The following is a 65875-nucleotide window of genomic DNA, read 5'->3' on the forward strand; positions in this document are numbered from 1 at the left end:
GGCTCTTTTGCCCCAGGTTACCCATAACTCATTGCCGCTGAGTTGATTCTGACTCGTAGCGACCCTTTAGGACAGAGTAGAACTGCCCTATAGGGTTTCCAAAGTTCTAAACTTTACGGAAGTAGACTGCCACATCTTTCTCCTGTGAGGGGCTGGTGGGATCAAACCACTGACCCTTTGGTTAGCTGCCGAGCGTTTTAACCACTGCACCACCAGGGCTCCTTAAACTGTAAATAGTGGAGCTGATATTCAAACATAGGCAATCTGACTCACATCTGTGTGCTTATGAAAAGTGCTAATAATTAAGGAAATAATTTTAAAGCACAGATTAATCTCTATTCTACTCTGGTTTTCTCTGACTCAGAAAATACTATCTCCTCTTTCCTCACTCTCCATGACCACATGAGTAGTTCTACCCGTTTCTCTGAAGGGATGCTTGAAATACCCGAACTGCTCTCACAGAATATCTATTGCTGGAAGCGCCCTTAACAGTGTCTAAAAAAACCTCTTCATTAATTTCAAGTGTGTCGTTGTCTCTTGGGGTTTGAGGAGAGTCAGGGTTTTCTGGGAAGGACTTGGAGGTGGAAACTCAAGAAGGCATTTTAAAAGCTGGAGGGAGCTGGGAGCCCTGAGCCTGGAGCGCGATGTCTTGATTCAGCACCATGGACAGAACACACGGCGCCCTCAGCACCCTGGACAGAGAAGCTGATAGAGCCTGCCGGGGGAAAACAGCCCTAGAGAATGAATCAAGCTATGCCAGAGTGCTGAACTCTCCCTTCTTCAGCCAGATCTCTGTCGTCTGTTTCTGAATTTTTGGAAGTGAATATATTTAAGGGCGCTTCTAAGTAAGGGGACAAGATTCTTAGATAGGGAGGATTATGTAAATAAAAATGACTGGCTGAAGTACTCAGAGAACTCTCGGTAGATCTAAATTAGGGTCCTCAGAAGTGGAACATTGATAATAAAAAATAATAATATTTGCTAATTATATGTATTTCTTTAAGGCAGAACCGCAATGGGCCAGTCTTTTTTTTTTTTTTTTTAAATCTCCCAAAGTTCCATCCCCCATCTCTTACATTCAAGGTTTAGTCTTTGGAGAGCACTCCTTGTGCAAAAGAGAGGGAAATAATCTCTACATCCCCTGCTTTTCCTCCCCATTTTCTTCTTTCCCACCCCTACTCATCCTCTCTCTCAAATCCATGCGTGCGTACTCGCAGGCGCGCGCACACACACTGACGGGAGCAAATTGAGAAGCATGAGAGATTCCTCACAGTTGGAGAAGAAGGGTGATTTCAGAGCAAGCGGATGCCCCGAAAGCAGGCTCTGTCCCTTTAAACTGGTTGTAGCAGTGGGGGAGGGGAACTGGCCGGAGCTGGCATTGTCCAGTTTGAACTGAGCACCGGAAGTGAAGGGGCAGGGCCAGGGCCGTGCACTGAGCCCCGGGCCATTGTCCATCTCCGACCAGGGCAGTAACCACCCCCCTGACTGACCCTCTTTTTTTCCTGGAAGGGCAGGTTGCCCCTTCAAATTAGGAGACTCCCGACTTCAGTTCCCCATCAACCCCTCTATGGGGAAGGGAGCGCACTTTAGGACGGTGACTCAGGGACCTAAGAGTCTGGGAACCTAAGAGTGTCGGGAGTACAGGAGGAAGACCTTCCACCCACCTCCCCACCCAGTCCCTCTCTAAGCAATGAGTGGGGTGGGGGTGGGGACAGAATGAGAAGGCAGATGGAGGAGAGGGGAGCACATTTTAAGCCTCTTCGGGGTCCTGCTACTCTCCCAGGGAGCTCTACCTGGGGCTAACTTTAGACAGATTCGAATGAAGGATTCTTTACATAGAATCAATGGGAGCACTTTCTCTCTTCTAATCGAGAGAGATCCAGAAAAAATCTCAGTTGGAAACTCAGAGGCAGAGACCTTCAATATAGTCAGAGGCTACAGACAAGAGTTTTCAGAGGTAGCGCCTCAGTCAGGACTGAAGATAGGCTCTGCCCAGTCTCTAGCCTCTCACTGCTCTCCTACCCAGGTTTCCTAGTGTCCCGAACTCCAGGTCTATCTAAGCACACGGGGGTGGGGGGTGAGAGCAGGTCAGCGCCAAGCAGCCGGGTCAGCTCAAAGGCCTGAGGGGGAACGGAGCGGGAGGAGCGCTCAGGGGCTGGGGGAGGGGGAGGGCTCATCCATTTCTCCCTTGACAGGTGGTTTGTGTCTCTGATTGGCCAGCACCGCCAGGCTCACACCTCCCTCCCCCAACTCTCTGGAATGTATAATTATCTGCGCGGGGGGTGGGGGTGGTGTGTGAGTGTGTGTGGGAGCAGTCACGTGGTCTTAAAACTACCCCCCCAACCCCCCACCTGTATGCTGCTTTGGGGACCCCCATTGTGCCCTTAAAGTGCAGGACCCCAAATTCCGGGGTACCAAGACTTCTACGGCAGAAGGTCCCCATCTCCAGTCGAGCGTGTGGGGAGGGGGGTGTCAAACCTCAAGGTTCTGAGAAGGGACACCCCAGAGGTGTCAGAGATCGGAGCTGTGGGGGGAGGGCCGGAGCTGGAGCCGGAGGGAAAGGGAGGGGAAAAGAGAGAGAGAGAGGGGAGGGGAGGGGGCTGCCCGCGGGGGGTTGGGTCATTGTCTTTTAGAATTTGGGAGCCTTTGAAAAACCGTGGGCCCTCCCACCGCTATTGTGCCGGGGAAGATGTAGCTGCCTCTTCTCCGAGCCACCCCTTTGCCTCCGGACTTCTCTGGGGCCAGCAGCCGCCCGACCAGGGGCCCGGCCCGCGGGCTCAGCCGACGAACATGGGCTCCGTGTCCAACCAACAGTTTGCAGGTTCGAGCTCGGAACTTAGGGGCGACACCTTAGGTTGCGGGGCGCCCAGGAGCCACGTAAAAGGAAAGTGGGGAAGTATCTTCCCAGGCCGCCCGTAGGACCCCAAGTCGGTGCGGCCTCCTGCTTCAGGGGACCGTTTCTGGAGCAAGGAACCCTGGTGTCCCACCGGCGTGTGCTCCGAGGCTACGGGGCAGGGGGGGAATAGGAAGGGCCTGTCCGGCTCTCTGTCCGCGGGCAACGTGTAGTGGGAAGAGGAGCAAAACTTTCGGGGCACCACTGGTCTCGGTGTAGGCTTTGGGAGCGCGGGAGGCGGCCGGGACAGGTCTCTTCTCGCGGGCTGCCTGGTGGGTGCAGGCTCCTAGTGTCCACCCGCGAGACGCTCGGATCTCCCTGTCCCGTCTCTGCGAGGGCCCTCTGAATGCTTGGCCCCCCAACTAAGCCCCCGGTTCCCTCTCCATTTCCAGGTGGCTGCGCCAAGGCGGCGGAAGAGGCGCCGGAGGATGCGGCCCGGGCGGTAGAGGAACCGCAGCTGCTGCATGGTGCCGGCATCTGTAAGTGGTTCAACGTGCGCATGGGGTTCGGCTTCCTGTCCATGACCGCCCGCGCCGGGGTCGCGCTCGACCCCCCGGTGGACGTCTTTGTGCACCAGGTGAGACTCATTCCGTAACTTTGTCGGGAGCAGGAGGGGGTATAGGTGCTCATATTCCGGGGTGGGCGAAGGACTTGGCTGTTGGATTAAGATTGAAGCCCCTCATTGTGTGTACCCATCTTTGCCGTGGCACCCCGATTCTGGGTCCCCGTTTACTCCGATGGGGAAGGATTGGGGGGCAGCGCCGGTTATCAGCACCTCCCCACCCCCTTCCGGGAACCCCTCAGGCTCACCACGTGTCTGTTACCTCTTTCCCCTGGGAAGAGGGCAGAGGGCAGGGAGGTGACCCCATGTGGCAGAAACTAAGGTTGTATTGTGCTTGCCGGTGGGGGGAGGGCGAGGGGCCGACCAGGAAAGCACATGCCGGGGCCGGGCAGGCGCTGAGCGCCCAGCGCCTTTCACTAACCTCTGAAAAGAGCTGGGAGGGCGGGAGAGAGGGAGGGAAACTGGCTCCCAGGCCCAGCCGGCGTGTTTAATACAGACCTCAGCCAGGTGGTGGCTCAAACTCAGGCCCTGAGGCCTGGTGGGTTTGGCGGATCCTTGACGGATCCATCTGGGGCCTTGAAAGCTTCTCTGCAGGAACGTCTAAGGCGCACAGTTCAGAGAAGGGGGCCTTTGCTGTCCAGTGAATATCCGGAAGAAAAACCTAAGGCATCTAGGCCTTAGATTCCTGGGCCAGGCTGGGAGGAAGTTAGGTGGCAATCCCAAGTTCTCAGTTAAAGCAAGGAAGCATAGTGGGGGTGAAATTCAGTGTCACAGGGCAGGGGGTGGAGTAAGGCTGGCCTCTGAACCTATTCTCCTCGGCCTGGCATTTATGGCCCCAGACAGACATTGATTGCTGTCCTAACATTCCCGGCCTCAAACAAGGAGTCTGAGACTTCAGGTCGCCCTCCTCCCGGGCCTGTTCTTCCTCTCACCCCTTCCCTGAATATGCTAGAAGTGTTTCCGTGGTCCTGGGATACCAGCCACTCATACCAACCATGTAAAGCAAGTTGGCTGCATGGGTCTCTTCCACCTTAGGAGGTTTGGGGCTGGACCTGGGAAGAAGAGATCTCTAGTCCCAGGCTCTGGAGGTTGACACCCAGGCCGGGCAGGGAGGGGTTACTGCAGGGAGGTTGGCCCCAGGAGCTGTGGGGGAGGGGAAAGGAGGATGTAGGGATTAAGAGTTGGAGCCTGAGGGTTGGTAGTCTGGAGGGGGAGGGGCAGGGAAGGGAGATGCTGGGTGGACTGGTTGGAGGTGGTGGAGAAGTCTTCTAGCAGGGCCCTCACCTTGAAGGAGGTTGAGGGTGAGATGAAGGGGGGGAGTCCTAGGAGATGGCGACCTGCCCGTTAAAGTTGAATCCCTGGGTCATTGGGCAACTCGAACACCTGCCTGAAGCCTTAACTACATCTTTGCAGCAACACCCCCCACCCCATCAGACAACCATTTTCAAGCTGGTGGATTTGTCCGCCTCCTGTCTCATTTACATATGTGAATGATAACCCACAGGAAGTAATTGTGGGAGAAAGAAGGGACTTGGCCTCTTTAGATCTATTAAATCACTTTATTGCAGGAACCAGCTTTGAATGGCCCTCCTCAGCAGGGTGCCAAGCCTCCCCCACTCTCCCCTTTATCTGATCACAAAGAGATTAAAATCTCTTCTGGTCTGGAGACGACTGGACAGCTTCCCCAGTTTGGGGAGGCTGGAATAAGAGTCAGACCCAATGTTTTCTTATCTCCCCTCAAAAGACTACTAACTATTTAGGGAGGGGCTGAGGGCAACATATCCCTTCATCTTCTGGGGTTCTGTAGTGATATCCAAATTCCAAGGAAGGTTGGGATCCACACTTTAGCCCACTTAACCTTTGGGATCAAATGCAATTGGAAAAGTATTGGATGGCATCACTCGTGAAGGTAAGGAGGGATGGCTGTGAGACTTGCGGAGTGGAGCCCCTTCCGTGCTGTTTCAGATGGGTTAGCAGGAAGATACTCTGGTCTTTAGGTCCTCAGATGTCCAGGTGCCCACTCCTGTCTCTGGAAAAGGAGTTGAATAATTTATCAGGAGGGAGCAGAACTGGGAAGAAAAAAATCAAGAACTTCTCTTCTTAACCCACCGCCCCTTCAGTCAAAGAGGACAATAACTGATAGAAATTCACTGAGCCTTACCTGATAGCTCTGTCTTTATCAATGCATGCTGCTGGCTGGGTCTTGGGTAATTCCTAAAACCCCACCTAGTAGTATGCTACACTAGTGGTTCCAATCCCTGCACTTGAGAAGTTTGAATATCTCTGGGAATTTAATGTAGAAGACAAAGATGGAAGAATTTTTGTTTGTGTTTGTGGGAAAGAGTTCCCAAAGCCGAGAGAAGAGGGAAAGAAAATTCTCTTTAACAAATCTCTCCATTCTTTGGCTGCTGCTGGTGAAGGAGTGGTGAGAATTGCCCTAAGATAACATCTGCTAAGGGTAGGGGAGCAGAGACCCTTTTCAAGGAAAGGAGGAGAAAAAGACAATTTAACATTTTCTTTATCATTCCAGGGTTGGGCCTATTAGCTTCCCAACACTCTGTTAACTACTGTTCTTAAGCTCCTTTCCAAACATTTTGTGCCTCCCAAGGGTTGGGTGGATGGGAGTGAAAACTCACCTTTAGCCTTAAAAAAAACCAAAAAGCCTTCACCCTAATTCTCATCCAGAAGCCCATAAAAGCAAAGAGATTTCTGGAACAACTCTTTTGCTTAGTCACACATCTTCAGATCTAGAACTCTCTGCCTGTCCTTGGGGCCAGGAAAATGTAAGGATCATAATAATGGCAAATCTCAAGCCCTTAAATCAGGGTTTCTCAATCTCTGCACTATTGACAAATTTTGGCTGGATAATTCATTGCGGGGGTCTGTCCTGTGCATTGTAGGATGTTTAACAGCATCCCTGGCCTTTACCCCCTATGCTGTTTGTACCCCCCATTTGTGACAACCAAAAATGTTTCCAGACATTGCCAAATGTCCCCTGGGAGACAAAATCACCTCTGCCACTACTGAGAACCACTTGTTATATGGGGAGAGCTGGAGCAAAAGAGCTAGGCGATCTCCTGTTTTTCCTGAGATTCACCAAGAATGCCAAAATCCCTGTGACTGTTTTAAGAGTTCTGGTTCAACTCCCTGACCCCCAAGATTTGCAGAATTTTAAAGAAATAAGAAAAAAGCAATTACTGGCTCTGCTTTCTCCAACACCCCCTCAGAACCCAAATATGTTTAAATTGGCTTTCAGGCTAAAATTCTATCGGAGGGCTTAGAAGCAAAAGCAAGCCCAAATTTAAACAAGGACTGAGTTCGTTTAGGAGAAAAAAATTCCAATACCAAGGAAGAAGCTGTGAGACTGCTGAAGCCACGTGGCCAGCTTTTTCTGAAAAGGAGAAGTGTGGAGGGGTGGCTAGAGGGGCCTCAGGCCAGGGTCTAGATTAGGATTGTAGATTTGGGGGAGGGGGGGCAGCTGGAATGTAAATGGATCTCTCTATTGTAGTTTATAACACTGCCAGCGCCTCTGATTACCCATTTCATGTCTAGTTATTGATGTACTTGTCTAATCCCCTCCCCTAGCTAACCTGTGAGCTCTTTGAAGAGAGAGAGGAACTGTCTGGTTAATTTTCTAGTAGGCATTCAGTGGCCCGAGGGAATTAGGGGCTTACAGGGTCGCTAAGCCGGCAATAGGTTTGGTTTTGGTTTAGGGGCTCCTGAGAGCCCTGGTGAACCAGGAGTGCACTATCAGTTTGGGATCCATGTCTGCAGATACCCTTTTCCCAAGAATGGAGACTGGAGATAAGGAGGGGCGTTATCTGGACTAGTGCCTAGAATAGGGGTGCACCACACTGTAAATGTTTGGAGTGAATGTCAAAGGACCACGAACCTGAGCCCCAAATAGCAGGAGCCTCTTGTTTTGGCGGAGAGACTGGAAGCCATAGTTTGGTGGCCATTCACTAGTTATTTTCTGCTTTAGCAGGAAGAGGCAGATTAAAAAAAAAAAAAGACCAATGAATCACTTTGCAATTTTCAGAGAAGGTTGACAGAGCTACATGAGTTAGTTGGGGTACCGTTAAATCTTGTGTCATTTCTGAAGAGATACGCTTTCTAGAAATCCTGGGTGCTTACTGTCAGCTGGAATATAAGCAAAATTTCAAGTATGGGAAATTTCTACCCTGTAGTTGGTAACATTGCTGTCCTATACTTGGTTTTCAGTGAAATGTTAGTTTCTTAAACTCATCTCACATTTCCACCTTACTGGAATTTGTGTTTTGGAGAAACTGCCCTGAGCAAAACTTCCACTGTTCCCTTCTTCTGCCAGCACGATTAACAATTATTCTCTGTTAAATCTGTCTGGGAGCTTAAAAGGAGTGGCAGGGAAGGAGAAAACTTTCACAAACAAAGTATAGCTCATAGACTTATTTAAAACGATTTCAGCTTGGAAGTTTCTTAATTCAGGCAGAAATGAAAGTCCAAGGAGAGTAAATGGCATTTCTTAACAGCAGAGTAGGAGAACAACTGGGTTTCTGGCCTAAAACTCCAGGATCTTCACATCCTCTTCTTGCGTGAGTGGGTGCGGATGGGCAGGAAGAAAGCACCTCGTACCACCTTGATCAAAGTTTAGGCCTCTTGAAATTTCGGTCTGAGGACAGGGGAGCAGATTAGCGCCCTAAAGATGTTGAGATAAATTATGAGAGCAAACTTCTCTAGGGTCCCTTCAGCTTGCCTTTGTGCGGCCAGGTCGATGCGCAGCGCCATCTGGTGGACAACTTCACGCAGGAGCTGGTGGGTTTGGCGGTATCTGCGCAGAGGTGATGGGGGTGGGCTGCCCACAATCTTCTACGCTGCGGGGGTTTGTTCTGGCAATATCTCTTTCCCCACCCTCCCTAACTCGCACACCATCAGATAAACTGCTTCTGGGAGAACCAGTGGGTTTCCTAGCCCCTACCAAACTCAGCCTCCAGGAATGAAGATCTGGTAAGGCTATAAAAATGGCACCTAATAATTGAGTCATTACAATTAATTTCATCAGCTGCTTATTTACCTTTTAAAATGAGGTTACTAGAAAATTTTAAGTTACACATGTGACTTGCATTGTATTTCTTTTGGACGGCGCTGGCACAGAGTTTAAAAGCATGGGCTATGGCGTCAGGCTAGTTGTAATCAGCCCAGCTCTGCCTCTCACTGTGACCTTGGACGAGGTGCCTGAGCTCTCTATTTTCCTCAGCTGTGATATGAGGGTCATAGTAACATCTACTGCTCAGGTTGGTTTGAGGGTTAAATGAGTTAGAACATACAAAGGGGCTTAGAGCACTACTTAGCATATGTTGTTTGCTTACCAGTTGGTGTGATTCATAGCAACCCTATATGACAGCAGAACAGCCCCATAGGGTTTCCTAGGCTGTAATCTTTACAGGAGCAGATCCAGAGCCATGACCTTTCAGTTAGTAGCCCAGCAGCTTAAACATTGCCCCACCTGGGCTCCTCACTTAGTATATAGTAAGCATCAATAAACATTATTCTGAACAGTAGAAACTTTGTGTTTATTCCACAAACAATTGAGCAGGGCGAGGCACCTAGACCTGAAGGTATAAACAGGCACTGAGGTACAGTCCTCAGCTGGAATGGCCCTGGGTGTTGCAAAAGAGTTGAGGACCAGAGCTTTGATTCCTGTGACCAGAGCAAGTAGGAGCAATGTGACTAAAACAGGGCTATTTGATGTGGGGGGAGGGATAGGGTAGGCAGCTGTGAGGTAACCAATTGGGAGCAGGACTGCAAACTTGAACTGCATTCAAAAAAGAAACAAAAATGCTTTCTGCAGCTGTGTTTTGTGTTCCATCCGATGCAGTGGGCACCTGTAGGCTGCTCGCCTTCCTACTTTGGACAAATCAGGAACGTTCAGACTCCTGCTTTCTTGCTTCCCCTTTGAAATAATTTATCTAAAAAAATAACCCTAATTCAGGCTCCTGCCTAAAGAATTTGACTGAAGACATCAAGGGAAGGGGGTCCTGTGTAGTTAGATCCCAGGGAGGCTAGGGTGGGCAGGTCAGAGAGAAAGAAAAATGACTGCTGGTGGTGACTTGCAAACCCAGCAAAGCTTGAGTGAAGAAGAAAGTGGCTCTCTATCCATTGCTTTCACCGTGACCATAGCTCCAACATGGAGAGGAAGGAAGGAACTGATGGTGGTGTGCGTGGGGGTCCAGGGACGCCAGGGGGTCTGCAGCCTCTGGAACTCCAGGAATCTGACCACCGGAACCAACCAGTGTCAACTCTTTGTTTCCCAGGGCTAGGCTCTGTTGGGGGAGCGAAGGCCTTGCCCCTCCCCCAAGGCCTTTTCTTTTTGGAGGGGATGGGGAGAGGGGCGGGGCCCTGCTTTGTGTGTGGCTAGGGGTGGGGGTGGGGGTGGCAGCAAGAATTTCAGGCTCCTTTCAGATGCTGGCCCTGGGAGGCTGGCTCTGTGGGGCTGCAGGCTGATTACCTATCTGATAAGAGAGGAATTCAAACTATGTGTTTTAGAGAGGGGCGGAGTGGGGGGCAGGGAGCCACCCCTGTAGACCACCAGTCTAAATCCTGGCCGGTTATGGTGAGGTGACTGCAGGATTTTTAAAGTCCTAAACATACCTAAAAATCTCCAGCAACGGAGTGGGTGACCTGGAAAGGACTAGTCGATTTCACATTGTAGGTCCCCATCTATATATGAGGTGCAGATGGAGGAACATATTGTTGTGTGCCATCCAGTTGGTTTTGACTCATAGTGACTCTATAGGGCAAAGTAGAACTGCCCCATAGGGTGTCCCTTTTGCAATGCTTTTATTTTCTGTTTTAAAGCTATACTGCGTTTCTTGGCTTAAAAAAGTGGGAAGATGGTAGAGGGAGCGGATTCATCACATCCCTGGCTGTCCTGTGGGGCATCAAAGGAATTTGTGAAAGGATCCCAAACCTTCGACATATTCTATTGTGGGGACAGGCAGACAAAACTATAAATAATAACAACACAGGGAATATTTACTGAACACTTATTCTTGATCTTTACATGTCTGCGTAATCTTTATTAGAACCATAGGTTGTTAGTTGCCACTGATTGAATTCTGACTCATGGCGACCCCATGTGTGCAGAGTAGAGCAGCTCCATGAGGTTTTCAAGGCTATGACCTTTCAGAAGCAGATGGCCAGGCCTGCCTGTCATGTGCCTCTGGGTAGGTTCGAACTGCTGACCTTTCTGTTAGTAGCTGAGCACAAACCGTTTGAGCCACCCAGGGACTTTAGTAATCTGGTATAACTAGCATTTCATGAGCCAGGATTTGTCTGGCTCTGAAGCCTGCGCTTATAACCAGCTACCTGAAAGCATATTTGTCTTTCACATACCATCTAAATTAAAATTAAAATGATTGAGGATCCCACCTAGTTAAAGAGGGGCTATATATTCACCTAAACATCCAGGTTAAACTAGAACCTCACCCCCACCCCCCCAGTATAAAACACTAACACTAATTACTCATGTTCTCTCGTGCCCATGTGTCTCCCTGGGACAGGACTAGGTGTGAGGTGGTCAGTTTTGCTTCTCTGGACTCCATTTTCTATGATGACTACTCCTTCTCATTGACGTATTTGACATAAGATTTGGAAGCTTCGTTCTAAAGGATGAAGCTATAATAAAGTCTATCCTGGTAGGGTCGAAGAGGGGCTGTCACAGCTCTGCAACAGAGCAGCATGGAAAAGGGATTAAGCCAAATCCAAGAAATTCTAGATAAACAGCCCCTAAACTCTGTTTCACTGGTCTGAGCTCCACTTGCCTTTTTCTGGATTCTCTTAGAGATTTTATAAAGGCAGTAAGTAGTATTGTGGTATAGTGGAATGAGTTGCGAGCTTTTAAGTCACGAAACATGGGTTCTTCTGACCCTGGTTTTGCCATTCCCTAACTGTGGAGCTGTGATGGCACAGTGGATAAGCACTCTCCTGCTAACCAAAAGGTCTGCAGTTCAAATCCACCAACGGCTCCTTGGAAACCCTCTAGGGTAGTTCTGCTCTGTCTATAGGGTCGCTTTGAGTTGGAATCTACTCGATGGTAAAGGGGTTTTTTTTTTTTTTTTAACCTGTGAATGACTCCCTTTTTTTTTTTTTTTTAAAGGCACTTTGCTAAATCCTTACCAAGTGTCAATATTTTTAAAATTTTGCTACAAACATAATGGTGTTTTAATGGGATTATTCTATATACATTGTCCTAAACCTTGCCGCAGTGAACAAAACCGCGATCTTACATTCTTTCCAGTGGCTGCATCCTGACGGTATTATAGATTTAACGTTTTATTCAACCATCCTTCTACTAATAAACTGTTATTTCCAATTTTTGTTTTTTTACCAGTGATGAGATATTGAACATGGGTCATATGCTAAGTCCTCCTGCAAATTACCTTCTATTCTGTTGTGTGATTCTTTTTTACTGCTTTCTCTTTTCTGTATGTATAAATTCATTCCTTTTTTTTTATAAACTCTAAGTTTATAAGGCATAAGCACCTTTATCTCTAAATATATCAGCGTGCATTCCCAAAGAACAAGGGCATTATCTTACATAATCTCAGTACAATGATCAAAATCAGGAAATTTAATATTGATATACTTTTTGGCATTACATATGCAAATTAATGTTAATTTTCCAATTTTTTTTTCCTGGTTCAGGATCCAATTCAGGATCTTGCATTGCATTTGTTTAGTTTCTTTAGTTCTTCAGACTTTCTCCTTCGTAACCTTGCTATTTTGAAGTATATTAAAAATAAAAAACAAATCAAACCAAACCTGTTGCCGTCACATTGATTCTGACTCAGCAACACTAGGGCAGAGTAGAACTGCCCCACAGGGTTTTATAAGGCTGTAAATCTTTATGCAGACAGACTGCCACATCTTTCTCTCCTGGAGTGGCTGGTGGGTTCAAACCACTGACCTTTCGGTTGGCAGCCACGCACTTAACCGCACTGCACCACCAGGGCTCCTCTTGATAACTGCTTTGTAGAATGTCCCTCACTTTGGGTTTATATGGTAGTCCTTCGGGTTTAAATCTATCTATGGCATGCAATAATGCTTATAATTAATTTTTTTTTCCCCATATTCTACTTATTTGGCCTTTTGATGATAGCATGAAAGTAGATGACGTACTTTATTTGAAAGCATAATGTTTAATGCTTAAAAGTGTTGGCCTTTTATATTTTACGGTTTAATTTGTTGGTGTCTTAAATGCTTGTGTCTAGAAATTTTCCTCCTTTCCTATCCTACTTAGAACTTTCAACATAGCTGCAAAAACTACTAATGACATCTCTTTATATAATCATGGTTTTTCTTTGTTAATGTAATATTAGATTCCTTGTTCTGTGGTGACTGAGTTACAATTTCCTTAATGGAAAAATAGAAGTGATACCACATCAGCTCTTCCTACCTCACAGGTGTGCCTGTGTGTTTGATGTAATAATGAGAACTAATGTTAAGGTCCACCATGTTTCCCTTCCCCAGAGTAAACTGCACATGGAGGGCTTCCGGAGCCTGAAGGAGGGAGAGGCAGTCGAGTTCACTTTTAAGAAGTCTGCTAAGGGCCTGGAATCAATCCGTGTCACGGGACCTGGCGGGGTGTTCTGTATTGGGAGTGAGAGACGGCCAAAGGGGAAGAACATGCAGAAGCGCAGGTCAAAAGGAGACAGGTATGGCTGAGGGCAGCTGGTGTGGTGGGTTGGGAAATGGTGTACATGAGGAGAACTCTCCCCATGGTTCCGGTTCTCAAAAGTAAAATGAAGCCCGTGGTCTCTGGGAACATCTAGATGGTTGGGGTACCTCCCACAGATGTGGAAGAGCAGGGGACAGTATGTGGGGCAGGCACTTGAGAAAAACTCGCTTTTCTACTTGGGAGAAGTAATTTTGCTCTGTGAGCTCTAGACTGTTAAGTGGGCGTAGTGATACTAACATCACATGATTATTTTAGGATGCTAAAGGAGATCATGTATGTAAAAACACAAAGTGTAAGTAGGAGGGGAACAAGATGGCGTATCTGCTGCTTCTTCACCAGGTCTACAAATGGCTGGTTTCCTTGATCTTGTCAGTGGGCTATAATATAGTTTTTTTTTTTTTTTTTTTAATAAAATGGTACGGTAAAATCTTGCATATTTTCCACAACGAAGTCCCTAGTTGGGGTCAGTGGCTTTTACTCTTGGCATCTCAGTATTTTTAAGTTGGCTTGACTCTGAAGAGATCATCTAGACAACTATAAAGTTGGAAAGGATTTTAGATTTTAGTCCTATTCCTCCTTTTACATGTGGAGCTCCAGGAAGGGAAGTGCATTAGGCAGGGTTCTCTAGAGAAACAGAACCAATAGATTCATTTTAAGGAATTGGCTCCTGATCTTATAGGTCCTGGCAAGTCCAAAGAGTTGATGTTACAGTCTTGAGCCTAGAATTTGTAGGGCAGGCTGAAAACACAGGACACCAAACATCTGGGCTCCATAGCCTAGCTAAGCTGACACATAAAATTACATGACAAGTGAAATGACAGAATGTGGACCAGGCTCAGGGGAAACCTTGTGGCCTCTTCTCATTCCTTTCTCTCATCTTTACCTTCTCGGTTTCCACTAGGTGCTACAACTGTGGAGGTCTAGACCATCATGCCAAGGAATGCAAGCTGCCACCCCAGCCCAAGAAGTGCCACTTCTGCCAGAGCATCAGCCATATGGTAGCCTCATGTCCAATGAAGGCCCAGCAGGCCTCTGGCTCACAGGGAAAGCCAGCCTACTTTCGGGAGGAAGAAGAAGAGATCCAAAGCCCTGCCCTGCTCCCAGAGGCCCAGAATTGAGCCACAGTGGGTGGGATCAATCCTTCTGCTATCAGGAAGTTTTAAGGAGCAGGCGTCAATTGGCAGAGAGTGGAGAAAGTGGGATAGAGGGTGGGTAGGGGGCAGCTGGCACTGCCGTGTATCTCAGGACGGGGTCCATAGCATCACCCCCTCTTCCCTCTTGGTCGGGGGGAAGGAGTGAAGCAAAGGAACTCCAACCATCTTTATCCAAATGCAACTGAGGGCTTTCAGGAGAAATCCCCCTAGAGCCTGCCAGCTTTATCTGAGGCTCCATTCCCAGAATCTCTGACTTTTGTTGAAAGTGGCATGGATAGGGGAGTTTTCCTTTTAGAGAAGGATATATAATTTCCCATGCCAGAGTATGAAAAAATTAAGCATGAGACCAGTCTGTTGGACCCAACCCAAAAGCCACTACATTCTGTGGGGGGGCAATCTCTTAGGGGTGGGGCAGAGTTTTTTCCACGTCTTATCCCCTCATAGCCCATTCTTGGGACAGGGTGCTGGAACTGTCCCAAGCAGTGGGTTGTGATGAGAGAAAAAAAGAGGTGGTTGGGGAACAGCTGCAGACCTGCTGCTCCTAAGTTTACTCCCACCCCATTCTGGGCCAATACAGTTTTATTTATTTGCTCCCTTGAGTGACTGCACCCTGGGTCCCACTTTCTCCAGAATGCCAACTGCACTAGCTGTGTGCGAATGACGTATCTTGTGCATTTTAACTTTTTTTTTTTCTTAATATAAATATCCTGGTTTTGTATTTTTGTATATTTTAATCTAAGGCCCTCATTCCTGCACTGTGTTCTCAGGTACATGAGCAATCTCAGGGATAAGCTGGCAGCAGCTCCAGGTCTGCACAGCAGGAATACTTTTTGTTGTTGCTTTATCACCTTTAAGAACAACTATTTGGAGTGTATATCTATGGAACTACCTCATTTTTGCCAATTAGAGCTGGCTTTTCTGCCATAGTATCCTCTTGAAACCCCTCCACCTTAAAAATGTGCCATGGGAGACTAGGTTTTTATTGGGTTGCCCCATGTCTTGATCTCCTTCTACTGGAAGATGGGGAATTTGTGTGAACGGAAGGTGGTGCAGAGGTTAGGAGAGGCTAGGCCAGGTGAAAGGCTCAGAGAGGAAGCCAAAGTTAGGTGAAGCTTGTCTGTTAATGTACTAAGAAGCTCCTGTTCCACACCCTTAATCCTAGGGCATGAGACTCACTTCACACACCAGATTCCTCCGTCACTGGATTAGGCTAGGCCTACCACGCACAGCAGGGTGTGTGTGTGTGTGTGAAAATCTGAGTTGGTAGCATAGGTTTTAAGATATCTTTATAACCGTCCTGTGCTCCCCAGGGGTGGATATATGAAGCAAGGACTAAAATCCTTAACCTTTTAAAAGTTCTGGACTTTTCCTTCTCGGCTTCCTGAGAGACCCATAAGCAAGGGCTTTTTTGTGGTGCCCAGTGCCAGAGTCCTGACCTGCTGCCGTAGTGTCATAGTAGCTAAAGGAGAAAGGGGGTTTCGTTTACATGCTGTGAGATCACTGCAAACCTACCTCACTGTTGAAACGGGGCAAATGCAATAGAACGCATTGGGTGATGTGTGTTTGATCCTGGGTTCTTGTCTCCCCCAAATGCTGCCCCCTCTAGTTATTGTATTTGTCTGGGTTTTGTAGAACTTCACAAAGTCGCTGATTTGGTGATTGCTAGGTGGCCTAGTTTGTGTAAATATAATGTGTTGGTCTTTCTCCATGTTCTTTTGGGGTTTTTATTGTTTACAAACTTCTTTTGTATTGAAAGAAAAATAGCCAAAGCATCTTTGACAGAAGGTTCTGCACCAGGCAAAAGGATCTGAAATATAAGCTTGGGGACCCTTCTTGAAGTGGGGGCCTTGAACCACCCTTTCTTTTGTGTTCCCCTTCCCCTATTTCCTCTTTGGAACTAGATCTTCTGCCCTAAAAATTTGACTCCTACCATACCTCCTCCCCAGCACTCTCCTGAAACCCACACATATACAACATTTAATTTGGGGGGTATCTCCACAACATTTAAACATTTTTGTTTCCAGAAAACCTCATTTCCAGCCTTCTGTGTCAAGACCAGTCCTTGATATCATTCATGCCAAAACTTATTAGTATTTAGATGGGGCAAAGCTACTTAATCTCCAGTCATAGGGTAGAGAGAAGCAGTGGGGGGCTTCCACATAGAAAGAGGGGGTGGGAGACCGAGAAAGGGAAGATGAATGTATTTCCAAGTCACTCAGGAACTTTTATGCAGGTGCTAGAAACTTATGTCAAAGTGGCCACAAGATTGTTTAATAGGAGACGGACGAATGTAACCCCATGTTTACTGCTAGAAACCAAAGCTTTGTGTGAAATCTTGAATTTATGGGGAGGGAGGGAGGGTAGGAAAGTATATACCTGACTGTTCTTTCCCTGGTACCTTCACCTCATTCCTGAACTACAACTATGGGAGGCTGAGCCCCATTGGGCTTTGGTGACCCCCATCACTGGGGTATGTTTATTTGATGGTTGATTTTGCTGTACTGGGTACTTCCTTTCTCTTCTATCATTTTGTAACACATGCCGATACTTTTGCCTTCCCCTCTCTTTTCCCTAGGAAAATACAATGAATAAATACTTATTGGTACTGAAACTGTGTCTGCTTGTCAGATATTTAGGTGCTTTTCCTCTTCTCCCACAAAATTCCCTCCTTGGATTGGGACTCAGGTCACAGAAGAGTTATATTTTCTGTTCAGCCATTCTGGTTCAGTCCTCTTAGTACCTCATTACAGTGGGTTTTTGTTTCTATTTAAGGCCTCTTGTCCTTTCCTTGGAAGCTACCACATTCAAGAGGGGATTAGGGGCTTGGCATACATAAGAATGGGGTTGCCTGTGCCACTAGCTGGGAAGAAAAGATGGGGCCATGGCTTGGGGCATGAGACCCTAATACTACTTTGTCCCTTACTCCTCAAAGCCCTTTACAAATATAACTCCCTGTACCACCCCAAGGAGGGAATTAGATGTGGAACTGTGGAAACTGAGGCCAGATGAGATAACAAAGACCAGTTGTGGCCAGACATTTTCTTTGAGCCATAGTTTGCTAATACACATGTACTAAAACTTAAAAAAAAAAAAACTTTAGCTCCCCCTAAAGGAAGGACTTTTAAAGGAAAAAGCTTTTGACTGGAGGCATAGCAACTATTACACAAAGGGGCAAGGGAAGTGGATTAAATTCTCAAATTATGGCAACACTACCAGAGCAAGGGTAAGAAGTTTCAATATATCCACCCAGGTGCTTTCTAGTCCCTTCACTAATTGTACAAAACACCAAAGCTGACAGTGGTTGCTCCTAGAGCAGCAAGCTACCACTGGGCTTCACTAAACGGTCTTTGCAAAATTGAAGGAAACCTGTTACCCTCAGGCTACAAAGCACTAAGGATGGAAAAGTTTAAGGGTTTTCCTGAGGGGGTTACTCATCTCTAGGGCTTTCTTTGATCATGTTTTGTCAAAGTAACCTTTTCATCAGAAAGAGGGGAAGATAAACAATGGATTAGGCATCACCAGTGCACTCTCTTCCTTGTATCCTTGATGGAACTTTGCAATCTAAAGAGGATTGTTCTAAATTGTGAAATTCTCTTCCACTCTCAAAACATTCAAGTGTAAGTTTCACGCTTTAAACAAAATACTGGTTGCATCAGAGTCTGTATTTAAAGTTTGTTTTTTTTTCATTCTGCTTTTTTAATTTTGAGAAAATTGAGTTCTGACTTTTGAGTCAGAGCCTCAAATTCCTACGACAGCTTTTCCATAAAAATTTGGTACAAAGCTAATTAATGTCCTTGTTTTTTTCTACTGGGGGTTAATCGAGGGCCTGTTATCTTAGCAGTCATTCGGTAGAGCAGAGCTCTTTCTGGCTTTAGCCCTTTTTGACTTCGTCCGAGTGGGTCCTGGGAATCCGCAAATCCAAAAATCAGCAAAAAATGAATTGGTATTAAATTCGTTGTAAGACTGAATGGCTAAGAACTTCATTCCAGACGATTAAATTCACGAACTAAAAACTGTAAAAATAAGGTTTTAAGACTGCACTGTATCAGGCCTCTGAAGAAGCCCAGTTCTTGGGCTTTCTCAGCAGTTCCCAAATGCAATCAGTCACTGAGAAGTCCCTAATTTTGATGTGGCAATTCTTGCCCTGTGGCACATTCCACTCAATCTAGCCCGCCTGCAGCCTCTCTAACCTATGGGTTTACTGCGCCTCTGCTCCCCCTGGAAACTATGGGGCAGTTCTACTCTGTCCTATAGGGTCACTATGAGTCAGAATCTACTCGACAGCAGCGGGTTTGGTTTTTTGGTTTTTGCTCCCCCTGGTGGTCTTCACCCCGCCTTCGCCAGCCCTGTCCTCAGCATGTGGCCTAAACCTTCGTCGCCCGCCACACTCCGTGCGTCCACTACTTTCACGCTCGTCGCTCGACCCTCTCCCCGCCCCTTCTCCCAGGGTTGCGAACTGGAGGCCCGGAGAGTTTGCAGAGCGCCGCCTCCTAAGCCGCATGCGCAGAGCAGGGCTCCACCCATTAGCTCATGAGGGTACGTGTCCCGGCGCCCAACGATGACGTAATATTCCAGCGCCACGTCGTAAGGAAGTGTCGGCCCACTGGAGCGGTAGGAGGGCACGGTGGGCAGCCGATCAGGTGCTGAGCTGTATGTGTGGTCGAAAGGAGAGGGAGGTGACTGGGTGGAAAGACAGGTATGAGAGAAATAAAAGGGACAATGGAAGAGACAGCTGAAGGAATAGAATATGAGAGAGAACGCTGAGGTAGGAGGTAACGGTGCGACAACTTGAAGGGGTTAGTAACTGGGAGCGCAGAGTGGGAAGCGGCTTGGGGGAAGATGGAGAAGAGGCAGAGAGTGATCAGGACGTGGGCAGTAGAATTTGGCAGGAAGCAGACTTAGATGTTCAGAAGTCAGTGCAGATCCTCAAGAAAAGGCGATGGGAACAAGGGCCAAGAAACCAGGAGAACCAAGGAAAGACCTCTGCCCCACAGGTCCCATTGACTTCTACAACTCTGGGTGGTGAAAGACTAGAAGATTAGACCAGTGCCTTTGGATTCTAATGCTGGCTGCTCTCCACAGTCTAGGTGAATCTCCGAGCACTGCAAGGAAATAGCTGCTTACAAGCCTTGGTAACTTCTTATTCTCTTTCTTGTTCATCCAGGGTTACTGGCTGGTGTTGTTCTGGGGAGATCTCCTAACAAGGCAAGAACTATGTCATGGATCAAGGAAGGAGAGCTGTCACTTTGGGAGCGGTTCTGCGCCAACATCATAAAGGTGAGCAATGGCCCAGGGCATCAGCTGGCCTTCTGGTCACTGGGTAATTTTGTGTCAAAACCTGTTATTAAAATTGAACAATCCATGGCATTGAGTGAAATTCAGCAAGGGAACCATAACATCTTAGAATTGCAAAGTAACTTTGAGATCCATGTTTCTGGCAGATTATTGTCCTAACTGACATTTTCAGGCAGGAAGCGCAGAGCCTCCTAATATCATAGGATGGTTCTCCCAGTCATTGTTGAGCAGAGACTACTAAGCTTTCCTTGTAGAGAACGGAAATTTGTTTTCCTGGAACTTTGATCTGTTGTTCCTAGTATGGTCCTCTGGACTTACTAAGAATAACTAATCTTTGACGTGACGGTAGAGCATAGTGGCTAAGAGTTTGGGCTCAGAAGGCAGACAAACATGAGTGAAAGTCTTGTTCTGTCATTAACTATGTGACTTAACATCTATAGTGTTGTTACGTGGATTAAATGAAACATATATATAAAGCACCTAGTTCAGCATCTAGCAGTTCTTAATTCTTTTTTTCCCTTTAATTGCAATTATTATTGGGGCTGCCTTTCAGCCATTTGAAAACTATGATCACTTTATTTCCTACACATTCCTTGTTTCCCCAAATCTTCCTTCAGTTTTTTCTCCAGGAATCATAACACTGTTCTGCCCTCCGCCTAAGACAGAGATTTAATTTGAGATCAGGGCCAGTCAGCTTGGTTTTGTTTGTCATCCACAGGCTGTCATGCAACTGGTAGCAGTGAATTTATGAGTCAGTAATCCTTATACCCACACACACTCACACACAAACACCATGTGATCTCTAGCAGGCAACCACTGCAGTCATGTGTTGGGAATAACGACAAGCTGCATGACTTGACTGGAATTTTATTTGAAAAATGCTGCTTGTGGGGGACAAAAGTAGAAAATGTTGGAGAGCTGCCTGGGGAAGCAGCCGGTGAAGAGCCCTTCCTGGTGAGGGAAGATAGACTGAGGAGTCCATTTTTGTTGTGGTAGACAGTCCTAGCCTGCTGTAAACCAGATAAGAAGCTTTATTTGGCTTTCAAGCCTTCAAAATGTCTTTTTTGTTTTGAAATGGCTCCTGACATTTAAGTTTTTATGTAAAAATCCTGATTTTTGACTTCTCTTGAAAAATTTGAAGATTCAGCAGCATTGCACCCTCCTCCCCCAATGTCCTGTGTGGCAGCATTTGGCTGGTGCTGAGGAGTGGGTGCCTCTTGAGTTTTGACCTATCCGTTTGACCTTACCCATCAGTATCCTTCTTGGGCCATTCAGCTGGACTAATGCAACCAAGGTGGTGGTTAATAGTACGTGGTTAAAAAGATGAACTCTGGAAGCAGATGGCCCTAGCTTGAATCCCCACTTTGCCTTTAGCTTTATGACTTATGCTATCACTTGACCTCTCTGAGTGTTGGTTTTTTCACATGTAAAATGAAGATAATATTATTTGCTTTATAAGGTATGTGATAAAATAAGATGGAATATAAAAAGGCTGGTATAGTGCTTGGCGTGTAGGAAGTGTTTAATGAACACATGAATAAATAAAAATGTTTAAAACCCATTTATTGAGCTACAAGTTTAAAATACCCAATTATCTTCCTCAGGGTTTTGATAAATACCCCAGATCCTATCTGCTTGGGGAGTAGTATCCCCCTTTAGTCCTAAAGAATATGTGATATGTTCATCATTTGTCTTCTTACTCCACAGGCGGGCCCAATGCCCAAACACATTGCGTTTATAATGGATGGGAACCGTCGCTATGCCAAGAAGTGCCAGGTGGAGCGGCAAGAGGGCCACTCACAGGGCTTCAACAAACTGGCAGAGGTGGGTGTGGGTGGCAGAACCCATGGTGAACAGTCTGTGGAGGGAATTGGATTATAGCTAGAAAACCAGCCCTGGAGTTTGCTGTGGTTTTGAAAGTGTTTTTATAGCTGTTTGTTTTATTGCTTGCTTGTTATAGGGCTCATACTGACATTAACAAAAAAATTAACTACCCAGTGAGTCATCAGAAAATATTAGGAGTACAAAGTTGGCTCCTCTAACCACCTTGATAAATCAATAGTCTGTATTTTTCTCTGTGTTTCATCCTTGCAGTGTATTCTTCTACATGACTTACCATTTATAAAATTGCATTTATAGCTTTGATAACGTTACTTTCACTTGACATTTTGGCACATATTTTTTAGGTTGATATATAGTCTTTCTATATATCGTTATGAGTTTTAATGACTAGACCATTTCATCACGTGGATCTGACATAATTTGTTAAGCTGTTCCACTCTTATTGGACATTATAAATGGAACTGCTTTAGAATAAATTCTTAGACGTGAGATTTCTGGAGCATAGGCTGGGTGACTACCTACCTGTACTGGTTTGCTCAAGGCTGAGGGGTTTCTGAGGAAGCAGGTTTTTCAGTGTTAGAATTGGGAAAATGTCAGGAAAACTGGGACAAGTAGGTCAGCCTATGCAAAAGCCATGAATATTTTATGGCTTTAATACATATTGCAAATTAGGAAACATTAAATTTAACGATAAGAATGAAATATGCCCATCTTTGTGAAACTAAATTTAGGAAGAATGGACATATGGTCTCTAGTCCATGGATCCCAGTTTCCTGGCACAAGATATAACCTGATGCCAGGGCAGTGGTTTTTTTTTGCTTTGAATGAGTGCCCATGGGGTTATCTCCAACCCTCTGTAGAGGTTTTTAGGTTTGTTGATTCCAGCCTCTCTTTCATAACTTAGTAAGAGGGAGTTTTGCTTAGTTCTTAGGAGATCTGCCACTTTCTGGCTCTGGTCTGCAGTGAGTTACCTAGCTTCCCTCTGCCTCAGTTTCTTTATCTCTAAAATGAGGATTGTGATCATCTCTACCTCAGGAGATTATTTGAGGATTAAACAAGATGGTACATGAAAAGCATGTGGCACAAGGCCTGTCATAAAAGATGTGCTCAGGAAATTGAAGCTGCTGTTATTGGCAGCAGTATTTGGCTAAGGTCAGTGGTGGATTCTGACTCAGATGTGCCATCCAAAGTGGCCGGCTCGCAAGGTCTGTAGGGCCTGTGCCTATTCAAGTGTCAGGTCCTCACTGGTGATTTCCTTGAAGTGGTGATGGATTTGTTTGTATGTCTGTTGTGGGATTAGAAAGGCAGTCGTCAGATGTGTTTCTTCACTGTTATGCTTGAATGAATTCTACCCCCTGCCTTTCATCTCCAGGTTCCCCATCTCAGCATTGTTGTTCCCAGCTCCAGCTTTGTCTTCTACCTTAGAGGGTGGTACTGGGTTAGAGCAGCCTCAAGGAAGCTGAGTTTAAGTGTGAGCTTTCCTTTTTTAATTGAGGTATAATTTCATACAGTGAAATGAACAGATCTTGGGTTTTGACCATTGTATTAGTCTGTCTAACCCATACCCTTGTCAAGATACAGAGCATTTCCATCCCTCCAAAAAGTTCCCTGCAGGGCAGGGGTCTGGGGACCATGGTTTCAGGGGACATCTAAGTCAGCTGGCATAATACAATCTATTAAGAAAACATTCTGCATCCTACTTTGAAGAGTGGCGTCTGGGGTCTTAAACGCTAGCAAGCGGCCATCTAAGATGCATCAATTGGTCTCAACCCACCTGGATCAAAGGAGAATGAAGAACACCAAGGACATAAGGCGATTACGAGCCCAAGAGACAGAAAGGGCCACATGACCCAGAGATTACATCATCCTGAGACCAGAAGAATTAGGTGGTACCCGGCTACAACCGCTGACTGCCCTGACAGGGAACACAACAGAGAACCCCTGAGGGAGCGGGAGAGCAGTGGGATGCAGACCCCAAATTCTCATAAGACCAGACTTAATGGTCTGACTGAGACTAGAAGGACCCCAGTGGTCATGGCCCCCAGAGCTTCTGTTGGCCCAGGACAGGAACCATTCCCGAAGCCAACTCTTCAGACATGGATTGGACTGGACAGTGGGTTGGAGAGGGATGCTGGTGAGGAGTGAGCTTCTTGGATCAGGTGGACACATGAGACTATGTTGGCATCTCCTGCCTGCAGGGGAGATGAGAGGGTGGAGGGGGTTAGAAGCTGACGAAATGGACACGAAAAGAGAGAGTGGAGGGAGAGAGTGGGGCTGTCTCATTAGAGGGAGAGTAATTGGAAGTGTGTAGCAAGGTGTATACAGGTTTTTGTGTGAGGGACTGACTTGATTTGTAAACTTTCACTTAAAGCACAATAAAAATTACAAAAAAAAAAAGAGACAAAGGACATTCCCCTGTTGCTGGTGGCCTGAATTTGGACTTCTAGACTCCTGAACTGTAAGAAAACAAATTTCCTGTTCTTTAAAGCAAACCATTTGTGGTATTTTTTTTATTATGGCAACACTAAGTAACAAGGACAATTCCCAGCACAGCTTTCCCTTAGCCAAATCTAATTGCAGCTACTCCAACACTGCATCATGAGGGGAAGTGTGAGAAGCCTTAGTGTGGGGATACTTTTAGTTTGATCGTGATGGCATCTAAAATATCTTACTTTTGAACTGAGGAAACTAAACATACAAGGGAAAGATTAGTCCAAAGGACTAATGGACCACAATACCACGGCCTCCACCGGACTGAGTCCAGTACAGCTAGATGGTGCCCAGCTACCACCACAGACTGCTCTGACAGGGATCACAACAGAGGGTCCCAGACAGAGCTGGAGAAAAATGTAGAACAAAATTCTAACTCACAAAAACAGACCAGACTTACTGGCCTGACAGAGTCTGGCGAAACCCCAAGAATATGACCCCCGGACACCCTTTTAGCTCAGTAATGAAGTCACTCCCGAGGTTCACCCTTCAGCCAAAGATTAGACAGGCCCATAAAACAAAATGAGACGAAAGGCACAACAGCCTAGGGGCAAGGATTAGAAGGGAGAAGGGGACAGGAAAGCTGATAATAGGGAAGCCAAGGTCAAGAAGGGAGAATGTTGAGATGTCATGGGGTTGTTAAGGCCATAAAACAATGTGTGTACTAACTGTTTAATGAGAAACTAGTTCTGTAAACTTTCATCTAAAGTACAATTTTAAAAAAAAGTTCTCTGCGCCCCTTCCTAGTCAGCCCTTGTCCCCCCACCTTCCCCTCTCCCCAGCAACCACTGCTTTGATTTCTGTCACTGTAGCTTTTTGTGTTCTAGAACTTCATATAATGGAATCATGCAGTACAGTTCTAAACTTTTGATAAGTTTCTTCAACTCTCTGAGCCTCGGTTTTATCATCTATAAAATAGGGATTGTAAAATAATGCCTGTGGTTGCTTGAAGAATCAAATGGAATCATATTCTTATCAAGGGGAATAAATGTATGTATAACCCTTTGCAGACTTAAATGTCGCACAGCTGTTCAGTTGTTGCTTTTATTCTTACACATCGTCAGTCCCTCAGTCTACCAGGATGATGAAGTTATGCTGTGAGTAATAAGACCTTGTGTCTTTGTATTGATCCTTAGCCACCATGGGAGGGATGGATTGTGATCCTGTTTTACAGATAAGGAGATTAAGGCCCGAGGAGATTGAATGATTTTCCTACAGTTCCGTAGCAGGTGCACAGTGGAGTCAGGGACTAGACCCTCCACCTGTACTCTCAGTGAAGAGTTCTTCCCAGTAACCTACAGAGGCATCAGCAGAGTAGTACTCATTAAAGCTGTGTTATTCAGTTTCTTACGTGGTGGCTTTCTGCTTATTTGGTTCATTATTCTGACGTAAGCACTGATGTTATCCTAGGTTTTCACAGTTTGAGGGATGAAGAAAAGTATGTCTCCCACCTCCAACACTGAGTCAGGGCCAGAGCATCTCTCATGTCCCTCCATCTTCTTCCTTTCCGTGTACCCTAGCTGCTTGCCTCCTCCCCTCTCAGACGCTGCGCTGGTGTTTGAACCTGGGCATCCTAGAGGTGACGGTCTACGCATTCAGCATTGAGAACTTCAAACGCTCCAAGAGTGAGGTAGACGGGCTAATGGATCTGGCCCGGCAGAAGTTCAGCCGCTTGATGGAAGAACAGTAAGATACTACCAGAGGGGAAGAGTGTGTTCTTCCACCACCTCCAGCCTTCTCCTAACCCTCACAACTCTGTTTATCTCAGGCTTCTGTAATGGGCCCTGTAAATCCTTACAATGTTTGTTAGAAGTCTTTAGTGGCAAATATCAGAAACACAGCCTAGTTTTTCTTTTTTTTAAAGGGGGACTTCATTTGACGGTATAGAGGTATTTCACAGAAGGCAAGGACAAGCACAGCCAGCCTCAAGCAAAACTGAAACCAGGAATTGAAATCCATTAATTAGAGCCTCTTTATACATCTACTTCCATCTCTCTCTGCAGATTAGCTTTTTCTGCTTTAAGAGAGCAGCCCAGAGTAAACTAAGTCCTTTGATTGGCCCACCTTAGCTCAAATTTCTACCCTCAGACCAATAAACTGTGGCCTGGAGAGTGGGGTGAGAGAAACACTGAAAAGGTCATTTTCTGCTGGGCAACCAAAATCAAACCAAACCCATTGCCATAGAGTCAATTCTGACTTGTAATGACCCTATGGGACAAAGTAGAGCTGCCCCATTGGGTTTCCAAGGCTGTAATCTTTATAGAAGCAGACTGCCACAAATTCTCCTGCAGAGTGGCTGGTGGGTTCAAATCACCAGCCTTTTGGTTAGCAGCTAGGCACTTAACCACTGTGCCACCAGGGCCCCTCTTCTGCTGAGCAGTCATCCCTGTACTCCCCCGCATGTTTTCTTGGGAGGGATGGCATGATGCATAAGAAATCTTTATAGGGAAGTGACAGTACCAGTCTTAACTGTAGCTAACTTTAGACTAACTTGGGGAGCAAAACCAGAGTAAAGAGGAAGTTTGACGAAAATTGTTTGCTTCAAAGTGCAGAGCCCTCACCACCCAGAACTGCTTAAAAGTCTTCATTACAACTATTCTGCCCCACTCCTGCCTACGCCAGGGATAGGGAGGTGAGAGCACAGAGAGCCTAGAGCTGCGGCGGGGCTGGGCTTGAAACAGCTTTCTCAGAAGTCAGTTCTGTCATTTCTGTTCCTATCTGGATCCTTGGAGGTGAGGGGGGTGGACAACCAGGTTTCTCTCTGTCCAGATTAGGATGGTGAGACCCTGGACCGCAGACACTACTTCTGGTCCCCAGCAGAGCAAGTGGGGCTCAGAGTTCACACCCGAGGGGCTGGGGGTGGTACGTGGAGGCACATCCTGGATGTTCACATTCTTCTGTACCTCACACTGAAAGCATGAGGAGGGAGGAATGCCTTTATGAAAGAATGTCTACATCAGTATATCTTTTACTTTTTTTTATGTGCTTACTATGTGCCAGGCCCTGAGCCTAACATGTATTTTCATTTAATCTTCACCTTATCCCATGAGAAGGATATTATTAGCCCAATTTTAGAGAAAAGTAAAACCAGAGAAATTAAAGCAGATACCCTGGATCACACAGCTGTCAGATAGGCAAAGCAAAGATGCAAACTTCGGTCTTTCTGACCCCAGAGTGTACACTCTTGCCTACTACTCTGTACTCTGAAAGACCAGAGGCAATTTTATGTTCCCTGAATGGTCAAAATGCATGGCAGTATAAGTGCTGCTGAGATTGCGGGAATCAACCAGTAGTAGAGAAAATGGTCTTATGCTATCACGAAGTCCAAAGCAGATCTAGAATAAACCTTAGAGGTGATTTTCTAACAATGTATCACAGAGCCTCAGAGTTCTGAGGTATAGGAGTGAAGAGACCAGAGGGAATGGGGGTACAGGGTGCTGCCTTTCATTGATCTATTTTATATATTGGACTTTGGCATAAGATTTTATTTGAAGAAAGAGATCTTAGGCTAAAAGAAAATTTGAAAACCACTAGCAAGCTGGTGGCAGAACCAGGTTGGAAACCCAGGCCTCCTGGGTCCTCTCCAGGCTTTTGCAGCTACTTTCTCCTGTCTACACCTCACTAGTCCTGCACCTAATGTCTGAGAACAAGCACTGTCGCATACCTAACACGAGCCTATGAAGATAGTATGGCAAGGATGGTTATCACCCCCAATTTACAGGGGAAGAACTGAGGCTCACAGAGGTTCAGTGGTTATGTAAGGTCACATAGCTAGTCAGTGATGGCACTAGGCCTTGAATCTAGTTATTCTTATTAAAATTTTGCCTTGATTTGACTATATACTTGTTTATGGTGGCTCTAGTGGGTTCCTAAAAATAACTGTTTAGATCTTGCATCATCCTTAAAAGAAAATGTAGCTGAGGGCTAGTATGGATGTGACCATCAGGTCTGGATCAGGGTCCCCTAGGACCTACCAGATATCCTCACCCACAATATAGTTCTTGTTATTAAGCTTCCTTTTTCCAAACATTCATTGTTCAATTTCTCCATAGCATTCCCAGGTAAAGGAGGCTGGTTGGGTAACAGTAAACGCATTCTCACTGTGTGCAGAGTTTGGGAATTACTATATGGAAGCAGTACAATATGATTAAGGGGACAGGCTCTGGAACCAGACTCACTAGGTTCAAATTCTAGCTTTCCATTCACTAGCTGTCTGATTTTGAGCAAATTACCTAACCTCCCTGTCCCTCAGTTTCCATATCTGTAAAATGGGAGTAAAAATGGTACCTACCTCAAAGGATGGAAAGTGTTGGTACATGTAAAAGACTTAGACCAGTGTCTGGCACTGAGTAAATGTATAATTAATGTCCACTGTCACTATTATTGGAACCCTGGTGGTGCAGTGGTTAAGAGCTTGGCTGCTAACCAAAAGGTCAGCAGTTCGAATCCACCAGCCACCAGCCACTAACCTTGGAAACCCTGTGGGGCAGTTCTACTCTGTCCTATAGGGCCGCTATGAGTTGGAATTGTTTTTGGTCATTATTATTACAAGAAGCCCTGGTTGCTCAGTGGTTAAAGTGCTCTGCTGCCAACCAAAAGGTTGGCGGTCCAAACCTACCAGCTACTCTGCAGGAGAAAGATGTGGCAGTCTGCTTCCATAAAGATTTACAGCCTTGGAAACCCTATGGGGCAGTTCTACTCTGTCCTATAGGGTCACTATGAGTCAGGATCGACTCTATGGCAGTGGGTTTGGGTTTTTTGGTGGGCCACTATTAGTATCATATTTCACCAGGAGATACAGAAGTAACCAATAATATAGTTCCTGTCCTTAAGGAGTTTACTTACTTGTCAAAGAGGGGACAAACATACCATAAAATGTAACTTGCCAACAAGGACACATGAAGTGGTATAATGTGTGATAAAAGAGTTAGGGCTCTCAAATCAGACAGACCTGGGTTTCAGTCCCAACATAGCATGTGCTGGCTATATGACCTTTGGCAAGTTGCTTCTCTTATCTGAGCCTCAGTTTCCTGCCCTCAAATGGAATGTCACACACACTTTTCAGAGTTGAGGGGATGCAGTGAAATAATATATGTAGAACAGTGCCTACACATAGGAAAGCACCCAGTATCTTGTAGTTGATTATTATAAAGCTCCCTCCACTTGAGTGGGTGCTCTCTCCAACCCTGCCTCCTCCCCCCACCCCCATCAGGGAGAAACTGCAGAAGCATGGGGTGTGTATCCGGGTCCTGGGCGATCTGCATTTGTTGCCCTTGGATCTCCAGGAGCTGATTGCACAAGCTGTAGAAGCCACCAGAAACTACAACAAGTAAGTTCTCAGATTTCCCCTTGGGGGACTGTGTCAATCTTTGACTGTTTGCTAGCTTTGGGAACATCCTGAGCCTTTCTTGGTCTGCATTTGGTGCTAGAGGCATTGAGGGGGTAGTTTGGGATGCTTGGAGACTTCCTTCTTCCATCTGCAGGGCAGACTAGAGACGGTTCTGCAACATTTTGCTACATGTGTGCACTCCCACATGCACACAATTTCTCATCCACCTCCCCTTTCAGTGGCCTCCTAAAATACATGTAATATATGTTTTACTTGTGGCGGGTAGGGTGGCTATACAGCAGGCCTCATCCCTGTCTTTCAGAAGACTGATCCTTCAAGAAATTCTTTTTCTATCCCAGTCCTTTAACTCATGGTTAGGATGACCTTGGGAGGTCATGCAGATGCAGAGGGGAACGGAGTTCAATAATCCAATCTTCATTATGTGTGGCTTTGAAATATATGTTTGGCGGTGAATTTGTTTTGCATCAGATTTCCTTATTTTGCTTATGTCAATATCACTGTGGATTCACGTCCTCTGTAAGCTGGTTGGGGCCCTGGTGGCGTAGTGGTTAAGAGCTCGGCTGCTAACCAAAAGGTTGGCAGTTCAAATCCACCAGCCATTCCTTGGAAACCCTGTGGGGCAATTCTACTCTATCCTATAGGGTCGCTATGAGTTGGAATCGACTTGACGGCAACGAGTTTAGTTTTGGTAAGCTGGTTGGCAGTAGAAAAGGAAAGGGTTAGGAAGGCAATAAGAGTCACTTAATATTTGTTTTATTGTAAAACTGGTAATGTGTTTATTTCAAGAACACTTGGAAAACACGAAAAGCTCATAATCTCATCATTCAGAGCTATCCATAGTTAACCCTTGGTGTGTGTTCTCCCAGGGAGGGTGCTCCATGTCAGTGACTCCAGCCATCAGCCCCTGCTCCCAGCCTGGCAGGCTCTTTGGTAAATTCCTTTGTTCTTCCCTTCTCAGGTGTTTCCTGAATGTCTGCTTTGCATACACATCTCGCCATGAAATCAGCAATGCTGTGAGAGAGATGGCCTGGGGAGTGGAGCAAGGCCTGCTGGATCCCAGGTATCCCTAGTTGTTCAGGGATTAAACCATAAAACTCTTGCAAAGCTGTGTATTTGGGCCAGAGGTCAAGTCAGGGATGCACATGAAAAGATTTTTGGCAGGTCCCTCAAACTTAAAGGTTAGGACTGGCTTATTACAACCTGCTCCAGAGTTTCTCTGTTTACCACACGCCAAAACCCCAAGTAAGTAGCAAAGCAGGGAGCAGGGGATGTGGCATTCAATAAACAATAATGCCTTCCTGGACTCTTTGGCAGTGTTTTTCTAGGAATGGTTTTTCAGGAATGTAGCTTGTTTGGGGTAGAGTTCTCTAGGTGTTTCATGTTATAGTTTTAAGCAAGACTGAGATTGTTTTTTGGAAACAAAAAACAAAAAAAGCTGTCAATCATGAGCCACACAGTGGAATCCTGATTGTTAGAGCTGGGGGGGACTTAAGCCATCCAGCTATCCAGGCTCTGTCATGCTATTATTGTTTTAACATTTAGTAATAACATTAGTAAACTAATAATAGCAGTAGTAAAATAATAATCTGAAAAGTATTCTAGGCAATATGTTATGTTCTCTATTTTATGAAGTTATTAACTTCATACGACCATGTATGAGAGATTTAAGCCTTTTCTCCCTTTTATAGATGAGAAAGCTGAGCTCAGCATTGAAGTGACTTGCCCAAGTAAATCCAGAGCTAGGACTCATGTCTAAAGCCGTCTGATTCCAGAGTTCTTGTCCTCTACCTCAGGAATTTTTCTGATTCCTTTCTCAGACATAATTTGACCTGGGAAACTAAATTACAAATCAAGAAGTTGCTTGATGAGAATGGAATTAGTTAAGGCTATTATGGAATTAGATAAGGCTTTTTATTATGAACAATGGAACCCTGGTAGCACAGTGATTAAGAACTCAGCTGCTAACCAAAAGGCCGGCAGTCCGAACCCACCAGCTGCTCCTTGGAAACCCTATGGAGCAGTTCTACTCTGTCCTGTGGGATTGCTATGAGTTGGAATTGACTCGACAGCAACAGGTTATTATGAACAACAGCTGTGTGATTTTTCTATGCCACATCATCCATTCATTCATTCGTTCAACAAATTTTAGTGCCAATTGTAGGCCAGGCACGTTGCTGTGCATAGAGAATACACTGATGAGAATAAATATCCATGTTTCCTGCCTTCCTGGAGCTCAAATTCTGGTAGGGAAACAAATATTAATCGAGATTATACATGTGAGCATAAAATTATAATGGCGATAAGTGTTGCAAAGGCATTGGTGCATGGTACAACAAATATTTATAGTAAGAGATTTGAACCTGGTAAGGAAAACTTCTCCCAAGGAAATGATAAATGAGCTAAGAAGGAAGAATAAGCAGTAACTAGGGAAAGAGGAGAATCCTTGGGTGGTGCAAATGGTTTAATGCCCTTGGCTGCTCTGAAAGGTTGGAGGTTCAAGAACACCCAGAGGTACCTTCGAAGAAAGTTAAGGTGATCTACTTCCAAAAAATTAGTAATTGAAAACTCTGTGGAACACGGTTCTCCTCTGGTGCATACAGGGCTGCCATGAGTTGGGACTGACTCCATGACAACTGGTTTTCTAGGAAAAGAGGCAGTAGCATGAGGAGCGTATTATTTGTGGAAAGACTGAATAATCCAAGTAGAGAGCGCCTGGAAGAAAGAGAGCTTGAGTTATAATGGTGGTAATAGAATGGACAGACTGTCAAGAGCTACACAGCAGGTAAAATCCAGAGGACCTGCTGACATATTGACTGGGAAAAGGATATGCTATGAGCGACTCCAGGGTTTTTGACTTATAAATCGATGGACAGTGGCAACCTTCACTGTGGTGGGGAATCCTTAAAGAGAATCCAGTTAGAAGAAGGTATCAGGAGTTTGGTTTTGGATTTACTGTAGTTGTTGAACAGAGATAGTGGGTTGACATTTGAGAAGTTGGGACTGGAGACATCAGTGTGGAGGTCACCTGTTTAGGTGGTAAGTGAAGCAAACAGAAGGCATGTGGAAGCTAAGGAAAGTCCAGAGTGAAAAGAGAGGGCCCAGAAAGGAGTTTTGAGAAACTCTGACTTTTATTGGCTGTGTAGGGGAAAATGAACCTGAAAGGAAGAGAGTGAATAACGAGAAAGGTAGCCAGAAAATCAGGGCCGTCAGTATTACAGCAGACAAGAAAGGGAGTTGGTTGGGGTAGATGGAGGAAGGGGCATGGGGCACACTGATGGCATTAACAGGGTAGAGAGGTCTATTAAGTGGTTTGAAAATTAGCCCTTGGGAAAAAAATTACGGCAGTGAGAGACAGGCAGGAGGTTAGGATAGAAGAGAGATATATAAGTAGATGAAAGTTATCAGTAATTTTCTGATTCTTGGCTTGGGCAGTGGTTTCATAGTTCATTATAATTGTGCTTTATAATTAATGTGTTTCATATAATCTTTTGTGTGTATCAAATAATATATTAATACTGAGGACAAAAAATAAAAGGAAAACAAAACAAAATGACAACAAAAAAAATAATAAGGGCAAATGCTTATGCTAGAAAGAAAGAAAGGTGGCTACCTGGCAGATTTAGTATGTGTTTGTGCCTAGGACTAAAAGTCTGATCTTGACTCCTAGTTCAGGGCATTTTACACTCATATCACATTGCAGTAACCACTGAGATTTAGCTTCTTCTTGACCAGCATGCTTTCCCATATCCATCTTCTCTGCCCTGCATGGTTTAGTAACTTGTGTGTGTGAGGTTAGTTATGTGGGGTTAGTCTGGTGTGGCTGGGCAGGGTCACCAAGGGCAGGAGGCTGATGTACGTGTTTAGCTTTTTGAGGAACCACCAAACTGTTTTCCACAATGACTGTACGTACCATGTTATATTCCCACCAGTAGTGTACAAGGCCTCCAATTTCGCCACGTCGTCTACAAGACTTGCTTTATTATGTTTGTTTGTTTTTTAATAATAGCCATCCTAGTAGATGTGAGTGGTTTCTCGTTGTGGTTTTGATTTGCATTTCTCTCATAACTAATGATGTTGATCATCTTCTCACGTGCTCTTTGGCCATTTGTATGTCTTGTGTGGAGAAATGTCTATTCAAGTCCTCTGTGAATTTTTTAATTGGGTTGCTTGGTTTTTTCTTTTTTAGTTGTAAGTGTTCTTTATATATTCTGGATATTAGTTCCTTATCAGATACATGATTTGCAAATATTTTCTCCCATTCTATGGGTTGTCTTTTCACTTGCTTGATAGTGTCCTTTGATGCACAAAAGCTTTTAATTTTGACAAAATCCAAGTTAACCATTTTTTGTTACTGTTTATGCTTTTGATGTCGTATCTAAGACTCCATTGCCATATCCAAAGTCATGAAGCTTTTCCCCTGTGTTTTCTTCTAAGAGTTTTATAGTTTTAACTCTTAGATTTAGGTCTTTGGTCCATTTTGAGTTGATTTTTGTGTGTGGTGTAAGATAAGCATCCAAGTCATCCTTTTGCATGTGAGATCCAGTTTGTGGAGATCCGCTTTTCGCAGCATCATCTTCATGTAGAACATGTAAGCAGTGCTTTTGGAGCCAACAGACAGAGCCTTCCAAATTCCCTTTTCCCATGGACAGAAAAATTTTACTTAAGATAAATGCTGCCAGTTTCCAGTTTTCTCACTGCTGAATGAGAAGGTAGCTCCTACCAAACACAGGAAGGCTGATCATTTTAATATGTATTTCAAATCCCAGATAATGTGGACTCTTGTAGTGTGTCTGGTTCCATATGATGTAAGTAAAGTCTTAAAAATGTTCTTTATAATAAATTCAAACAATATAGAAGGATATAAAGTAAAAAGATAATCTTTCCTTCCTCACTTTTTGTCCCTACCTTCCAGAGGTAATCACCACTAATAATATGGTGTCTTTCTAGACCTTTTTCTTTGTTTATATGTATTGACAACAGTGGCTGTTAACAATGGGTCAAGCATAACAATTGTGAGGATGGTGCAGGACTGGGCAGTTTTTGTTGTGTTGTTTGTAGGGTCACTATATGCTCATGTGTATTTGAGAGAAAGAGAGTGTATGTGTATGTTTTCCCCCAAAAAATCACACACTGTGTTTGCTGAAACTTGCTTTTATTCATTTAACATTAGATCTGAGACATCTTTCCAAATCAGTGCATTTAGATTTACCTTTATTAAAAAAAACACAGATGCAATGACTGCCCTGACAGGGAACACAGCAGAGAATCCCTGATGGAGCAAGAGAACAGTGGGATGCAGATCTCAAATTCTTATAACAAGACCAGATTTAATGGTCTGACTGAGGCTTGAGGGACCCCAGAGGTCATGGCCCCAGGACCCTCTGTTAGCCCAAGATTAGAACCATTCCCAAAGCCAACTCTTCAGACAGGGATTAGACTGGAATATAAGACAGAAAATGATACTGATGAGGAGTGAGCTTCTTGACTCAAGTAGACACATAAGACTATGTGGGCAGCTCCTGTCTGGAGGTGAGATGAGAAGGCAGAGGGGGACAGGAGCTGGTTGAATGGACACAAGGAATACAGAATGGAGAGAAGGAGTGTGCTGTCACATTAAGGGGAGAGCAGCTAGGGTTACAGAGACTGACTTGATTTATAAACTTTCACTTAAAGCACAATAAATAAATAATAGATGCATAGTGTTTCATCTCGTTGCTGGGTCATGGGGTGTATGCATTTTAAAAAACAAGATGTTTTAAGTGAAGGACGGCTCAATATCATAGCAGATACTTCTGGTTTTAGGCCTGCAGCTAAATGACTTTGGGCAAATTATTTATCCTCTCTGAGCCTCAGTTTCCTTTTCTATAAAATGAAGATAAAAATACCCTATGTAGTTGTAAGGGTTAAAATCATTCATTAGTTTATCAAACGTGTTGAGAGCCTTCTGTATACCAGGTAGTATTGGCTAATGTATTTGATGGTGTTCTGTAAACTGGAAGTTCACCATGAGAATAATACAAAAAGAGATTCGTGCTTGTCTTTGTCTCCTCCATACTTACCTTAGTGATATCTCTGAGTCTCTGCTCGATAAGTGCCTCTATACCAACCACTCTCCTCACCCAGACATCTTGATACGGACTTCGGGGGAAGTGAGGCTGAGCGACTTCTTGCTCTGGCAGGTAGGTAGTTCCTAACCACCATTCTATCTGTGACAGCCTGAAAACTGTGACTGTGCCCACAGAATGGATCAGAGCGGGTCATGCTGCCCCATTCCCAGCCATGCTGGGACCGGAGAACTTGGGGGAAAAGCTACCATCTGGAGAGGTGGCTCTAGACTGTGCCTGGCAACCTTTGCCATCCCTTCCTTTTCTGTCCCTGGCTTTGTGAGCCTGTATGGTTCTTGTCCAAAATACAAAGCATCCAGCCTAGAGAAGTTTAGGCTTTCCAGCTGTATTGGAAATTTCACTTGTGCTCCTGTTCAAGGAACTGGACTTCTGCCTTAGTAACCTGCCAGGTACTCCAGCACCTCTGGGCAGGAACCTTGCCTGCAGTTACTAGTCTCTCCCCTTTAGACTACAGGGCTGTGTCAATGAAAGCTCAGTCCTTGAAGGATATAAACTGTATGCACACCCATTCTTAGGGGCTTGCCCTTTTTTCCCGGATCAGTTACTCCAGGGTAGGTATTCCTCCAAAAGCATATCCCCAAATGTGTTTGGTTTTGTTTAAAAACCTCCATCCCCTGCTAACTTGGCCCCTGGGTAGAACATGAATTGGGGGAACTCCTTGTTCAAGGAGCATTTAATACACAAAAGGAGAGGTTGGAGGACGAGATCCAGCCTGGAAGCAGTTCACGTGATAAAACTCCAGGAATTTTAATGGGCCAGTCTTAAAAGTGAACTAACAAGGTTTAGCTACTCAAGATACTTTCAGTCTTTGGCTATATTGAAATGAGTATAATGTTCAACTAGTGGTTCTATGGCCCACTCTGCTCCTCAGATGGCATCTGGAAAGTTATTCTGGGCAATGAGTTTTAAGAGACTATATTGGTACGTTAGAGGACTTGCCAGAAGAAGTAGACCTGGATAGCAAGAAATCTGGAACTTGTGTCCTACAAGTAATGAGTGAAGGATACCAAAACCAAAAACCAAACCAGCTGGCCTCAAGTCGATTCCAACTCATAGCAACCCTGTAGGACAGGGTAGAACTGCCCCATAGGGCTTCCAAGGAGCGGCTAGTGGATTTGAACTGCTGACCTTTTGGTTAGCAGCCGAGCTCTTAACCACTGTGCCACCAGGGCTCCTGAGTGAAGGATGGCGGTCTTGAAAAGGGAAGCATGATGACACTTCCTCTTTTGTGCTGGCAGTACAGCAGTGACCAAGTCAGAAGTGATCCGTGGTGTCTTAAAACTTAGTTTGTTGGCAGAGACAAACTCTGAACAAGACGCTACAGCCTCAGGAACAGATAACAGACAGCCCTAATAAAGCCTTCAAATATTTGAAAGAATGCCACTTCAAAGAACATAGAAACTTGTTCAGAGAAAAGACCTGGGGCCCTGGTAGAAGTTCCAGGAAAGGTGACATTGGTTTAGTATAACAAGCTATCCAATAGCTAGTTACCACCCGTCCTGTGAGGCATTGAATTCTCTACCACTGAAGGTATCAGGATGAGCTCTGGTGGCGTAGTGGTTAAAGCACTCAGGCTGCTAACTAAAAGGTCAGTGGTTTAAAACCACCAGCCAGTCCGTAGGAGAAAGATTTGACAGTCTGCTTCTGTAAAGATTTACAGCCTTGGAAACCCTATGGGGCAGTTCTACTCTGTCTATAGGGTGCTAGGAGTTGGAATAGACTCTGCGGCAATGGTTCAGTTGGTTTTGGAAGGTACCGGGCCATGACTTTCAAAATTGCTCCAAAAGGGATTCTTAAATCAGTAGTTAGTATTAAAGTTCACCTGGCTCTGGGGTCAGACTGCTTTATGTACATTATCTCATTTAATCTTTGTAATACCCTAAAAGCTGGGTATTCTTATTACCTAGTTTTACAGTTGAGAAAACGGAGTCCAAGAGAGGTTAAGTAACTTTCCCAAGGTCACATAGATGATAAATGGTGGAGCCAGAATTCAAGGCCAGGCAGTCTGGCTCCAGAGCCCGTGCTCATAACCACTGTGCCATACTGCTAGTACTTAAAAATAACAATGGCAGCTACCATTTGTTCATTGCTGACTTTTATCAGTATGTCTCCCAGATGACCTCTAAAGGCCAAGAGCCAATAACATAATCCAGATGTTATCTCATAGTCCTAAAATTGGCTCTTAGAAAAATCCTGGTGGAAATGTTAATCTAGTCTTGTTTTATTTCTGCTTTGCTGGAGGCAGCTGGTCTAAGTGCCTCAGATGACCCCTCCCTCTATTAGCGAGTGAATCAGGGCTGGTGGCAGCAGCTCAGGATGCCTGTGCCATTTCGTCTCTTGGCCTCTGGGTCCTGCTCAGCCCATGCTCCTTCTTTGGAGGCCTGGCCAGGGATGTGTTCCAGGGACATGCAACTTAACCATACTCTCTCTTCCTTCCCCACCTTTCCCAGACCTCCCACTCCTGCCTGGTGTTCCAGCCAGTTCTATGGCCAGAATACACATTTTGGAACCTCTGTGAGGCCATCCTGCAGTTCCAGATGAATCACAGTGCACTTCAGGTAAGAGTCCCAGACTGGCTTGTCTGGGTGGGGATGGAAGAGAAGGTTAGCACTGAAAGAGCAAATACTATACCAGGCACTTGGTGAGCATGCTAGTGATGCTGATAGTGATGAGAGTTATCTGACACTTGACTATTTACTGTGTCAAACACTGTTAACATTAACATTTTATGTGCATTAGTTCCTTCAATCCTCCCCATAACCCAGCTTGGTAGGTAGTATTAGCTCCTCCCCACCCTTTGCAAATGAGTAAATAGAAATGATCTAGTCAAGGACACAACCAATAAGAGACAGAATTGGGGTTCAGGCTACAAGTCTTTAATTTCCTTACTGTGGAGACCCAAGAAAGTCTTCTCAGAGAGATTGGCCATTATTCCTGAAGGTGTTAGCCTAATAAGGGATTATAGCAGTGGAAGTATACAAAAGCAAGCCTTTTTCAGAAGGGATCAGCAACTGGAACTGTACAACTATGCCGTATTAAGACTTGGGAAGTTCTACTTTGAGTTTTGATGACCAAATCTTGAGTTTCATTAGGAAACAGTCACCTATGTCTGATTAGCTCTCTTAAGAAAGGTGGTACAGGTGGTGGTAGCTAACACTGCAGGCCAGCTAAGGCACTTAGGTACTTTCATGTAAGTTTTAAGCCATTCGGCAACCTAGCAGGTTTGGTGTCCTCATTCTTCAGAAAAGGAAATGAGGAGCAGAGAGACTAAGTCACTGTCCCAAGGCCACAGAAGAGGAGCGTGACTTTTAAACCCCAAGCTTATAGTTATTCTTGAGTCTAGAGAAATAATGGCTGGGGGGAGAGAATGGTGTAGGTCAGGGCTTCTCAGTCTCCTCGGCATTAGGAACCCCTTGGATAATCTGATGAAAACTATAGACCCTCTTCCTAGAAAAATGGCACAGACCACTCAAACACAAGGAATTTTGCACAGAATCGCACTTACACGCAAACACACAGAGTATTTTCAGGGAGTTTACCTAAGCCCTGAAACCTGGCCGTGACTCCCAAGTTCGGAACTCCTGGTGTAAGCCGATCAGGTCATGAGGGTTCGATCGTTGCTTGGTCATTTAGTTTCAGAGTGTGAGGAAGTCGAAAGAGGTAAGTTTAAAACAAGTGAGAGGACTCACAGCAAAGTCTCAGTTATCTGTTGTCGGTAATAAATATCATAGATTTCTCCACACGACCAGAGCTTCAAGAACTGAAACTTCTTTTTAAATGGGAAACGTTCTGAAATGTGCCTTGTACATAATTCATGGACACCTACTCTGTACCGGGCATTTGCTGATTGTTTTAATGATAATGGTAAATGGCATCTTAAGCACTTCACTGTACAGGGATGCCCTTGAGGGATGAGGCTGTTGGCTTTAAGATAGATGGTCCCAAAATACTTAGCTTTGGGATTTCTTACACCAGTATTTTTCTGTGTATTTCTCCCTGTCATTTCCTACTGCGGTCGGTGGGTAATTTTGACAGCATATCCCTTCCCTTCCCTTCCCTTCCCGTTTATTGCTTTAAAACAGCTCTAGGCAAGGAAACCAGCTAATCAAGCTTGTTAGAATTATGTCTATAAAGTGAGAGTAAATTGGCTCTGCATGAAGCCCGTGGGAACATGGTGCATGAGCTTTAGTGCAGGGATATTCTTCTCTCTAATTGGGCTGCTCAGCAGCCTTTATAGTCAGAGGAGCTACCTCAGGTTTCATTCATTCTATAAATGTTTATTGCGTATCTTGTATAAGTCAGGCACTGTATTAGGCACAGGAGATTCAACAGCTGGCCAGAAAAGATCCCCAAGATTCTTGGTTGGGTAGACATAATAAACAAATACATAAGGTAATTTCAGACTGTGATAGAATAATGAAGAAAATACACAGGGTGATGTGCTAGAAAGTAGTGAAGAGAGTGGGGGGTACTGAACAGAGCAGTCAAGGAAAGCTGTAAGCCAGGAAATGAAAGATGAAAAATAGCCAGACATGCCAAAACCCGAGAGAAAAGAATTATTTTCTGCAAAGGGAGCAGCAAATGCAAGGATACTGAGGTTATAAAGTTTGTGTCTTGGAAGAACAGAAAAGGGCCATAGTACAAGAGAAGGAAAGGTCCCTGGATGGCTTAAACAGTTTGTGCTGGATCATAACAAATTATGGATAACATTGCAAAGAATGGGAATTCCACAATACTTAATTGTGCTCATGAGAATCTTTACATAGATCAAGAGGCAGTTGTTTGGACCGAACAAGGGGATTCTGATTGGTTTAAAGTCAGGAAAGGTGTGCGTCATGGTTGTATTCTTTCACCATACTTATTCAATTCAATCTGTATCCTGAGCAAATAATCCAAGAAACTGGACTATATGAAAAAGAACTGGGCATCAGGATTGGAGGAAGACTCATTAACAACCTGTGTTATGCAGATGTTACGACCTTGCTTGCTGAAAGTGAAAAGGACTTGAAGTACTTCCTAATGAAGGTCAAAGACCACAGTCCTCAGTATAGATTGCACCTCAAAATAAAGAAAACAAAAATCCTTACAACTAGACCATTGAGCAACATCATGATAAATGGAGAAAAGATTGAAGTTGTCAAGGATTTCATCTTACTTGGATCCACGGTCAGCACCCACGGAAGCAGCAGTCAAGAAATCAAATGACGCATTTCATTGGATAAATCTGCTGCAAAGGACCTCTTTAAAGTGTTGGAAAGCAAAGATGTCACCTTGAAGACTAAGATGCACCGGACCCAAGCCATGGTATTTTTAATCACATCATATGCATGTGAAAGCTGGACAGTGAATAAGGAAGACTGAAGAAGAATTGATGCCTTTGAATTGTGGTGTTGGTGAAAAATATTGAATATGCCATGGACTGCCAAAAGAACAAACAAATCTGCCTTGGAAGAAGTACAACCAGAATATTCCTTAGAAGCAAGGATGGTGAGACTGCGTCTTACATACGTGGGACATGTTGTCAGGAGGGATCAGTCCCTGGAAAAAGACACCATGCTTGGCAGAATACAGGGTCAGCGGAAAAGAGGAAGACCCTCAATGAGGGGGATTGACACAGTGGTTGCAACAATGGGCTCAAGCATAGCAACGATTGTAAGGATGGCACAGGACCAGGCAGTGTTTCATTCTGTTGTGTACAGGGTTGCTATGAGTCAGAACTGACTCAACAGCACCTAAGAACAACAACAACTAAAGATTGGCAGTTCAATCCCACTCAGTGGCACTGTGGAAGAAAGGCCTGGTGATCTGCTTCTCTAAAGATTACAGCCAAGAAAACCCTATGGGATAGTTCTATTCTGTAACACATGGGATTGGTCACCATGAGTTGGAATTGTCTTGACGGCAGCAGTTTTTTGTTTTTCTTTCTTGGTGCCTTAAAGGGAGAGGAATACGGAATGAGGTTGGAGAAGTAGTCTCTGATCATATAGGGCCTCATAGGCCATGGTCACAAATCTAAAGAGTTTTAATTAAAGCAGTGATGGCATCTGACTTACATTTTGCAAAAATCCCTCAGGATTCAAAGGGCAGGAGTCAAGGGAGAGACCAAACTCCTGCAGCTTAGGTGACAGATGATGTGCCTCAAGGTAGGGTGGCAGCACTAAGGAAGGGGAGGACTGGAGGACTGACTGACTGATGACCAACAGGGGGGCCGGAGGGGTAAACATTACACAGAAACAGACAATCCATGTGAAATTGAAATATATACTCCCGGAAAAAGGAATTAACTCAAGTAACTTGAACACAGTTCTTTGACAATACATCTTTAGTGGGATATAGTCTAAGGATAATATAAACTGCAAAACAAATGTAAACATTTCTTAGGTGGTTTATTGTTAGTGGTACTGCTGGTGATGTAATTCTGAAACTCTTTTATGTATCTTGTAGAATAAAGCAAATAATTCCAAATACTAATATTATTAGGAACCAAGACATCAAGGTTTTGCCATAGCCAGTTGGGTAGATGGTTCTGCTCTTTGCTAGAACGGAGTGGAATGTGCTTGAGAAAAACTACTAAGCAGTCCATTTTGTACTTATTAATCATAATTGCAAACCTTTATTAGGCTCTTACTGTGCGTCAGGGATCCTTTACATTAATTCTGTGTAGTCCTGTAGGCTAGATATTATTACAGCCCTCATTTTTAGAGTGAGTAAACCAAGGCTAAAACAGATGTTGACTGTCCTGTACCCTTTTCCAACAGGACCTCTCGGTGGTCCTGACCAGCCTTTCTCTACCCAGGAGCCCTTAGAGCTCTGTTTCTAGAAATGTTAACACCTTGGCAGAAGCACTAATGGGAGAATCCAGACTAACAGCCTCCTCAGACCAGAGAGCTGATCTTTCCAAACTTTTCTCACATTCTCCTCTTCACATATCCTGTATCATGACCAAACTGGACTCTTCCCAGCTCCTTGTTCTCATACCCTACAGTTTCCTACCTCCATGTCTGTGTTCTTACCCCATATCCCAAATTCTCACTGTCAAAATCTGAGTTGCTGTATCTCCAGGCCCAGACCAATGTGCCCCATTCCTCTGCAGGGAGCCAGGGCAGGGGGGAGGGAGCTGGGCTGTGAACCTAGAGTAGCTTACTGGGATGAGGGCAGCTGGTAGAGGCTAAGAGAAGCCAGGACTCAGTCAAGAGTTGTCAGGGGCCAGACCTTAGTATCTGAAGGGACCATGAGTCTCCAAGTGGTCATCCAATCAGTCTTGTGGTTAGAGTAGGGTAGGGTAGGGGGGATGGCAAAGGGAAGAGATCTTGATTAGGATGTAGTAGGACTTGTCAGCAGGGAGGCAGAGGACAGATAGGATAGGGTTGGGGTGGGTGGCAGTGCAGCGCAGCTGGTCTTCAGTTACAAATTGCATGAATGGTAGATCCATGAGGAGTCATTGACAGAGATGAGTAAAGTGTCTGGTTCACGTAATCTGTAAGTATGAGTTCATAGAGGGAGAAGACACATGTTCCACTAGACTTCCTTGGATGCATTTGCAGAGATTAAATACAAGCTGGATCAACCATTTTATTTCTAGTGTTCTTTATGTAGTCACAGTCTTCTCTTCAAGGGAAAAATGCTTAAATTGTTGGCCCAGACATTCCTGACTTTTAATCATGATGCTGCCTACTAGATGTGTGAGTGGTAGTTACTTAACCCCTCAGAGTATCATTTTCTTCATCTATAAAATGAGAGTAATAATAGTAATAATAGCTACCTCACAGATTTGTGATGAGGCTTCGGTATGATAATATATTGAAAAGTGCTGAGGGTAGTGCCCAGAACAAAGTACATGTTCAGAGAATGGTGACCAGTATTGACGTGTGTGTCTCTGGGCCCTTCACCAGACTTCTCCCATCTCTAGAAAAGCCACATATATGTAGCACCCTGCTCATCCCATCCGCAGTACAGTTCCCCAACAGGGAGACTCTCGGGACACTTTAGAACATCATGTTCCCAGCAGAAAGAGCTCTCTGTATCTCAGGGCAGCCCTCAGAAATACTGAAGAAAAAATTCAAGCTTTGAGTTAAAATTTTGAAGTATCTTTGGGCAAAATATTGAATGATACAGAAAACATCAAAAGAAGATGGAAGGAATACCCAGAGTCACTATACCAAAAAGAATTGGTTGACATTCACCCATTTCAGGAGGTAGCATATGACCAAGAACTGATGGTACTAAAGGACGAAGTCTTAGCTGCACTGAAGGCATTGGCAAAAAACAAGGCTCCAGGAACTGACAGAATACCAATTGAGACGTTTCAGCAAATGGATGCAGCGCTGGAGGTGCTCGCTCATCTATGCCAAGAAATTTGGAAGACTGCTCCCTGGCCAACCTATTGGAAGAGATTAATATTTGTGCCCATTCCAAAGAAAGGTGATCCAACAGAATGTGGAAATTATTAAACAATATCATTACTATTACATGCAAGCAAAATTTTGCTGACGATAACTAAAAAATGATTGCTGCAGCAGTACATTGACAGTGAACTTCCAGAAATTCAAGCCGGATTCAGAAAAGGATGTGGAACCAGGGATACCATTGCTGATGTCAGATGGATCCTGGTCGAAAGCAGAGAATACTGGAAAGATGTTTACCTGTGTTTTATCGACTATGCAAAGGCATTGGACTGTGTGGATCAGAACAAATAATGGATAACATTGCAAAGAATGGGAATACCAGAACGCCTCGTTGTGCTCATGAAGAACCTGTAGATAGATCAAGAGGCAGTTGTTCGAACAGAACAAGGGGATACTGAGTGGTTTAAAGTCAGGAAAGGTGTGGGTCAGGGTTGTATCCTTTCACCACACCTATTCAATCTGTATGCTGAGTAGATAATCTGAGAAACTGAACTATATGAAAGAGAACAGGGCATCAGTATTGGAGGAGGACTCATTAACAACCTGCGATATGCAGACGACACAATGTTGCTTGCTCAAAGTGAAGAGGAATTGAAGCACTTACTGATGAAGATCAAAGACCACAGCCTTCAGTATGGATTACACTTCAACATAAAGAAAACAAAAATCCTCACAACTGGACCTATAATAAGCAACATCATGATAAATGGAGAAACTATTGAAGTTGTCAAGGATCTCATTTTATTTGGATCCACAGTCAATACCTATGGAAACAGCAGTCAAGAAATCAAACGATGCAAAAGAAAAAAAATCAAATCTGCTGCAAAACACCTCTTTCAAGTGTTGAAAAGCAAAGATATTACTTTGAGGACTAAGGTGCGCCTGACCCAAGCAATGATATTTTGAGTCACCTCATATGCACGCAAAAGCTGGAGAATGAATACGAAAGACCGAAGAAGAATTGATGCCTTCGAATTATGGTGTTGGTGAAGAATACTGAATCTACCCTGGACTGCCAGAAGAACGAACAAGTCTGTGTTGGGGGATTTACAGCCAGAGTGCTCCTTGGAAGCGAGATGGCAAGGTTTCATGTCACATACTTTGGACATGTTATCAGGAGGCACCAGTCCCTGGGAAAGAACATTATGCTTGATAAGGTAGAGGGTCAGTGAAAAAGAGGAAGACCCTGAAGGAGATGGATTGACACAATGGCTGCAACAATGGGCTCAAACATAGCAGCAATTGTGAGGAAGGTGCAGGACCAGGCAGTGTTTTATTCCCTTGTACACAGGGTCACCATGAGTCGGCACTGACTCAACAGCAGCTGACACAGCGTGATACTGACCTGGGCGTGCTGACTGTGGGAAACGGGAGCCTAAGGGAGGGCTTTTCTTTGGCTCATGAATATTTCAAAATCAAGGACCTGAAGCTTTTCCAGGCCCCAGCAAGTTGGTGGAGGACTTGAGAATTTAAGTACCGGAGGGGTTGTTACATGTTGTTCCCTGATTCTACCAAGGAGAGAACAAGTGCAGAGAAGCTTAGTGTCCAGGAGGGATTTAGATTAATAGGTTAAACCCCCATTTCTCAAAGGGAGCTCTATAGAGTCCTTTCAACAAGACTATATAAGGTCTGTGTAGACAGTCTTCAAAGAAAGAAATAACACCCTCACTTACTCCTGATAGGTTGTTACACTGAAAATATAGACAGTATGATCAGGGAGAAAGGAAGTGTCCATTAGGACTTGTGTTTACCCAGGATTTTCTAAGGATGAGTACCTGAGAACTTAGAAAACCCCCGAGATTGGGAGAGTATATCCAGACCATGTGGAGGCTGGATGGACAGGTGTCCAGATGCAGGTCTCCAGCTTCCCCACTCCACCCCTAAAAAGCATGGCTTATCCATAGGTAGAAGATACATTTCCTGTAGCCTTCTCAAGCCACCTTACTGGAGAAACCAAGGGAATTTCAACCAGCTGTCTGACAATTGGCCAAGTCCCTTCCTCAGTGGCCTTGTCTATAAAATCAGACTGGGGTAAATGGTCTTTAGGAGCTCTCCCACCGAGTCCTGGCAAGTAGAGGTCAGGCTCTGCCTTGGCTATAGCTCCCCTGTTCATACTCAGACGAAGTGCTTGTGCAAATGTAAGGTACTCTTTAAAGGATGAAGATAGAGGTATAGGATGCCAAGAAGGAAGCAGAACCTAGTTTTTCAGCCATGGGATAGGTTTGGCAGGAGGAGCTCTGGTGCAGAGGCTCTGTGGGCTGGTTAGACTGGCAGGAGCAGAGAGCATCAGTGAGGAAGGGTGAGGCCTTGGTCCTGTTCCAATGGGATTTTCCCTTCTGCACCACGAGCATCCTCCCTGCCCTCCTGGGATCAGATGGTCAGTCAGTTGAGTAAATCACATGTACAGGGTATCCCAATTGCCAGAGATGAGGAGCACTGTCTCTCCTGTAGGAGTTCATGGTTTGCCTGGACTCACACACAAGGTGTGAGAAGTGCTGTCAGGGAGTATGATCACCTACCTGGTGTCAGAGCTGGCTCTAGGAGCCCGGGGCTCTATCAAGCCCTCCAGGGCTTATTTTTTAACAGAAAAAGTGAACTATGGACACAGACACCTGTTCTACTAGGCAGAATGCAGTAAGTAGCTTAAGGGATCTGAATTTGCATCTCAGAATGTTTATATGAGGGTCATTTGCTGTAAGAGTCAAGTAGGTCTCCATACAGGAGGCAAGTTGGAGCTAAACTCTGAAGAACAGCTTAGGGAGGAGGAGGATGACACCCTTAGAGTGACCTAGGAGACCAAGGGAGGTGACCCCAAGGGTGCACCCCATATAGGAATGGGACCTTCCTTGCAGCAGAGAATAGACAGTAATAACTTATAAAATTACTGTTTCTGTTTGAGATCCTGCTAATATGCTAGAGAGGATTTTGCATATATTATCTCTAATCCTTAAAACCATTCTTCAAGATAGGCACAACCCCCACTTTACAGATGCAGCAACGTGGTTAGGAGAGGATTTGCCCAAAGCCACACAGCTATTGGTAGAGGAACCAGAAGCCAGACCCATGTTTATCTGATTCCCTTCTAATTGAAAACCTGAGAAGAATTTCAAGAAATACAGATGCTCCCCACCCAAAACAAACCAAGATGGACCCAGAACTGCTACTGCCCTGCCTATGCTACCTGGGCACCAAACACCACATGCCTTCTGCCAAGCCTTTCCAAGTCTGGTACAGTCTCCACTGTTACATCTAACTTAGCCTGCCCTGAGCCCCACCCCACATCTTCTCCATCCCAACTCCACCCACACCTAAAAATGATTTCCCCACCCCAATCCCCACTTTTCTCTAGCAGAAGGCCCGAGACATGTATGCAGAGGAGCGGAAGAGGCAGCAGCTGGAGAGGGACCAGGCTGCAGTGACCGAGCAGCTGCTGCAAGAGGGGCTTCAGGCCAGTGGGGACGCCCAGCTCCGACGGACATTCTTGCACAAACTCTCAGCCAGACGGGAAGAGCGGGTCCAAGGCTTCCTGCAGGCCTTGGAACTCAAGCGGGCTGACTGGTTGGCACGTCTGGGCACTGCATCAGCCTGAGTGAGGCTGGCCACCTGCCACTCTGCCCTGCCCTCTGCCTTCAGGGCCCCACTCCTTCTTCTTTTCTTGGTGAAAGGCATCTTCTTCCTGATGATGAACTGTGTTCCCTTTGCCCAGCAGGGGAGCCACCGAAGCCAGCTCTGCTGGCCAGAGATACCCTTGGGCTGCCTGGGACAGCGGCCCCCTGGGGGGGTTGAGAGTGAGAGTCCCCTGCAAGTACGCTAAACCTAGCTCTGGTCACCAGTAGGTTTGGAGAGCAGGCCGCCAACTTGGGCTGCCACTCCTTCCTCTGTTGGCATTGCCGTCTGTGCTCCTAGAAGCACTTTCTTTTTCAACCAGCCCATCCTTCAGCACAGAACTGTGGGGAGACGTCTCCCCAAACTCCAGCCCCTTGCTTATCCATTTTAGCCTTCCACCTGACTTGCACAAAAGATTTGGCTCCACCTTTGATCAGCTGGTAAATAGCTAATAGGCAACCAACGTTATTTGGGCAAGGAAGAAAGGGGCGGGAGAGACAGAAAGAAAATTTGCCCATCTGCTGTTCCTCCCCCTTGGCTGTCCACCTGGGATTCGCTGTTGAATCCCTACCCCTCCCACCATGCAGCACTGATTGCTCACTGAAAGCCTCAGCGGCCCCAATGGCGCGGAAGCCAGGCTGGTGATTACAATCCAATTACCTATTGTCGACTCAGCCCACACAAGCTTTTCTCCTCCTTGCAGGGCATGGGGCCAGGCTCCACTCCCCCCAAAGGCCAGCCCTCTCCGTAGCTACAGGGTAACAGGCTGTAGGCCCTAGTGAGCCTAATCCAACACCGGCCTCCTGCCCTGTGACACATCAGGACCAGAAGCATAGAAAGTACTTTTCCCACCTCACTCTGCCTCCCGCCTCACCATTCTCAAACTCTGATTCCCACTTCTCAGCTCTATCTCAGAGGCTTCTTGGCTTTTTGACCTGGCCCCCTAAGCAGGCCCTGAGACGATTTATTTTAAGCATGGCTGAGTCCCAGCTTATTCCAGGCCCTTCTCTGCTTGTGAGAACCAGGGCTGCCCAGCAGAAAAGAGAGGGTAGGGTAGAGTCAAGGGCTGAGTCCTTTCCCTTACCTGTCCCTGCCAGGCCTTGCTGCAGAGCTGCTGACAGGATTGGTGCCTTTGAAGAGCTGTATGCCTGAGCAGCTCTGTGCTTCAGGTGCCCCAGAGCAAAAAGCACTGCCAGTAGTACCAACCAAATGCTACTCCAGTTAGTCTTCCCATTTTACTTTGTGCAAGCTGTTTCCCCAGCACCTCCCTCTAGGGTAGAAGCCCGACCTTACAAGCAGTGTTAAGAGCATACTCTTCAGACCTATAACCTTCCTGTACTTCAGTCCCCTCCTCCTCTTTCTGTGCCTGGATACCTGGCATAAGAGACCCCTTGGCCATCATCCCTGCTCTGAGAATCAAGTATAAATGCCAGGCGCTATGATTGAGAAGCCAATCAGTGTACCCTTTGGCAAGCCCCCACACACACCTGGCACTCCCCACTACCAATCCCTGGCACAGGGTTCCCAGAGAGCAGGTGCTGTACATTTTCCAGCTTTACAATGGGGCTGTTGACAGCTTTAATTAGGGAGGCATGAATTATGTGGCTATAATGCAGAGCCCTACAATTAAGGCGGGATTGAGGGGCTGGAGGCAGCAAACGGAATCTGCCCTGTGAGCATGGCTGTTGAGTCGTGGCTCCTTTTTTGTGCCTGACTTTCCCTAATGTGATTGGGGTACAGCAAAGGTGATTAATAGGGCTGGTATCTCTTTTGGCCTGAAGTCTTAAATTCTGGGAAAGGTACACAGGGTGGGGTAGGGAGGAGCTGTCCCAGAAGGCACTGAGGCCCAGGAGCAGGGGCTGCAAAATATTGGAACTCACTGTGGTTGCTTTCTAACAGTATGATTTGTTCAAACCAGCTTAACGCTTGTCTCAAGAATCCAGGTGGTACCCATTTGAATGTCCTTCCACCTGTGAGCCAAGTCCCCATTCGAGAATATCATGTCTTGTGTTCTCCTGGGTGTAAAATAGAATTTTAAATTTTTCTTAGCTGTAAAAAGTTGTTTGCCAGCAGTGCAACAGAAGAATATCATGTTTTGCTGCTGCAATTGTCTGTCCTTCCTCAGGTGCCCTTGGTAAGCTCCAGGACCCCTAGCTTTGAACTCAGGGGCACTGGAAGAGACCTTTTGCCATCGCAACACCTGTTCCTCTACGTGTTTTCTAATCCCCCGGGGCGCTTTCTTCCACCGTCCTTTTCCTTGCGCAAGTGAAGCCAGCCTGACAGTGTGGTAGGGGAGATTTCGCCAGCTGCGTTTGCAGCGCCCAGGCTTGGTGGCCGCGTCGGGTGGGGGCAGCTGGGTTGGATGCATCCGAGATGGATGCAGCCTAGGGCGAGGGAAGAGCTGGTAGGCCTTCCTGGTGGCCGCTCTCCATCATTCTGTGGTGGGATCTTGAGGTCCCGCAATACAAGGACCTAAAGAAGCCATCGGACAGGCGTGGGGGAGAGGGGGCACTTCCTTAGCGTTTGGGGAGGTGGCTGAACAACGAGTGCTGAAAGAACAGCTCCTACCTGCCCCACTGCACCCGAAAGGCACCTTTGCGTGTAAAGTCTACCCTCGACTCCCCCCCCCCTCCACCTCGGGTGCACCGCCTTCCAGGTGAGGTGCACAAGAAAGGCTCCCTCGGAGTGGCAGCTTGGAAGGATGCACGTCCGGCTGCGCCAAGCTGGCTTCCCCGCTCTTTCTCCACTTCAGCGTCAGCCTTGGCCCTGGGAACTGCAGCCGGTGCTTCTGAGCCGCGCGCTCACTCCCGCCTCCAGTGGAGTAGGGCGGGCGGCCAGGCCTTGCGAACCCTCTCCTGGGGCCCCCAGCGGGAGCAGGAAGGAAAGCGGCTCAGATGCGCTCCGAGTGTTGCACGGCTTAGAGAAGTGGGTTGCTCGGTTGCATAAGGTGGAAGGAACTTGGTAGTTTGCAAAACCCAGCTCTTGGTGGGAGCCGAACCCCAAACCCCGCCGATTCATGCACCCCCCCCCATTTATTGCCTTCGACGCGCCTCCCCCGCTGCGCCCCCACCCCCTCCCTCGGCGCGCCGCCGTTTCGCGCGCCTTCCCCCCAGGCCCCCCTTCTCACTCCCTCCAGAGGAGGTGAGTTTAAACCCCGCCCACGTGACCCCAGCTGGGCCAATGAACAGCGGCGGGAGGTGAAATCCGGTTCTAACCGGTCCGGGGCTCCCAGCGCTATAAAAACTTTATAAACCCCCCGGAGCCTGAGCAGTGTGAAGAAGAGGCGAGAACGACCCCCGGATCGGCCAAAGCTCGCGCGCCGCTGCATCCTCGCGTTTAGCGCCTGCGTCCCACCGCCGTCGCCACCATGCCCAAGAGAAAGGTACGTGGCGCGAGAGCCCCAGGCGCTAGGCCGCCCCGCCGCTGCCGCGGCCAACACCGCTGCCGCCGCCGCCGCCTGCCTAGCTTTGGGCGCGAGGATCGGCCCTGGGCTGGAGCAGACTTTGCCGCCGAGCGCCGGGGCCCAAGGGGGCGGCAGGCGGCCTGGGGCTAGCCCCGCGCGGCTCGGCTGCCCGCGGGCGCCAGAGGCCATATTGGAGGAACGGCAGCCGCGGCGGGAGGAGCCATGTTGGCCGCTGTTTATCCCGCTCTCCTCGGGCTCGTTGCACCCGCCCCGCGCCCCCTCCCCCACCGCGAGGCCCCCTCCTCTTCCCCGCGGGCGGGCAATTCAAACCCGAAAGGGCGGGAAGACGGCGCTCGGGGTTGGCGGGCGGGGGAACGCGCTGCCGCCAAAAAACCGCCGCCGTGAGGGGGCGGGCCCGACCTCCCTCGGGGGCGGGGCTCGTGGTGCGTGGCCCCGCCTCCGTCTGCGCGCCGCCCTCTCCGGGGAGGGGAGTGCGGTGCGCACGGACCCAGCGCGCCGCCCACGGACCCCGCGCCTAAACCAGCGCCGGTGCGCGCCGCCGTCGCCCACGAGTCTCCCGGCTGCGCGCCTCTTGCTCCCGCCCTCGACGGCTGCCATGGCAACGGCGCTCGGGCTCCGCCTCCGGAGGGGGTTTGTTTGCACCATCTGCAGCTGTTGCTTCTGCCTGGCGTGGTGGCGCAGGCGGCCCTGTCTCTCCCTGTGCCTCGCGCCTGTCTGTCCCGCGCTTCCCATGGCCGCTCGGTTCAGATTCCCGAAGGTCTCTCTCGTGCGCGTTTTGGGTTCACTTGGAGCCCGACTGGCCATGAAACTTAAACAAACGAGCAAGCATACAGCTTTCTAAGCGCTTCAATTATTCGCATAGGCGATGGGGATACCAAAAACTGACGATTTATGTATGACCTAGAAAAGTTACGTGTAAAAGTCACTCTAATTTTTCTGTTTAGGGCTTTATTAAGCACAGAAGAGTCATAAAATACTTTTTCAGAGGCTGAAATTTTTTTTTTTTTTGCCTTTTTTTGTTGTCTTTTTTTTATAGGCTGAAGGGGATGCTAAGGGAGATAAAGCCAAGGTGAAGGACGAAGTAAGTTTTATTCTATTTTCTTTTGGGGTCTTACAAAGCCTCGGACTGGCAAAGACTATAGGACTCCTTAGGTGGCAGTTAGCAACCAAGTTTCGACCTGACTTTGTCTAAGTATTTTTCTTTTCTTACAGTCTAGAACAAATTAGCACCAAAACGTCTGTTTGTACTTTTTAATCTTTTTTTTAAGTGGTTTTGCTATGCTTTCCCTAACTTTTTCAATTTTTTTTTAAATAGCCACAGAGGAGATCCGCAAGGTTATCTGCTGTAAGTATGTTTGCTTTTACATTTTATTTTTTATCCCTGAATCTAATAAGTGTTTAAAGACAACTTCTCTACTTCCTAAGAAGTATGATTAGTGGGTGGTTTTGAATATTCCATTCTACTTTGGACTCTTGTGCACTTGAGGATTGCTGGTTCTGAAAATCTGATAACAGTGGCCAAACTAGAACGGGTAGAATGCTTCAAACTTGAGTGAGGTTCTGGAGATAGGACATTCTAATGGAAAAGCAGCGACAAAAACTTCTGAGAAGTGGGAGAAAATTCTTTGCTGGTGGTACTATGATTTTGTTGGGTTTTCCTTGGTCCATTGTACTAATGTTCTCTTTTTCCCTCCCCTCCCTCTCAAAAAGAAACCTGCTCCCCCAAAGCCAGAGCCTAAGCCTAAAAAGGCCCCTGCAAAGGTGAGTGGGCCTGTGAAACGAGTGTCCTTTGAGAGAATTGCAGAATTCCTGGAGCAGTTTCTAAAATATTTAAGCATAATGATGACCTGTTAATGAACTTTAATAATTTTTTAATATATAAGTTGTTTTATTCCTGGCGTTTATAGTAGTAGTTTCTTAGGCAAGGATTTTATCATCAATTTATAGAAAACTGAATTTTGGCTGTTAAATATCCAAGTGTGATGTATCCTATTATTTATATTTATGGATCTTAATATATTAAAGATCAAAACAAATAATAGGCAATTTGGTCTCATTTTTGACTGGTGGTTCACATGAGTTGGTGAGGGTTGTCCTGTGGGTTTTTTGCAGGGCTGTGAACCAGTTCTTTTCTGGTTCTAGCTCCTGCTAAGAATTTGCCTGCCCTCCCCCTCCTTTGAATCAGAATGCACATTTTAACAAAATCCCCAGGTGATTCTTAATGTATAACTTCCCGGGAACTTGTTAGAAATGCAAATTCTCAGCAGGGGTCTAAACTGCTTCAAGCCCTGGTTTTTTAATTTTTTTTAATCTTTAATAAATAATCATACCTTGTGTAGAACTTTGCGGAACATACTCTGGTAACATGAAATTGGGAGAAATAGCTCTTCTTTTTTTTTTTCAACCCGTCCTTTCTTTTAGAAGGGAGAGAAGGTACCCAAAGGGAAAAAGGGGAAAGCTGATGCTGGCAAGGATGGGAATAACCCAGCAGAAAATGGAGATGCCAAAACAGACCAGGTACAACTACAATTTGATTTTTCATTTGGTCTGCTCATTCAATCAGTTATTGATCCCAAAAACTGTGGGGTTGCCCTTCTCCTATGGTCACATCACTTCAGTTGTAGTCTGCTTTTTTTGATGTGTGACACAGAAGTATGTTTCAGTCCAGAGTTCACACTTGTATTTACAGTCTTCCCCTTAGTTTAGATCTTGGATGAAGTCTCCACCATCCAATACTGGACGCTGCGATACGAGATATATCTTTTATCCTGTTGTAAGGTGTCACACTCTTACTGCAGCTGAGATTTCCCGACTTCTTCCAAGAATAGCACTCATAAAACGCATAGAATTTGCAAGCTGAGAGTAATCTTAGGTCTTCTACCCCTGGTGTGCCGCCTCCCACAATTTTAAAATGCCCAGAGGGAGAGTGACTTTACAAGGTGACCTAGCAAGTCTCAAAAGAAGTGGCAAAGTCTAGTGTTTTAAGTGTCTGAAACCTCAACTTTGGCCTAGGAGCGGAATAATGCTATCGAAGGAATATGAAATGAAGATTGTTTCAAAATCTGTCTGCTTTTCTTTTAGGCACAGAAAGCTGAAGGTGCTGGAGATGCCAAGTGAAGTGTGTGCATTTTTGATAACTGTGTACTTCTGGTGACTGTACAGTTTGAAATACTATTTTTTATCAAGTTTTATAAAAATGCAGAATTTTGTTTTACTTTTTTTTTTTTTTTTTTTTTTAAGCTATGTTGTTAGCACACAGAACACTTCATTGTTGTTTTTTGGGGAAGGGGCAAATGTCACTAATAGAATTTCTCCAAGGCTGGATTGATAATGGAAGAAAACACCTTTCCCTTCTAGTTTTGAGAGACCTTCTCTTGGTTCCCAGGAGGAGGGATTCCCTGATGTTGACACCCATTAGCCACCTTGGCACAAATGCCTTGTGGTGTGGAAAAAGTAAAATTTGTTTTTACGTCCTCATGTCCTCTTCTCTCTCTCTGCCTTCAGCGTAGACTTGACTCCCATAAACCCAGAGACCTGTTGGGATCTGACCCCAAAAAATTGGTTACCAGTATGTCAGGCAATCTGGACTTTGCAGGGATGCCATTTCAGTAGCATCCCTCAAAAGAGCAGCAGTTCCGTTTTTTAGATGTGGATCTTAGGATTGATAATTCTGCCATTTTCATTTCATTTTCTGAAAGTCAGGGTCGGCTTGTGAAAAGTTGTTAAACAACATGCTAAATGTGAAATGTCAACCCTCACTCTAAACTTTCCCTGTCGAGAGCATCAAATGAAGACTTCATTGGGTTTTATAGTGGCTTTCTGATTTTGGTAGTCCACTGAAGAAGGGAGTTGGAAAGTTGTCGTATATTGTTAACGGTTGTCTGCCCATGTTCTGCCTGAAATACCATGATTGTTTATGAAAAGTATCTTTAATAAAGCTGGATACAGTTTGGCTTGGAATGCTGCCTCTGATCTTTTCCTACAGGTGAGGGGAGTCTGGGTTCTCCAAGTCTCTCCTAACCAGGGTGTTGCGATGTACAGGTTCCATGTAAAATCAGTCTTTCATTGATCTGTAGTCATTCTCCAAAATACCTGTGCTAGGTGGGGTTAGGAAGGGATCCCAAGAATAGGCTGGCTGGTGGTGAGAGGCTGGGACAGAGAAGCGTTTCCTGAACTTGGTTACCTAACATTCCCTGAGGTGTATTCTTAAATGCGGTTTTCAGTGGATCTGAGATTTAGGCCTGGTAGCTGACAGCAGAGGGCCTCGGCTTGATCCGCCTTTACAAACTCTGTAGAATTAGCAGATTAACAAGAGCCACTGTGTCAGGAGAAAGTGCCCTATCTATACACAGCTGACCACAAGGTGTGTAAGGCTGATGGTTTGCTCCTAAGGGGGCTTGCAAATCTTACCAGTTGATTCAATTGTCCTTGACATGCCAGCTCCAAAGCAAGCAAGTAAATGGGAACTTACGTAGTTTGGGACCCTTCAGAGAACCTCTTTAGTGAAATAGCAAGAATTTTATCTGTTGGAATGTAGAGCTTTGTATTAAACTGGTGGTGCTTGCTATTTGAGTTTTCTTTTCAGGCCACCTCACTGTATTGTTTGAGGGGAATTAAATGGAGGTTTACATCACCTTGTCTGTGTGAGAAAGTTACAGTTGTTTTTGTGTATTACCGCTGAGCCTCGATCTTAGAACAATCATAAGCAAGTATGATAACCCATTTTGTAAAGGAACAGACTCAGATGAAAAAACTTACTCAAGGTTGCATATATATCTAATAAGTAGCAAAGTCAGGATTCAAACCCCTGACTTAATAAATTAAAAAAATCATTTCTGATTTAGAATTACTTAAGGATACCTTCTGGATAAAATACCATTTTCCACTTACGCAATTTCCAGCCATTTGTCTTCATTATTGCTGAAGTACTTCTAGGTTGTAGGTTTTTACTTTTTACCCAGATGGAAGTGTCATCTTCCAAAGTGAAAGCTATTACAGCTAGATTAGTTAGGGATATAGGTAGCTTTTTTGGTATTTAAGCAGAAATGGCAGAATTTGAAAAAGCCACAGTTGAGGTTACTTTATCACTATTTGTATGAATCTACATTCAACATACTTGAGCTGTGCTAGGTGTGTCACATGGTCTTATTTATTCTTGGGTCCATCCTGCCAGGGTTAGGTGTTAGAGGTTTTACGGATAAATGGACTCAGATGTGAAATGACTGGCCAAGGTTAAATTCCATACCTGCTTTGTTGTGTATGTGTGGGTGTTTCCTTCTGTTACCAAAACATGATGAATCAGGTGAGCTTGAACTTTTTTCCGTCATGGAAAATAATTGACTGATTTGACTGGCTCTGAGAGTGCCTGGGCTTAAGGACCAAGAAACAAACATCAAAATGTGGTGAGGACCTTGCTTAGACAGCCATAATAGCATGTTGCCCAGCCAGGGCTGTCCTGAACTAAAGTCTGATCATAGTGAGATGCTAATATAAAACTGGACACCTTCAGCTGTGTCTCCAAGCCTATTATACCCCATCTCAGAGGAAGTAACTTGTACGAAGATGCTTTGGGTTGTAATGAAATGACTTGAAAACAATTTCTTTCCTAAGACAGGTTCTGAGGTAGGCGGGCCCCAAGGACCCAAGTGGATATTTCAGCCCTACTGCCTCAGCATGTTGTCCAACCATCTCAACCTCCCAAGTCAGCTGCTCCAGGCGTCACAATTTGTCACAGCAACGTCTAGAGGCAGGAGGACTGTTTTTTCTTTTAAAAAATAATGAAATAGTTCCCAGAAGCCCCTCAGTAGCCTGAGATTGTTGGGTAGAACTGGTCCCTAGGACTAGTTTTACCTCCTGACTTCTCTGCAGCATTTGACTACTGAGTACCACCCCTCTTTTTTTAAGATATAATTCACTTACAATAAAATTCACCATTTTAAAGCATACAATTTAATGGTATTTTCACAAGGTCGTTCAACCATCACGACTAACTTCAGAATATTTTCATTACTCCAAAGAGAAGCCCCATACCCCTTAGTGGTCACTCATTCCCTCCACTCTCTCACCCCCTGGCAACCACTTTCTATCTATAGATTGGTCTTTTCTGGGTATTTTATCTAAATACAATTGTGTAATATGTGATCTTTTGTGATGCATCTTTCAATTAGCATGTTTTCAACAGTCATTCATGTTCTAGCCTGTATCAGTACTTCATTCCTTTTCGCTGAATAATACTCCATTGTGTGGGTATATCATGTTTTGTTTACTCATCAGTTGATGGACATTTGGATGGTTTCCACTTTTTAGCTATTTGAGTAATGCTGCTGTACACATCATATACAAGTTTTATGTGTTGAATTCTCTTGACTATATAACTGGGAGTAGACTTGCTAGGTCATGTGGTAACTGTTTAACTTTGAGGAGCTACCGGATGGCTTTTCACAGCAGCTGTACCCGCAGCGTATGAGGCTTCCAACTGCAAATCCTTGTCGACCCTTGTTATCTTCCCGTTGGTTTTTGCACTTCCCTAGTGACTAATCATGCTGAGCATCTTTTCATATGCTTATTGACCATTTGTATATCTTTGAAGGAATGTCTTCAAATCCTTTCTCCATTTTTTAATTGGGTTATTTGTTTTTATTGTTGAATTATGAGTTCTTTATGTTTTCTGAATCTAGAACCTTATCAGATAAATGATCTGCAAATACTTTCTCCCATTCTTTCTGTTGTTTTCACTTTGATGGTGCCCTTTGATCCACAAGTTTTTAATTGTGATGACACCCAATTTATTTTTTCTTTGGTTGCTTTTGCTTTTGGTGTCATACCTAAGAAAGCATTACCTAATCCGAAGTCATGAAGCTTTTCCCCTTTGTTTTGTTCTGAGAGTTTTATAATTTAAGCTCTTACATTTAGGTCTTTGATCCAGTTTGAGTTAACTTTTGTATTTAGTGTGAGAGAGTTTAAAGTACTCCCTCCTTTTTAAACTGCTATGGATTTCTTCCTGGGTCTTCAGCTTCCAAGACACTGTTCATTTAGTTCTTCACTCTGCAACTATTCACATCTCTCTGGGTTCCCCTTCTCTACAGTTTCTCCCTGGGACATCTCATCTAGTACCATCCATATGCCAGTGACTCCCACATCTTCATCTCCTGCCCACTAAGGTCAGTGTTTCCGCCAACCTCCTGGACAATCCTACCCAGATATATCACATATTCAGCATGACCAAAATGGAACTCATCTTGCTCTTCACAAACCCACCTCCCCTGCTTGCCCTATATCTAGTAAATCCACCTGTACCTACTCTATCCCTCAAGCAAGAAACCTGAAAGTCACCCAAGATTCCTCCCTTGCTCCCCACCATTGCATACATCCAGTGGGTCCCTAAATCAGTGACTTGTAAGAAAATTTTTTTTTCAGTTTTTATCATGGAAAATTTCAAATGCATCAAAGGCCAGCATAGCAGGGGCAAAGGATTGGGGACCATGGTTTCAGTGGACATCTAAGTCAATTGGCATAATAAAATCTATTAAGAAAACATTCTTCATCCTACTTTAGAGAGTGGTGTCTCAGGTCTTAAACGCTAGCAAGCGGCCATCTAAGATGCATCAATTGGTCTCAAACCACCTGGATCAAAGGAGAATGAAGAACACCAAGGACACAAGGCGATTACGAGCCCAAGACACAGAAAAAGCCACACAAACCAGAGACGACATCACCCTGAGACCAGAAGAACTAGATGGTGCCCAGCTACGACCGCTGACTGCCCTGACAGGGAACACAACAGAGAACCCCTGAGGGAGCAGGAGAGCAGTGGGATGCAGACCCCAGATTCTTGTAAAAAGACCAGACTTAATGGTCTGAGTGAGACTAGAAGGACCATGGTGGTCATGACCCCCAGAGCTTCTGTTGGCCCAGGACAGGAACCATTCCCGAAGGCAACTCTTCAGACAGGGATTGGACTGGACAATGGGCTGGAGAGGGATGCTGGTGACAAGTGAGCTTCTCGGATCAGGTGGACACTTGAGACTATGTTGGCATCTCCTGCCTGGAGGGGAGATGAGAGGGTAGAAGGGGTTACAAGCTGGCGAAATGGACACCAAAAGACAGAGTGGAGGGAGGGAGCGGGCTGTCTCATTAGGCGGAGACCAATTGGGAGTATGTAGGAAGGTGTATGTAAGTTTTTGTGTGAGAGACTGACTTGATTTGTAAACTTTCACTTAAAGCACAATAAAAATTAAAAGAATTTGAACGAAAATCCAAAAACAGCTTACATTGCAATTGGTTGGCATATCTCTTTAATTTCTTTGAGCCTGTAGGTTCCTCATGCCATCTCTCTTTCCCAGTCTTGCTGATTGCATTCCTGTGGTGTCACTTAAGAGCTTTCTCTATTTGTGTGTCCTGTTAGTTAGAAAATAGATCTAGAGGTGTGATTGGATTCAGATTTTGTGGCGAGAAAACCTCAGTATGTGCTTTCATCAGGAGGCACATCATGCCTAGTTGTCTCTATGATTTTGCAGCCTTTGAAGCTCAATATCTGGATCCATTCACCAAGGGTTAAAATGGTGATACTCTAATTCTACCATTCCTTCTTCATGTAATGCTTGAAATATAAAGAGAAAATTTTTACTTATCTGGTGTCATGGATTGAATTGTGTCCCCCAAGAATATGTGTCACTTTGGCTAGGCCATGATTCCCAATAATGTGTGATTGGCCACCATTTTGTCATCCTATGTGATTTTCCTATGTGCTTTAAATCCTGTCTCTATGATGTTAATGAGATAGGGTTAGCAGCAGTTATGTTAATGAAGCAGGGCTCAAGCCAATCTTTTGAGATATAAAAGAGAGAAGACAGTAGAGAGACACAGGGACCTCATACCACCAAGAAAGCAGACAAAGGAGCATGCATCCTTTGGACCTCGGGTCCCTGCCCTGATAAGCTCCTAGACCAGGGGAAAATTGATGACAAGGACCTTCCCCCAGGGCTAACAGAAAGAGAAAGTCTTGCCCTGGAGCTGGCACCCTGAATTCCAACTTCTAGCCTTCGAGACTGAGAGAATAAATTTCTCTTTGTTAAAGCCATCCACTTGTGATATTTCTGTTATAGCAGTGCTAGATAACTAAGACATCTGGTATATGGTTATCCAGAGTTATAGTTCATATGGGAAAAAAGGGTAGATGTTCAAATCTCCTATTTGTCAGTTTTCAGAATAATGAATTGGTTTACTAAAAAAAAAAAAAACTAGTGTTCCCCAAAGGAAACCAATATTGGTTTTAGTGTTTTTAGTGTCATTATGATCATTGAATGAACATATTTGATGTGTTCCAGTTCATTGCAATTGCTACACTTGTTGATATTCAAATTGTCCTAATTTTGGCCAGTGGGAGCCTCTTCAAGTTGACTCCTGAGTCCTTTTGATACAACTTTACTAGTATCTGATAACTTCCCTGCTATCTGTTATGACAGGATGTTCCAGGCATATCTTGTACATTTCCTGCTCCAAACCTGGACTTAGCTATTTCTAGGAGAAAATAACAAAAATGAACAAAACACTTGGTTCCTTTTAGTGGTGAATGGAATTTTAAAACCAAAAACTAGGCCCTGGAATGTCTGTTGTTGTACTGTGCTGGTCATCGTTTCTAGGCCTTTTCGGTGCCCAGATATTTTTAAGACAAAATACATCATAAGCTCTACTGATACTTCCGAAAAACTTTAGAGTTTTTTCTTAACTCGTCTATCTTGGCTCAGTATATGTTTTCTCAACACTCAGAGCATCTCAGTTCTCAAAGACACCCAGAGTTATAAAATTAGAATATCACATAATTACTCAATAGCTTTATCCTGTATTATTTAAGTCTCAGAATTGCAATATCAACTCTACTACCAAAAATATTATTGCAAAAGGCAGTTTAAGGTTTTATTTTCAGTTCTTTTTGTTCTTGGATATTTCCTAATAGGCATGTACAGCCAATACGTTGTGTCTTCAGGTCACTCAGGATAGCTCCTCTCTGTGTGGCCTTGCTGTGGACTGCATACACATGTAGCTTACCCTGTTTCATTTAATTTTCAATTTGTAGGGATTTCTTTTTTAGTTTACCTTTTAATTATGCAAAATATGTATATAGTTCCAAGTCTAACCTACAAAACAAGATACACTCAAAGCAGTGTAGCTTCTATTCATATGTCCTCCTCCTTCCTCCTTCCCTTCCCAGTTAGTGGCCATTTTTATTTCATGATAGTCTATCCATCTGTTTTTAAGTATATGCAAATAAATATATGTGTTATATTCCTCTTTTCTTATGTAAGGGTAGCATCCTGTGCATTTTTCCACCTTGCTTTTCCCTTAACAATATACTCTGGAGACTACTCCATGTTATATTAGTATTACAGCAGCATAAGAGGATGGATACATTTGGCCTTGATTCTGTCATGCTATTTTATGCTTTATTTATATGTATTCCAAGTCATATATATATATGTGTGTGTGTGTGTGTGTGTATAGAAACCCTGGTGGCATAGTGGTTAAGTGCTATGGCTGCTAACCAAAAGGCCAGCAGTTCGAATCCACCAGGCGCTCCTTGGAAACTCTATGGGCAGCTCTACTCTGTCCTATAGGGTCGCTATGAGTTGGAATCGACGGCAATGAGTTTGGTTTATATATATATATATATATATATATATATGTCATCATGATTTCATATGTAGTCTACTTGTTTTATCTCTCCATTTAGTTTTTTTTAGTTATGTTTGGTTTTGGTATTGAGGAAGGTTTATGTTGTTGTTCAATGGTTACCTTGATATTAATGCCTTCATATAATAACCTGGGTCCCCTCCTCCCTGACCTCACTGAGACTTCCAATTCCTTGACTCTCTTTTTCACTTCTCCTTCACCAGTCACCTCCTCTCTTATGTTTTCACTTCCCTTTTTACTCAGATTCTGTGGTCTAGTGTTAAAACCACTCCTTGCAAGCATGCTCAACTCCTTTCTTCCCTCTATCTTCATCACACTTACCTGGCACTTAGCTAGCACCTGCACCCAAACAGCTGAACACTGCAGAAGAACATCACCCCACTATGCTGACTGGGCTCGCCTCGGAGTGATGACCACAGATTTCAAATGGGCCTCAACACTGCCAGACCTTCCTGTTACTTTTCCCTAGAATATAACCAGTTTCACACCTTCAGCTCTTCTCCCATCCCCAACACTCCCTCCCCATCTTTGCCCTCACCAGTGACTTCCCTTTGTACTTCATGGTGATAGTAGATACAATCAGAAAGGAGCTACCTCATCCGTCCACCTGCTCTGCTACTAACTACCCACAATGTGATGCACACACACTCTGCTTACCCTCCTGTTAAAATGGGGAAACCCTCTCTTTTCTAAGGCCAAAACTTTGACTCATAATCTGGATCTATCCCTCCTCAGTCCTCAATGACTGACCTGCTACAAGTGTCCCCTTTCTCATCTGCTGTCTTAGTTAGCTAATGCTGCCATAACAGAAATACCATATGTGGATGGTTTCAACAAAAACAAATTTATTCTCTCACAGCCTAGGAGGCTAGAAGTCCAAATTCAGGGCACCAGCTCCAGGGGAAGGCTTTCTCTCTCTGCTCAGGAGGAAGGTTCTTGTCATCAATCTTCCCCTGGTCTAGGAGTATCTCAGTGCAGGGGCCCCAGGTCTAAAGGACACGCTCCACTCCTGGCTCTTCTTTCTGGATGGTAGGAGGTCCCCCTCCTCTCTGCTCAATTCTTTTATATTTCAAAAAATATTGACTCAAGATACAACCTAATCCTGTAGATCAAGTCCTGCCTTATTAACATAACTGCCTCTAATCCTGCCTCATTAATATCATAGAGGTTAGGATTTATAACACAGGATAATCACATCAGATCACAAAATGGTGGACAACCACACAATACTGAGGAATCATGGCCTAGCCAAGTTGACACACATTTTTTTTTGGGGGGGGCACAATTCAATCCATAACATTCCACCCTTTGGCCCCGCAAAATTCATGTCTTTGCCACATGTAAAACACATTCACCCCATCATATCATCCCCAAAGTCTTAAATCAACTCCAAGTCCAAAATCTCATCTTCTGCAAAATTCCTCTTCATCTGTGAAATCTAGAATACAAGTTATCTGTTTCCAAAGTACAATGGTGGACTGGGCACAAGGTAAGACACTTCCATTACAAATGGGAGAAATTGGAGGAAAAGAAGGGATAACAGGCACCAAGCAAGTCAGCAGAACACATAACATTACCTCTCAAGGCTTGAAAATAATTCTCTGTTCTCTGAGACCAGTTAAGCAATGGCCCTGCCCACCAGACTCTGGGTGTTGGCCATACTCTGCAGATTGTGGGTGGAGGCCTCTCAGCCCTGGGCTTCAGCTTCACCTTCCAGGCCCTCTGGGACAGCAACTCTGCTCCTTAGGTTTTAGGAGGCCCCATGCTGCTAGTCCATCTGTGTGGTGACCCCATGCCTTCGGCCCCAGCGGGCCCTGTTCTTCTGCTCCTTGGGCATGGCAGCCGTGCTCCCTCAGCTTTGGGCAGTGGACTCCGTCTCATCTCCCTGGCACTCTTGAATGGCAGCCCCACACTACAGAACCAAGTTGGTGAAGATCCGACTCTTTGAAACATAGGTGGCTGTGACCCCACCTTTTGAGAACCAGCAGGCCATGGTTCCACCCTTTGAAACTGAGGCTCCTTATCTCTCCAGCTTTTGCTTTCTGGTTTCTTGGCCTCTTTGCCCCTCAGCCTCTTGGGCAAGTATTACAAAGCTCTTTAGTTCTACTAATAAGTGCCCGGAGGCACCCTACTCCACCAGAAAACCTTGGCTGGAAGGCACTCAGCTCTTTGGCTCCATGGGGTCTGCAAGTCTAGCTCCGCCAACAAGTGCCCGGAGGCACCCCACTCCGCCAGGAAGCCTCCTGCCTTAAGGTACTCAGCTCTCTCGAGCCATTGATCAGCTCCTATGGCGTCTTGCACTGGTCTCCTGGTTCTGCTGCCGCCATTTCTCTGCTGCTGCTTCTCACTGTCTTCGCTGTCTCTGGTGTTACAGCTCTCCTTACTGCCTTCTGAGCCTTCACCATTTCTCCTCTGCTAAATCCTTCCTGCCTGCAAACACATCATGCCTTAAAAACATCCTCCCCTGGCCTTTTTCAGCTACCACCCTTTACAGGAAAACTCCTGGAAAAAGTTGTCTATATTCTCCATCACCACTTCCTCTCCCCCATTCTTTCCTCAACCCACTCCATTTTGTCCCCACCACTTATTAAACAGGCCACCAATGGCATACTTCTTGCCAGAGTCAAAAAAAGTTCTGCCTCATCTGCTTTTTCTTCTCAACCAATCTCTTTCCCTAAGTGTCCACAACCAGCATTCTGACTTTCAATATCATTTATATGATGATGACTCAAATTTTCTATCTCCAGCCATAACCTCTCCCCTTCACCTCCAGATGTAGACAATTCTGTGTCTAAATAGACTTCTCCAATCTAACATAACCAAAAAATATATTATGTTTTCCTCCCAGATCAACTTTCCTTCAAGCTTTCCCCATCTCAGTAAATGACACCATCATCCACTAAAACATTCTTCCTCTTGCTTCCACTTCATGACCAATCCATCAATAAATCCTATTGGCTCAACTTCCAAAGTCTATTTTGAACTCAACCAGTTATTACCATCTTCACTGTATACTGTGCAGTGGACACAGACCTTATGAGTTATCTCAGATTCCTCAACTATCTCTTTTTCTCATTTGGCACCTCACCTGTGCCCGGTCATCCCTTTCCACTTTTGAACTTGGATGAAAGATCACTCGTAGGGGCATGGGATCTGGCTTGTTGAAAGACAACCAAGCAGCTGGGTGATTCAGTCCAGAATGTGAAGGAGTTAGCTCCCTGGAGGTAAATATGAAACATAGGAAACAGGAGATGGGAGAGGAGGGAACTGGACTGATAAATGTCTCCCACTCTCTCTCTCCCATGATCTTCTCTAAGATTTAGTCCCTCCTTGCAACCCTTCTAGAAAAGTCTCTATGTCAAGTGAATACACCTGCTGAATAACCTACTGTGTCTCTTTGCAACTTGTTGGGAAGCAGTTGTTATTCGGTGCCGTCGAGTTGATTCCAGCTCAGAAAAATGGAATGAAACAAATCCCAGTCCTGCACCATCCTTATGATCATTGTTATGCTTGAGCCCACTGTTGCAGCCACTGCATTAATCCATCTCCTTGAGGGTCTTACTCTTTTTCGATGACCCTCTATTTTACCAAGCATGAAGCCCTTCTCCAGGAAATGGTCCCTCCTGATAACATGTCCAAAGTATGTGAGACAAAATCTCACCATCCTTGTTTCTAAGGAGCATTCTGGCTGTACTTCTTCCAAGACAGATTTATTCATTCTTTTGGCAGCCCGTGGTAGATTCAATATTGTTCACCAACACCATAATTCAAAGGTGTCAATTCTTTCTCAGTGTTCCTTATTCATCCTCCAGCTTTCACATGCGTATAAGGCAATTGAAAACACCATGGCTTGGATCAGGTACACCTTAGTCCTTAAAGTGACACCTTTGCTTTTTAACACTTTAAAGAAGCAGTAGCCAGTGCATAATGCATCACGTCTCATTTCTTTGTATGTTTTCTTCCCTTCTTCCTCACCCTCATGACCCTGGGCTTGTATCTCCCAAATAAAGTATCAGCACATTTCATATTTACCTCCAGGGAGCTAACTCCTTCACATTCCTTTCCTTAGCTTCTCCTTTCCCAGGGCAAGAAACAACTCCAGTCCAAGCCACCATTGTGTCGCGCCAGGACCAGTACATCACCATACCTGTGGACTCTGGACCAGCAACACCACTATACCTGTAAACTTGTTAGCATTGCAGTTTTGTGGCCCTACACAATCAGAATCCCTGGAGATGGGGTCCAGGAACCCTATTTAAAAAGCTATTCAGGTGATTCTTATGCTCGCTAAAGTTTTACAGATTTTCTTGGAGAAAAGTTTCTAG

The 65875-nt window shown here is 45.2% G+C and overlaps 3 protein-coding genes across 14 annotated transcripts; all 3 read left to right on the forward strand.

Annotated features, from left to right (window-relative positions):
* The first annotated feature begins 2790 nt into the window (after positions 1-2790).
* LIN28A (lin-28 homolog A) lies at positions 2791-14890 on the forward strand. Its single transcript, XM_003415412.3, has 4 exons — positions 2791-2821; positions 3286-3470; positions 12963-13147; positions 14072-14890. The coding sequence occupies exons 1-4, from the start codon at positions 2791-2793 to the stop codon at positions 14286-14288; spliced, it is 618 nt and encodes a 205-aa protein (XP_003415460.1). The 3' UTR covers positions 14289-14890.
* A 3980-nt stretch (positions 14891-18870) lies between these two features.
* Positions 18871-49495, forward strand: DHDDS (dehydrodolichyl diphosphate synthase subunit). 12 transcript variants are annotated; one of them, XM_064281524.1, is made up of 9 exons: positions 18871-18964; positions 19489-19601; positions 21327-21443; positions 25472-25637; positions 29164-29280; positions 30260-30361; positions 35366-35480; positions 37877-37984; positions 47181-49495. In XM_064281524.1, exons 2-9 carry the CDS (start codon positions 19544-19546, stop codon positions 47418-47420), a joined length of 1023 nt encoding a protein of 340 aa, XP_064137594.1. In that variant the 5' UTR covers positions 18871-18964; positions 19489-19543; the 3' UTR covers positions 47421-49495. The 12 variants fall into 12 exon arrangements, with proteins under 12 accessions (XP_064137594.1, XP_064137600.1, XP_064137595.1 ...); XM_064281530.1 differs by having other exon boundaries at positions 25495-25637; XM_064281525.1 differs by having other exon boundaries at positions 18885-18974.
* A 1128-nt stretch (positions 49496-50623) lies between these two features.
* On the forward strand, positions 50624-54821 carry HMGN2 (high mobility group nucleosomal binding domain 2). The gene is made up of 6 exons (XM_064281534.1): positions 50624-50819; positions 51898-51942; positions 52177-52206; positions 52572-52622; positions 53283-53378; positions 53943-54821. Exons 1-6 carry the CDS (start codon positions 50805-50807, stop codon positions 53976-53978), a joined length of 273 nt encoding a protein of 90 aa, XP_064137604.1. The 5' UTR covers positions 50624-50804; the 3' UTR covers positions 53979-54821.
* The last annotated feature ends 11054 nt before the right edge of the window (positions 54822-65875 follow it).

This window comes from Loxodonta africana, chromosome 3 (assembly GCF_030014295.1).
Source record: "Loxodonta africana isolate mLoxAfr1 chromosome 3, mLoxAfr1.hap2, whole genome shotgun sequence".
NCBI lineage: Eukaryota > Metazoa > Chordata > Mammalia > Proboscidea > Elephantidae > Loxodonta > Loxodonta africana.

Bases quoted from the DNA above. Each gene is read 5' to 3' on its own strand.
- LIN28A (XM_003415412.3), top strand. From the start codon at position 2,791: ATGGGCTCCGTGTCCAACCAACAGTTTGCAG. The intron at 2,822-3,285 runs GTTCGAGCTCGG...CTCCATTTCCAG, and splicing joins GTCCAACCAACAGTTTGCAG to GTGGCTGCGCCAAGGCGGCG. The intron at 13,148-14,071 runs GTATGGCTGAGG...GGTTTCCACTAG, and splicing joins CGCAGGTCAAAAGGAGACAG to GTGCTACAACTGTGGAGGTC.
- DHDDS (XM_064281524.1), top strand. From the start codon at position 19,544: ATGGATCAAGGAAGGAGAGCTGTCACTTTGGGAGCGGTTCTGCGCCAA. The intron at 30,362-35,365 runs GTATCCCTAGTT...TACTTACCTTAG, and splicing joins CAAGGCCTGCTGGATCCCAG to TGATATCTCTGAGTCTCTGC. The intron at 35,481-37,876 runs GTAGGTAGTTCC...CACCTTTCCCAG, and splicing joins GCGACTTCTTGCTCTGGCAG to ACCTCCCACTCCTGCCTGGT.
- HMGN2 (XM_064281534.1), top strand. The intron at 51,943-52,176 runs GTAAGTTTTATT...TTTTTTAAATAG, and splicing joins AAGCCAAGGTGAAGGACGAA to CCACAGAGGAGATCCGCAAG. The intron at 53,379-53,942 runs GTACAACTACAA...CTTTTCTTTTAG, and splicing joins GAGATGCCAAAACAGACCAG to GCACAGAAAGCTGAAGGTGC.